Genomic DNA, 72,089 nt, shown 5'->3' with positions numbered 1-72,089 from the left:
GCTTGGAATAGGTACTTGTCGTAAGTTTACTCTGGACGTTTACTTACTTTTATTTATAGAGCCGTGCTAGCCCAGTGGATATGACCTCTGCCTCCGATTCCAGAGGGTGTGGGTTCGAATCCGGTCCGGGGCTTGCACCTCCAACTTTTCAGTTGTGTGCATTTTAAGAAAATGTCTCAAACGGTGAAGGAAAAACATTGTTAGGAAACCTGCATACGAGAAAATTTGCTTAATTCTCTGCGTTTGTGAAGTCTGATTGATTTGGGCATGATTTAAATATAAATCTGGTTTCAGGTTTTATATAGGAGTACGAGTGCAAGAAAGCTACAACGAAGATTGTTTTCAAGTTTTTCCATTATGCATCATAATGGAAAAACACGTTTTAGCTACTAAAGTTTGGATTTTTACTTATCAACTGCAAGTTAGTTAAAAAAAAATGCATATCACCAAAACTTTCGCTAATGCACATTTTAAAGTTCATCAATTATAAACGAATTAGCTCTGAACAGCAAACAGTGATCGCATTAACGCATTAAGATAAACGTCTCAATTCACCCCCAATAACAATACAACACTTTATCACATTGCAATAAGGTTCACAATCGTTTGATTGAAACTACAAATTGATCGTGCTAAAAGCTTGCTCATTACTCGATTACCACCCGCTAAGTCGATAAGTTGATTTTCATTTAGTCGCAATAAACTGTTGCAAATTATTTCATTACAACATTAAGCCGTTGTTACGTCCGTTTTGGATTTTATATCCACAATTACAGGCGTTATACGGTGTGGTTATGTGTGCGCGTCGCATTACTTGCACGTTTGGGATATTTATTTATGAGTTTTTAGCGCCTTGGATTATTATGAGCTAAGATAAAATGGGGATGATGACTAGGTTTGAATATATTGAATTTTATGATACATTCGGGTAAATAAGGTCAATGTTAACTAATTTATACAAAAAAAGCAAAGATTGTATGGATATTTGCACAATAAATAAGATTATAAGATTTCAAAACATAACTTCCAGATTGGTACCATTTTGTATTCATGAAAATCGATTCAGTAATTTTGTGTTAAAATCAAAATAACTGAAATACGTCTTTGAAATAGGTTCAATTTTTATGTTGAAAAGATTATTGCATATGCAGTTTACGCCTTCTAAACATGCTAAATACAAGATTAAAAAATATTATAATGCTAACCACCCACCATCCAATAAGCCCGCATGCCTGCAGTGCTAACTGCTTGATATTCGATAAAACTGATCGCCATTTGGTCGCGATGTGCAGCGTCATGCAGATAGATAAAAATTGTTATATGTTATATGTAATTTCGGGCAATAAAATAAATATTCAAAATAATGTAATTTTTTTTAAATTCTACCACTAAAGGGTTTAATTTTCTTTTAATATAAAATCTACTCTAGTAGGATCTTACCAAATTTAGCTGGGCAGGATATAACAAAAGAATGGACCAAAAAACCTCCTGGCAACACGCAGAATCATAATCTGCATGTTTTTCCGAGTTCAAAACTGCAAACAGTACGGTGTTTTCGGATTATGAACACTTAGTACCTCACAGCGCCTGGTCTAATGAACTAAATATCAATTTTGATATCTTTACATTTCATTAGTGAAATCGCTAATAGATAATATTGGCAGCAATCAACGCCAAACATCTATGACAGTAGGTGCGCAGGCCAACCCTTTGTGGGTCCTTCTAACCAAACACACCCATAAAGATATACATAGAATACATAAGATAAATCCCCTATGGCTTTGTTTCACACACACCATGGTAAATTAAGTTCTATCTGTCAGTGTTTTCGATATAATTTTAAGCGTGAAATATGTTTCACGTACCTTTGGGCTGTCTGTTACACCAAAGCGTAACATGATGTCAAATTTTCATATGTTTTGTTTGTTACGCACAAAACACGTTACAATATTGTTTGTAAATAACTATGTCTATAGTAAGTAACAGGAGAGTAGGAGTAAATTTTCTAGAAATAAAGTTAAAAAGTTTAGTTAGTTAAAAAAGTTAGAACACTGCAAATGGTAACTACTTAGTAGCTAACTAGCTTTGTTGAACTTAGATCCTCTAAGTATCTTTGACCTAAAATTGATAATAAAATATCACTACTATTAATCACTAACTAACATACGCCGAATAGGTAAAAAGGGATTTGAAGTTTTATATAGCTATTTTAACAACTAGTAAAAATTTTATTTTATACTAATATTGTAAACCACCGATATAATAGTTAATAAACATACATTTTTGTGACGATATTTAGATGTAATTTTCATTTAATGTGTGTGAAATTTGTGAAATTAGTGAAATTTTTTAATAAAAAAAATTAGTGAAATTTGTTTAGCGAAACCAAAATCAAACTAAAAAAACGAATTTTTCAACGAATGTCCTTGTCTACCCAATCAGTGGAATGGAATGCACGAAAGGAGTAAGTACAAAGATTGTCCAAGGATCGGCGATCAAACCCAAGACCTCACGAGCTTCAGTTTGACTTTACGAACGTAAAGATAATGAGGCTCTTTATTACTTTACAATACACACTATTAAGCATACGACCATGACATATGTCGAGACGAGAGAAAGACAAATGTCGACCAATAACGACGGAATGGAAGTTATCACTCTCTCGTTGTGACGGGACGAAAAAGAGAGCGACTTTTTAAAGTATTCCAAAAACTTTTTCCCACTGAAACCTACGCTGTGATTAATTTATTTTTAATTAACGCTGTTGTTTTATTTTTATTAGCTTTAAGCTTTATGATTTACTGGCTGAATAAAATGATTTTTCCTTTCTTTCTTGTTTGCCGCTATTCGTCGACAATATGTCTTTATCTTTCTAATTTTCTAATCATAAGATATGCCGTAGATACGTCACGCTAGGCGTGCTACGATTCGGTGTAACAGTCAGTCGGGCACGGCACACGCCGAAAGGCATTCACACAACAAATATTAACCGAAGCCATTGTGTCGGCGTCAACTAAAGGTTATCTTATCACGTGTTTGCTCACCAAACAGCGCTGTTTGGTGACAGGCGCTCGTGTGTCTGTTCGTTTGTCTTGCCTCTTATCTATCATCGAAGTGGATTAGGGCCTGAGTTCCTGAGAAGTTTCCTGTCCGTTGACACTTGCCCGTGTTTATATGGTAAAGACTGTAGGAAGAGCGAAAATAAATAGCAAACCTTTTTTGTCGTCAATATGACTAAAGGTCGATGCATACGTTACTTGATTAAATTGCACGGAATGAGATGACAAGTTTTGGAAATATCTTATTGCAAATTTCTTTTGGCGACGCGTCACCACACTATATGATGGTATATATATACAGTCTATATGCAGTAGTGTGTTCGGTGTGGCGACGCGTCGCCATGCGCAATCGACTGTGCGATTCTCTCCCACTGTTCTTTTCTGCATATTACTTTTACAAAATAATGTCGATGTTTCACATCTGCCAATCGTCCCGTGCCGTTGAGCCGTGATAGCCCAGTGGATATGACCTCTGCCTCCGATTCCGGAGGGTGTGGGTTCGAATCCGGTCCGGGGCATGCACCTCCAAATTTTCAATTGTGTGCATTAAATGTCACGTGTGCTAGAAATTAAATATCACGTGTCTCAATCGGTGAAGGAAAACATCGTGAGGAAACCTGCATACCAGAGAATTATCTTAGTTCTCTACGTGTGTGAAGTCTGCCAATCCGCATTGGGCCAGCGTGGTGGACTATTGGCCTTACCCCTCTCATTTTGAGAGGAGACTCGAGCTCAGTAGTGAGCCGAATATGGGTTGATGACGACGAATCGTCCCGGCTCTTATTTTTTCACGTCCAAGTAAGCCCGCTTCCATCTTAGACTGCATCGTCACTTAACGTCAGGTGAAATTAAAACCTAATCAAGGGCTAACTTGTACCTTATTATTAAAAAAAAATAGCAATCAATAGGCCGATCCGCTTTTAAGACGCCACATCGACAGTATACACGAGGGCTATAACACCTCTCCGCAGCCAACCATCCCATTTACAGCGCACTTATAGAGCGTAATAAAAACCCAGATTGGGGGTAATCAAATAAAATTAAGACATTTTCATTATCTGGCCCTATTTTGTCGGGCTGTACGGTAATTATTGGATGGTGGTCTCCTCTAAATAAAGCTGTTAATTAAGGAAGGCACGGATGCTATTGGTGCTGTAAACCCATAAACCTTGACTGCTTCTTGTTCCATGGGCATAAACGGGCTCGCAATTAGCGCTTGGGGCTCTGGTTGTTGATGACAGGTAAACAAATACCGATCGACATGTTACACAAAAAACAAAGGGTTAGGGTAATTATATCCATACAATGCGAAAGCGAGTGCGTGGCTGTCTGTTACCTTTTAACGAACAAAAGATTAATTGGAAATTCCAATCAATCCAATCGAAAAATTAAATTAAAGGAGTTGATGATTTTAAAAATGTATACTAATATTATAAAGCTGAAGAGTTTGATGGTTTGTTACTTTGTTTCTTTGTCTGTTCGCTTTTCTTTTTTTTAACGCGCCAATCTTTTTTTTTTTTACAAGTTAGTGCTTGACTACAATCTCAGCTAATGGTAAGTGTAGTGTATGTATTTATAGTGGTGTTTGTCTCGAGCGTATACGTCATTAGGGCAGGCCGAAGAGAGGGGACAGTCGGTGTCAGACCGTCGGACAGGTAGCCCGTGGTGGTGCGTAGGCGAGCCAAATAATCAGAAATACTACATTGGCGACGAGGTAAAAAAAAAAAAAAAAAAAAAGAAAAAAAAACTGTAAGTAGTTATAATTATTATCCGTAAATTGTTGTGTTCTGTTACTTGGTAATTGGCAAAATCGCTTGCCCAGACTACGGACCCGGTTCTTGCCTGCCGGTCTGGTTTGCAGCGATTAAGCTTAAACTAAGTCGCTGTGTAGACTATGGTCTAGTTTACAGCGACTAAAAATAAAAAAAAATAAAAAAAGAAAAGAAAGAAAATACGTAAAAAAAGTAAAATGAATACAGCAATGCGGTTAGTCAATTTTATTTTTGAAAAGGACAGAAGGTCGAAGTAATAATTATTCTTTTAATACTGTTGAATAAATTTAATGTTGTTTATCAAGACATTGTGTGATGATAGATAATCAAATGACATGGCATTTTATGAGTGTACAAGTGATAGACATGTCGTAGCGTGGCAATTTCGTTAAGTGGGCAAGTGATAAGTCAATAGCTAATTTAGTTACCTTCGCTGGATCAAGTAGTCCTTAAGCCGGGATAACATCCTGCAGGGATTCAGAGAGGGGATAGCTGGAACTGACTATCACTACACCTAAAGTAATTCAAATAGCTAAATTAGTTACCTTCGTTGAGTCGAGCGATCCGTAAGCCGGGACAGTATCCCGCAGCGATTAGCTGGAATAGACATATTCCGTTTTGTGAAGTACACCTTGCCGATTTGCCTGCTAGACTGTCAAGGTCACTATACCTAAGCTGGTACGGCCAGTACGGTAAGACAAAAGTTGTTGTGTTGTTTGCCAGTTGGAGTGACGGTCTTACATACATTACGTATTTACTGAATGACCTATACAGGAATTTAAATTTATTTATCGTCACATCAAGTATTACCCTCAAAATTAAAGTTTAATGGGTATCGATATTCGTTGCAGGTATCACATTGTACAAACTTTATGATAAGCGTTTGAATGAGCGATAGCCTTGTCTCAACGTTTTATGATGAGGAAGGCGGTATTCGTGAGCTCCAACGTTATTTAATGGTGGTGTTAAGAGTCCAGTATTACAGCGATAGCAATACGGTGCTACAGTACACAATTAAGTGAAAGTAATTAATTGAGTGAACAAATTAGTGATTAGGTAAATTGCTATTGTGTGCGTGTACATTACATTGACATAGCCGATTTCTGCTTGCTGGTCTGGCTTTTACTGATTAGGCTAAACTCTAAAAAAAAAAAAAAAGTCGAAGCGAATACTGAAAAGTAGTAAAATTAATAAAATAAGGAGTCGGTTGTGCCATTAAACGGCGGTCAATCTCGGACTGATTTATTAATGTTTTATGTTTACTCCCATAACATTTCAGCTAATACATTACAAACGTGATCTAAATCTAAAACCATGGTTGATGGTTTGTATAATTTGAAAAGGGATAGAAGTGATAAACGTTAATTGGTCAAATGTAACTTTTACGATGTTTTACATAATTTTGATGTTTATCAACGTGAGCATAATAAATAATAAATACTCTTGTGAAGTATTACCCAAGTTACATTGTGTGATGTTTAATTACAACCAACATGACAATAACATTGCATTCGTCTTCGTCTGTTGATACAGCTTGGTTCAAGCAAGCTTCTGTGTCAAGCGCATAAGTCGCCCGCGTCGATAAACATTGGCATACTGCAATTTGCGCACGGGTTTGTGCGTGAATTGAATCTATCGTGTGAAGTGTGATAACAAAATGTTGTGGGTGCGGCGTGCAAATGGATATGTAAAAAAAAAAAAAAAAAATTACGAAAAACATTGAGCTGGTCGGTGACGTACGCGCCACCGGGCGTTTGTCATTTACTTACGAGAAGGTATAGCTATGAATCATCGAGAAAATAGTGATGGGACAGTCTATTTATGATAGATACGTATGATAAATTACGATTAAAGTACGATTGAAATGTTATTTCGTTTCACAACGAGTAATGTTACTAGAACGTTATATTAGAACGAGTACCACATTCAAGCAACAGATTCATTCTGGTTTATTGAAAAAAAAAAATCTTGGATTAGCAAGTGATGAACGATGATCAAGAAAATATCGTACTATTACGTTGATAAAATAAATATTGTTTTAACACTAGGGTAGAATATCCACGACATATGAATTACTTAGACAAGCGTAATAGACATATATTCTATAAGCACATAAACAATAATCGAAGGCATTGTAATAAATTACGTCTCCGAGTACATCCGTACTGTCTTCGACCTTTGCGCGACTGAGTATAACCGTGTATAGATAGACTGTAGTATGAATTAAATAATAATTTTTCGGGATGTTAATCTCGCTCAAACTTAACTTATGTGTGCATTTAATAAAATGAAATAGGTACAGCCAGTACGGTGACTGCAGGGCGGTATAGTCTGCATGTCCAGTAGTATGTGATCAGTCTGCAGTATTTACTATACAGTGTTCAAAAAAAAAAAAAAAAAAACAATGCAGGTATGGCTGATCGCTAAGTCGTGCAGTTCATGTATAATATGAAAGCAGCATTGCTGGTCGTTACATCAACAACATACAAGCAGCATAGCTGGTCGTTAAATCGACAACATACAAGCAGCACAGCTGGTCGTTAAATCGACAACCTGAAAGCAGCATTGCTGGTCGTTAAATCGACAACATAAAAGCAGAATAGCTGGTCGTTAAATCGACAACATACAAGCAGCACAGCTGGTCGTTAAATCGACAACCTGAAAGCAGCATTGCTGGTCGTTAAATCGACAACCTGAAAGCAGTGTAGATGGTTGTTAAATTGACGACCTACTAGCAGCATAGCTGGTCGTTAAATCGACAATCTAGAAGCAGCATAGCTGATCGTTAAATCGATAAACTTTTTAATTTCAGATTCTGCGCTAATATGGCGCAACTTACGCTGGAAAAGTTTGAATGTGAAGGGGATACTACATCCCTTCCTTGGTTGTTGTAGTTGTGTCGTGGTTAAAGGGGTCACTCCACTGCGTCGTTGGTGTTGGTCGTGAGTATGACATGGGCTATGCTGTGATAGAAGGGGACGTTCAACTTGTGGTTAAGGTGGTTAAGTGTTGTGAACGCAAAATGGTGTAAAGGATCTCGTAGTAAGTGACCATTCTGAACGAATGTGGACATGGAGATGTCACTAAGAGTTGCTGTTCGATGGTGAGGTGGTGCAGAATTGTTCTGTCATCATGCTTGTGACACTCAAATAATAATTATTTGTCTTTGTATTAGGGTATTAATACTAAATCACTGTGTTAGTTTGAAGTTATAAATAGCCAAGGAACATCCGAAGTCAGACGGCGTGTTATGTGAGCGACATTGAGGGAGTCGCTAAAAGTTTTAGTTGTTTTACATTTGAGTTATTTAGTATCATTCGATTAAAGATTTGTTGTTGAACGTTGAATTGAAATTTGTTGTCGTTTCACCCTTATGTGTGTGTTATGGTGTATTTGATAGACTTGTTAATTGATCAAGCAGATGCCATTGTTTAACCTGCAAGTTTGTACAACTTGATGAAATTTAGTTTTCTTATTTTCAAAGGGTTTTTATGATGGTGCTTGCAATGCGTTGTGAAGTAAAATTGCACAGGATCATCATTTGGTCGGATTACAACAAGCTTTAATTATTGATTAGTCATTTTGCAATGTAGGTTGGTGGAAATACTTTCATCAAGACCTAGCGTAGTTAAGTTTAAGTTTTGACGCAATTTAACTATGTATAGGTGCATGATTGAGTTTAGCAGGTGTTAGCAGTGGACTGTGAATGGCAGGGAGAACAGTCCTATATATATATATATATATATTAGAATGAGAAACAATAGCCATTGGTTCGAAGTCAAACAACATTGAGGCTAACAACGAATGAGCGGGTCAGCGTAAGTTTCAATTTTACATAACTATTTGTTACAATTAAATATTATAACAAAGTAAGAGCATTGCGACAAAGTTAGAATTATCTGTCAATTATTGTGACAGCTTTCGACGGGTACTTAATAATACTTGATTAATGAAAACTGACATTTGTGACAGGTTCAACCAAACGAATGTTCGAAATATCATCAGCTTTGTTTTATATGTTGTCTTCTGCACCAAAAAATTACAGAAATATAGTCAAAATGTAAGATTTTGCACCGCTATGTAAAAAAAAAAAAAAAAAAAAAAAAAAAAAAAAAAAAAAAAAAAAAAAAAAAAAAAAAAAAAAAAAAAAAAAAAAAAAAAAAGAAGAGAGAGAGAGAGAGAGGGAAACTGTTGAGTTCTCTGTCATCATTGCTTCCAAAGTAATAATATTAGAAGTGCCGTCCAGTGTATTGATAAATCTGACTGCATTAGTGTCACTTGTGGAGCAGGGTTCAATTTGTGGTCGATCCTACGATGCTTACAGACTTTCTTAAGAGTGTCATCTGTAATACGGAAATTAGTAAAAACAAAAGGTTCTTACAATGTTTGAGAGTGACTTACTAATAAAGCTATAAAATAGCGATTGCACAAATACAGATTATACCAGTGTACAATTTATTTAAGCATAATAAGTTGTGTGAACTCTCGGTGAACTTGGAAACGTCAGCAATACAAATAAACTAATTTTCAACAGTCTACCACACACGTCATTTATGCAACAAAAGTGTATTGAATTTGAATAAGGAACTCTTAAAGTATAAAACTGTCATCTGGTTTAAATAAGTTAAGTTCCTACACAGCTTTTGCCTTAACTGGAACTATGTGGTACGGACATCTCTAAAACCAAACAAAAGGATGTTCTTATTTTGTGATGTTAGTAAACATACTGAAATTGTTACTTATGCCTGGTTGATAGTTACGTTCCGTTATGCGAAAATCACTATCTTAGCGATGTCTCATAATGCTCAACAGACTATTTAAGGCGGTGATGGCGTAATTAATTTTATTAAGTTGTAGATAAACATGTGTGATGGTGCGTGCTCATGCAGACGCATGCTCGTGCAGGCGAGTGCTCATGAAGGCAATGCTGCAGAAGTTTATGCAGAGCGCGGAGGACCGTGTTGTTCGCAGTGGCTCTGGTACATGCTGTGGCACTGGATTACAATGGGCGTGATGAACTCCCGACCAAAACGGGGAGGTCGAGCGTCAGAATCGCGATATTTTAAAACGTCTGAAGATTTGTTAAGCAGAAACCTAGCGACCTAGCTCGTCACCTAGAAGACTCTGAAATGAGAGATATGGATAAACAAAAGAAACAGCTTGGAAAAGAGTATGCAGATGAAAAGCGAAAAGCTAAAGAGTGTGACTTAGTGCCAGAAGATAAGGTGTACTTAAAAAATTTACACAAGGATAACAAACTAAGCCTAAATTATACCATACCGTAGAGAAAAGTATTAGCGGAGATATTGAAGTTCGCAATGATTTAACGGGACAAATATCAAGAAGAAATGTAGTTCATTTAAAAAGAATTGAGGGACAGTGGCAAGTTCTAAATGACAAAGAGAAGGAAGTAGAGCATACAGAAGATAGAAATAATGGAAATAAGGAAGATAAGCAGGGTATGGTATCAGATTAAAATCAATATGTATGTGATTGTTATGAAAATAATTATGAAAAGCATTTATAGCTGATTATTAAATCTAAATGGAAATAAGGAAGATAAGCGGAGTATGGTAACAAATTAAAATAAATATGTATGTGATTGTTGTGAAAATAATTATGAAATAAATTTATAGCTGATTATTGAATCTAAGTTTATCAAACAAACATAATTAGTAGATGTGTAGAAGTGCAGAGTTTATGATATCAAATTATAATATATATAGAGTTAATAAGGATTACTGCTGTACAGACCTAGTGGTTTAATTATCATGGAATACAATTATACATACAAAGATCAAATATATTAAAATAAGGAAGGGATGTAGTGTATGTATTTATAGTGGTGTTTGTCTCGAGCGTATACGTCATTAGGGCAGGCCGAAGAGAGGGGACAGTCGGTGTCAGACCGTCGGACAGGTAGCCCGTGGTGGTGCGTAGGCGAGCCAAATAATCAGAAATACTACAGTAAGTGATGATGCAATCGAAGATGGAAGCGGGCTAACTTCTTAGAAGGAGGATGAAAATCTACACCCCTGTCGGTTTCTACACAACATCGTACCAGAACGCTAAATCGCTTGGCGGTACGTCGGTAGAGTGATAACTAGTCACAGCCGAAGCCTCTCACTAGCCGAAAAACTGCGCCACGGAGGCCGTCAAAAATCTCAGGAACAACTGGTCCGATTTGAAAAATTCTTTCAGTGTTTAGCCCATTAATTGAGGTGGGCTGAAGATTATATATTATCCTCGTATTTCTACGGGAACCAGAACCACGCGGGTGAAACCGCGCTTCGTCAGGTAGTATAATATATATTTTTGCCATGTCTTTCTTTTTAAAATATAATTATGATCAATACTCTGGTTGCCGTCCAATTAGTCGAGAAAACCTGTATTAGGGTATCTGCAACATTATGATTCAATAATAAAAATAATAAAATAAAAATAGTTTATTTCGTTAACATCAATCAGTAACAAATAATTAAAGGCTAGAGTCTTCTTTTAAGAGTTGTACACTACTGTGACAGAAGACTCCTGTGACAGAAGTGAATAATGGTAATTGTCCCGGGTAGAGGACCAGGCCCCATTCATGTGATGAGTCCGGCACTTTTACTACCACTAAGGCCTTAAAAATAAAAAATTATAGATGATAGACATAATTTAAATATAAAATGTTCCATGTTTTTGGGTTTAAAAAGGAGGAGAATTTTGCTTAAGAAAATCTGTTATTATTCAAGCAATTGGTAATTATTATGTAGCCACGACTGGATACAATTCATCCAATAAGTAAGCCAATTTCCTCTAAAGGTGTTGAAAAAATCCGCTAGAAACAGCACCGGGGGTAGGTACAAATAGACATAATGACCGTCAAATTATAGTAAGCGACACTTTTATCATGTGTCAATTTTAATACAAGTAACATTTTCAAGCAGCGTGTAGGGTTTTAGCTCTATATCTCTCTAAAACTAACGACGAAATAGGTAATATTGAGATATAGTTTAGATACTTCAGAGGGAAATTATTATAATACTATGCATTTTCTACAATGCTCGGAAATTTAATTCGATGTAGGTGGCTAAAAATATTACATTTCCTTATTGTAACCTTGTATTCAGATCTAGGTCCCCAGAACATAAACAGTGAAATAGTACTAGCACTTAGTGTCTAAACATCAATAGTATTTGTAGCAATTGTAGGAACAACGTCGATTTGTCGATTGCAGCTCAGCGAAGGATTTATCTCGCTGTGGCGCTTGTTTCATGCCGTAGTTAAAGTTTATGTAGGAACATTTAGGTAGGCAGCAGTGGCGGACTCAGGATTTTGGTTTGGGTGGGGCTTGATCATGATGAGGGGTGGTTTGAAGACGGTGCTACGCCGAACAGGCTCTTATAGTTGGTTTTGTTTTTGGCACCGTCTTCAAACCGATCAATAGAAAGGACATATACAGGATGTTATTTGTCGCTTTTAATAGTATAATGCATCTTTGTAGACGGTTAAATTTTTTTGTTTAATATATTTTATTTTTCTGTTTTTAGAGTGACCTTGCATTGTGACCGTAAACGCTACAGTATGGGCAATTTCGTTCAATTATTTCAGTTATTTTGATTTTCAAAATTACAAAACCGATTTTCGTGAAACCTAAATGGGACCAATCTGAAAGTACATAAACACTTCCAAACAAAAAATATTTTTCAAAATTGGTTAATAAATGACGATTTGTTTGTTACTTCATACAAACAAATTGAGATCCTCCTCCTTATTTTGAAGTCAAAAATACATTTTATTTTTCTTTACGCATGAAGAATTGTTCAATTACATACCTATGCAATTAAAATATAGCAAAAAAATTATTATTATCAGAATAATAATAATACCTATCTACTAAGTTCTGCAAATAGTACGAAGAGACGATAGACGTTGGGGCCCCAAGGTGCTGGAATAGCGACCCGCACTAGAAAGCGCAGTGTTGCGATGGACCTCCCCACCAGGTGGACTGACGTCATCACAAGGAGCGAGTCGCTGGATGCAGGCACAGGATCGTGGTGTTTAGAAGTCACTAAAAAGGCTTATGTCCTGCAGTGGACGTCCATCGGTGATATACTAAGATTTTGTATGGTTCCCTACTTTTGTGCGATCTGTATAGATGGATGGAGAAATCGATGCAGTAATCTTTTATTAACAACCAACAAGATAATATAATAAATTAACGTGTTTCATTCCAAACTATAGAAACTAGTGTCGCCGATGGAAACGTACTAACCTAACCTAACCTAACCTATAGGTACCTTGGTTCTAAATTGTCACGTTAAACGAAAAGACTTTAGATACCTACTTACACTGACAAATTATCCTGGACGGCCCTATTAAAAATAAAAAAATAAAGTTTGGTTATGGTACCTAGAGGGATAGACGGTCATAGCTTCTAAAAGCACAGGCCAAGGCCTCCCTTCTTTTAATTTATGGGAAACCTAACAATTTGACAAACAGTGACAATTTTCAGATACCTGTTAGAAGGATTTGTGTTGACTAGGTAGCTGTTTCACAATACAACATTACATTTTAGTTACAAATGGAACTAGTTTGCGTGATAGCTTTATTGAGACTGTGTAGATAAGGTTGCAAGTATTCGACTTGTTGGTCTAATTAGTCTGTGTGGGTTTGTAGCCAAGTGACACGTCGATTCTCTTTCTACAAACGCTAACGCATCGAAAACTAACAACATGTATGGGAAGGACGGACCTGATCGACAACTTCAACACGTGATCTGGTCGATCGTGAATGTCATTACCATACATTTTTTAATTTTCGAAGCGACAGTGTTTGTTAAAAGAGAATCGCCGTACTACTTGGCTAAGGACGCTTTGAGTCATGAAGTAGAGCCTTTCTTTTATCCAAGAAACTCTCATCAGCACGGAGGAGTTAGAGAGAGCTCGATGCCTAAGATAGCACGTTAAGTTGGTCATGGTATATTAACATGTGAGAATAGAAACCTAGGCCGTCGATTCTCTTTTTACATACGTTATGAAAACTAACAAAATATATGGGGATGATCCGATCGACAACTTGACGTGATTTTTCAATCATATGAACGCCTTTCCCATACATTTTTTTAATTTTTTAAGCGATAGCGTTTGTAGAAACATAATCCACGTGCTACATGACTAGGAGGAGGAGCACATTAAGTCGGTCAATATATTATCTAATAGTGTTAGAAAACCTGGCTCTGAATTGAGGCGTACTTCATAGAAAAAGCACTACCTACCCTAAATACAAACCTATTTTGTACCACAGTATACATAGTTGGACAAGGAAGGCATACCCTAGCTAAAAACCTTATACACACATCTTTACAAAGTTACTGACTAGGTAGGCATTAAATTGTACAAATAACCAAATTCCTTCAGTGCCGACACTTGCAGTGCTTACCTATATCTGTGAAGTGCACGCCACTGACTCTACAACGCCTAACCCCAAGCTCACGGAATTATAGTAATAGGCCTGCCTCTAAAGGATGATGCTAAGAAAATGCATTTTCCATAGATAGGTAGGTACTCTTATAAAAAATAATTACCCTACCTATCCGCTTTAATATTCGTGTAATAAGATGTTAAAACTAATGTAGGTTAGGTTAGGTTTTTTATGTAGGTTAGTATTGTAAGATTGAGAATATAATACCTACTTATTTACAAAAAAAGGTTCGCTGGATGCAGGCTCAGTATCGTGATGTTTGGAAGTCCCTACAAATGGCCTATGTCCTGCAGTGGACGTCCATCGGCTGATATGATGATGATGATGATTAAAAAAAAAACTTCAAACTTTAAAAGATTAAGTAACTGTAATTCGCCTATTATAAAAATTAGTTATCCCACCTTATATCACAGCCTAAATACGTTACCTATTTTCAAGTACTTGGTCGCTAACTATGGGCCTCATAAGAAGGCTCAGAGTCACACAGCGGGCGATGGAACGAGCTATGTTAGGAGTATCTCTGCGTGATCGAATCAGAAATGAAGAGATCCGCAGAAGAACCAAAGTCACCGACATAGCTCAACGAGTTGCGAAGCTGAAGTGGCAATGGGCGGGGCACATAGTTCGAAGAGCCGATGGACGTTGGGGTCCCAAAGTGCTGGAATGGCGACCCCGCACTAGTAAGCGCAGTGTTGGCCGACCCCCCACCAGGTGGACTGACGACATCAAGCAAGTCGCAGGGATTCGCTGGATGCAGGCGGCTCAGTATCGTGATGTTTGGAAGTCCCTACAAAAGGCCTATGTCCTGCAGTGGACGTCCATCGGCTGATATGATGATGATGATGATGATTTTCAAGTATCTTAAATCATATGTTATATTAGAATTTTTTTTAGACACCATACGACATACGTGTTCAACGCTCCGCATATGTCGCTAGATTCTATGCTCAGTTTCATGGTCTTGCGCATCGATGAGCCAACCAATCAGAGTGAGGCATGGGAGGGAATGGGCGTGGTCTGTATATGCCCCTCCCCCCGCCTCTCACCACGAATGCCAGAGTGTTGGATTACAAACTCGAAGTGGACTCGAACGGTACTGGTACGTCTTTTGAGTTGCATGAGAAAATTGTAAACTACTGAGAATGGATGAACTACCTAATTGAGAAAATTAATACTACTTACATGTAGATTTTATTAGGTTGAGTCGTAGGTAGATAATTAACGGCTTTGATAGCCCAGAGGATACGACCTTTGCCTTCGAAAGGCCTAAGTTCGAATCCGGTCCGGGCATGCATCTCAAAGTTTTCAGTTGTGTGCATTTTAAGAAATTAAATATCACGTGTCTCAAACGGTGAAGGAAAAACATCGTGAGAAAACCTGCATATCTGAGAATTTTCTTAATTCTCTACTTAAGTGAAGTCTGCTAATCCGCATAGGACCAGCGTGGTTGGACTATTGACCTAACCCCTCTCATTCTGAGAAGAGACTCGAGCTCAGCAGTGAGCTAAATATGGGTTGATAACGACATGTACATTTTATTAGGTTGGGTCATAGATAATTAACGGCTGTGCTCTGTGATAGCCCAGTGGATATGACCTCTGCCTTCGATTCGAAAGGCCTAGGTAAGAATCCGGTCCGGGGCTTGCACCTCTAAATTATGTGCATTTTAAGAAATTAAATATCACGTGTCTCAAACGATGAAGGAGAAACATCGTGAGAAAACCTGCATATCTGCGAATTTTCTTAATATGTAAAGTCCAATCCGCATTGGGCCAGCATGGTTGGACTATTACCTAACCCCTCTCATTCTGAGCGGAGACTCGTGCTCAACAGTGAGCTGAAATGCATGTTAATGATGAATGAAAACCACAGTATTTCATAGCCTGATCCCAGAACCTGGTACCTCATATTCCGCATAAGCTGACCACTGGACCAATGAGGCAGAGAGCAGTACAATACTCGAGCGTGTGCGGTGCGAGTGTTCTTAGACATGTTTGATGAAAATCGGTTGAGCCGTTTAAAAGTTGTGGGGGTGAAAGTGGGAAAGAATAACCGTATGTCTGCAAATATACTCGAGTCTCAAATGAAAGCGCACTGAAAGAGAATATTGATGACTTGATCAAGAGTGTAATTAAAAAATTGAAGACCTTAGGGACTTTTCAAAATTTTTAATTTTATGTCATTATTCTTTAAGTTGAGCATTTTTTGAGGCCCTGCGAATTTCGATGCTTGAGTCATGATTCTTCTTTCTTCATAAGATATTTCTACTAAAAATCTGTCTGGAGTGGGTTGGTTGTGTTACACCCCAGTGCCATTGAGTCCACATAACGTCTCGGTCATTTTCATTCTAAGCCCGCCAACTCGCATTAGAACAGCGTAGTGGGTCTAAGCTCCACATACCCTTTCCTACAAGAAAGGCCTCCTCTTAGTGGGCCCGTTAAAATAGGCTAATAATGATGAAACAAAAGTTAACAACAAATGGAATCTATAAAAACAAATGGGAGCAAAAGTCAAGGAATGTCACAGCCGCCCACTCTCCTCGCTTATCGTTTATTTATCCGAGCCGAGCCAACTGTAGCAAATGTTTAAATATTCATTTTATACGCGCGGCTTATCTCAACACCGCGGCCTTTACGCGTTATCATATCAAAAGTGCGCGAATTAACGGTGACAATTGTGATTGCGAATGCCGCTTACGAATGCTAAGTGTCATATGGGTAAAGAGTATACAGAGTGAAACAGATGTGACACTCTATACTTACCTACTAAGATGCCTCGTTACGTTAAGTCCCGTTCGTTTGTCTAGCTAAAATCTGACAAAGGCCATACGCGAACTATTGATATTATTGAAAATATTATGATTGCGAGCGCCACTTACGAATGTTAAATGTCATATGGGCAAAGAGTATTTAGAATGAACCAGATGTGACACTCAGTACTCTCCAACATGCCTCTTTTGAAGTTTTTATTCGATATTATTTTCTAGTAGACTACGAGTAGTTTAACCCCGTTCGTTTGTCTAACTTGCAGAGCTTCTACATGCAAAATAATGGAGACTTTTGTGTTTTTCAGCGTCCTTACGAATGCTAAGTATTATATGGGTAATGGGTATAGAGTGGCTAATGTGGTAGATCAGATGTACACTCTACTTACCAACTTCTGTAAATATCTTCAACACATTCCAACATCCCGCTAAGCCGAGGTCCTCGTATGATACAGGACACATTTCGTCCCCTCTGTTCTTCTAGCCATAGGCTTCGACTCTGGTAGAACTTCAGCACTCTCCCAAATCCAAAAATAACGTTGCTGCGTTCCCATTATGAATACAAAACAAATAAACAATACAATAAAAAAATATTTTAGTAGAAGCAGGGTTGTTTAAGGAAATATTACCGCCATGTTAACTTATATCGCTTTTATAGGTATTTAAAGTTGATCTGTAAGGCTGTAACATCTACGTCATTGCATCTTTGACACCGCACGCGCACTATCGTGTCGCGGCCAGTAACTGCGAGTCGCGATAGTGCACTAGATAATGACCGCACACGATGGCTGAACACAATGTGTGCTCTCGTGTAGGTAGGTACCTTGTACTGTTTAACTGCCTTCAAAGTTTAGATTTAGAAATATTATTACACCAGCGTAATTTTTCGAGTCTTTTGAACTTCTTTAATAAAATATTTTAACTAAATCGAATTCCTTTTTTATGAAAAACTATATTTTTAATTTACTTTGCTTCGATTATACGATTAAATTATAATGTCATAGCGGTTTTATTAAGTGTGTATTATTGTTATGTACCTAAATTTATACCTACTTAGAATTTGTTTTTGTCGCATCTGCATTGTCGCTTCTATGGCATCGCATGCACACTGCGAGTCGCGTAAGTGCACTAGATAGTGACCCCACACGACGGCATATCACACCTCGTGTACCTACTCGCGTGTGCTAATTCTTCATAGTCATTACGTACAATATTGATTTAGAAATTGTGATGCACCAATCCGCTTCGTTGCTATCTCTAATTTAATTATTTAGTTTAATTTTTGTTGAAAACAAGATAGTTTAGTTCAAACTGTTACGATTTTATTGATATAGCTAAAAAACTTTTAAAACTTTATGTGAATAACTTAATCAGTAGGTATGTGAGTTATCTTATTTATGTCCCATCTACACTGTTGCGTCTTTGACACCGCACGCGCACTATCGTGTCGCGGCCAGTAACTGCGAGTCGCGATAGTGCACTAGATAGTGACCGCACACGACGGTGAACACAACGCGTGTACCTTGTACATAATAATGCTTCAAATGTACGTGTATAGAAACTTTAGTAAACTTTGAATGAGCCAAATGTTGCGAGCTCATGTAAATTCAGATTTCAGAAATTGTAAACATTTTTTTCTTTTTGTGACAGAGCTTGTTCGGTGATTTAGTAGTGCCATTTTTTTTAGTTTTATCGAAGTATTTCATTTCTTTGTTGGTTTAAAGGGTTTCCGGCGAAATTGCACTAGGCTTACGTAGACTTAGGTTAAGAAAATAAGGAAAAATGTAATTGATATTATTAAAAAAATGGATATTGATATTATAATTATATACAAGATTTTAGACTGAGGTATACCATAGCGTATACCCATAGCCGGAACCAGACCATACCTTAGCTAATTTAGAAAATATAAAATCTTTAAAAATCTCTCGATTATGAAAAAATGCATATCAGACTCCAGAGAAGGCTGTATTTGAATTTGCAAAATAAGTACTTGTACCTAGCGACGTATACGGAATAAGGATCGAATTAAGAACCTCCCCCCTTTATTCACAATAAGAAAGTATACCACAGAGCGCAAGGCACCGTGCTTAACATACAAAACAGCGCGAACGCACGTTCAAGCGCATTGTCAAAACACCTTTATACAATTTCACGAGAGTTGGAAAAAAAAATGGAAAAAATCCACCCGTACCGTGTGTGGTCGATGCGAATAAAAATATACTTTGATTGCTTAGAAATGTCCGTCTATTCAAAGGGAGAAAAGAGGTAATAGACTATTTGTTTTAAAGGTTAGACTATGCGGCTTGGGATTATGATTCACAATGTCCTGGGATCGAGCTTTAGATTGGGCTTTTAAATATTTTTATATTATCTCAATTTAAAATCTCAACTGCAGCTTTGTAGCGATATTCTATTAGGATTTTTAACAAGTCGACAATGTGAGTTATTATGCTCTATTTACCTCTCCATCTATAGTAAGGTGATAGAAAGAGATAGAGACACCATCGAGTGTAAAATGTCGTCACAGAATAGCGGTACTGGATTGGAAAGTTGACAAAGTTTCATCTCTGTGTCTTACAGAGTACCTACTCTTACCTTAAGCCATCATCACCTCTTATAATAACATAGTTATAAAGAGTTAGAATCAATTTATGAAACAAATATATTATACAATGCTATTTATTAACGGCATTATGACAGCTTAAAAATACTCTTTTATAATTATTCCCTCATATAACTCTGTCTTTTAAAATGCATTAGGTATATAAAAAAGAAATCCCTGTCTATTATAAAAGACCGAAAATTATAAATTAATTTATAAAAACATGAACTGCCACTACGAATTTAAATTGTTGGAACATTCTAAACGACCAGAGCGTACCACTAAATTCGTATAAAGCGCACTCCAAACGTCGAGAGCAAATATTTTTCAAACACCGCTCAACGCAAACAATCCTTTGTGACAATCGATTGTAATTTCGGTGTCGATGACAATGCCGTGTTTGCAAAAAAAACATCGCAAAGGTATACTTTGTTTAACACCGCGGGAACTCCGATTGCTATGTAATTTGTGCATAATTCTCGGCTATAAAGGCTCTAAGGCGGTCCTCTGCCATTATTATGTTGTCATAGCGTTTTAAATGAAAGGTGTATGATTGTTGGATAAGCTCTCTCTATTCGTTTTGTTGTTATTTTTGTATTTGTTGTATTACTGTTACTTTAGATATTGATTTTAAATAACAACATGCAAGATCGCCTGATATTGCTTGTTGTTATTGGTATCGGTGTTAGACTACAAACTTTTAGTCTACTTTGAAGTCAAGTTGGATTAGTTAAAAAAGCTTACAACGGCTAAACAGATTTGTAAAAATTATTACAGACATCATCATTATCATCATTGTCAACCCACATTCGGTTCACTGCTGAGCTCGAGTCTCCTCTCATTCTGAGAGGAGGATATTGGCCTAATATCAAAGACATTATAATAACCTGGAATAGTACTAAGGCTGTTCTAAAATAGCTCTTACTAAGGCTAAAAGCTTCTAAAATCCCCTAAAAGCACATAGGCTACTTTTAATCCTGATTGGTACAGCAACAGAAAAGAAATCTATACGCGGTGGATCAACGAGGCATTGATTAGTTAGTACATTATTCACCTACTAATACCTACAAGTATTATAAAGAAAGATTCGATTGTTTGTTTGTTTGCATTAAAAAGACTTCTGGAACTACTGACCCGATTTCAGAAAAAACTTTTATCATTATTTATCCCAAGTGATCATAGACTATATTTTATTCAGCATTTCTACGGAAAAGGGAAATACGATAAGACATTCCAAAATTAAACATTATTTTCAAAAATAGTTAAATTAAAATAAATAATAGTTATAATCTAACCAGCTTTGTCAATAAGCAACTCTATCTACAGTTGGTTTCATGTAAGATGGTGCAGGTGACTGTTTGTTTCACTCTTGAAAGTTTGCCGCGATTCACGACAATAGTTAGTATTATGAACTTCATGCAACTGTCACCGTATCATGCTATCTTAAAAACATTTTAAATTAAATAATTCCTACGCACATCTACAGAAACCAAAAAAATACACAACATGCAAGTCTGAGTCTCTTAACAGCGCTAATACACCATATGGGCGCTTATAGAATTCAAAAAAAGAACAATGTTAAAAAAAAAGAAATCCTATCGCGGCAAATCCGTGACGAATCATGCGGTTGGATTCGAATTTGGAGTGCGATCCTTCAAACATGGCGGTTACATTTGAAAACAGAACATTTACACAAACTATTAGAGAATTTTCTACCTTTTTAACACATCATCAATTTAAAACTCCTCTAGTTATAAAAAAACAGACAAGTGCGAATCGGACTTACGTACCGAAGACTCCGTACAATTAAATATCTACATTTTTCTTTGATGATTGATTACGAAGGTAAGTACCTACCTTATTTGAATAAAGACTATAATGTTTATGATTTAAATGTAATTTTATAAATTAATTATCGGGCGCTCGCGACTTCGTCTGCGTGGAATTCAGTTTTTCAGAAATCCCGCGGGAACCATAATTTTTTCCGGAATGAAAAGTAGCCTATGTGTTAATCCTGGGTAAAATCTTTTTTCATTCCAAATTTCAGTCAAATCGCCGCAAAATTTACAAGGTTTCATACAAACTTTCATCAACTATTTTATCCTCTTAGGAGTAGAATAGATCATAATCCTTTATTAGCGGATGCTTACGTCATAACACCTACCTGTATGCCAAATTTCAGCCCAATCCATCCAGTGGTTTGGTCTGTGCGTTGATAGATCACTATGTTAGTCAGTCACCTTTGAGATTTATATATTTTGATTAAATATTAAATGTATTGACTTGTCAATTTTATAGTTCTAGGTCTACTCAAGGGTACCCTATTGAATGTCGAAATATAAAAGTGTTTCGCGCCTTGACCGGTAGGTATTTTTTACTAAAATTATTTATGAAATTTAATTTTTCATATCTTTAAGGAACATGACCTGAGTTGGTTTTAATTTCAATTTGTCTTGATAGAGAGACAGACAGACAGACAGACGGACGGACAATAAAGTCATATAAGGTTTCCGTTTTTCCCTTTGAGATAGGGAACCCTAAAAAAAGTAAAATAACATGGGAGCCATTTGAAACTCGTTTTGTGTTTGGAGAAGAATCGAGCTTTATGTCATTTTGATACACTCCGAAGTCTTTTGTGTGGTTTACAGCCACAAAAGAGTCTTTCCATTGTGATGTGTGAATAAAACTTGCTCTTACATCGATTTGGTGTTGAATTGAATCGATTTTTCAAGCTCGGTAGTCGTCCTTTGTTGCTAATAGCTAGAGAGAGGCTCAATTTTCTTTGACATGTACGAATAATTATTACTTTTAGGAGTGTTATCCTAGCTATTAAGTATTATTATTTAAATCTTTTATTTAACTGGCATTTGAGAATATAACTATCGTGAGTTATATTTAGTTAATATTAACCTAACTATTTTAACCAGTGCAGTGCAGATAACTTTATGTGACGTGAGTTTTATAATTAATTATTGAACTGTATTGTTATATTTTAGAATTGAAACTTTCGTGAGTGTTATTCATATTAATTAACCCATACGGGGCTCAGCTCATGACTAAGGGCCCCGTATGGGTTTGAAACTAATCGGGCATACTCCGACTTTACCGATCAATTACTATGTATTGTTATAGTTTTCTAATATACCTAATAAATTTATCATCAGTAACAACCCAATTCGACTCACTGTCGAGCACGATTGTCCTCTCAAAATGACGCTACGCTAGGTCCACCACCCTGCCCCAGTGCGGGTTTGCTGACTTCACACACGAGGAGAAAATTCTCAGAAACATGACATTTAATTTCTTAAAATGCACATACTTAACTGAATAGTTTAAAGGTGATTCAAACCTACGTCCTCCGAATCGACGGCAAAGATCATATCCACTGGGCTATCACGACTAAATATTAAAAAAATCTAATCATTTATTTCACTTTGACAAAACAAAGGCGACATATCTAGGGGCCTGCGGCGTCTTCAAGCCTTGATCCGTACTTAACCCGCCTTATTAATTGAATAGATTACAAAAAATGATAATTCTATTTGACCTACTGTACTATTAAAACATTAACAACAGCCATTAAAAAGATTTAATGTATGGACACGAGTTCTCTTCAATTTTATTATGTACATGTATGGTCACAGATAGAAAGAATAATATAGATGGCATGCAAGGCAAGGATAAAGCACACGACAAATATACAAGAAGGTGCCAAACTATTTAGCTTAAATATGACCGACATTATATATCATAAAGTATGTAGCAGCTGTTAAAATTAAATGCCATCGAAGTTAATCCAAACCTAGTCAAGATATTCACCGTTACTGTATATTTCTAAATACCTACGTATGAAGTTTTTGGTTCTCTATAATTAATATAAAATTAAATTATCTATTTAATGAATTTCTCGATGACAAAAATGCTTGAAAAAAAAGAGGAAACAATTTATAATTTATAAGCCATACAGTTATTGTAAATAATGGTCTTTATTGAAAAAAGATCAACTGTTGAGTTTTCGAATGGCTATTCTCAGATGAATTTGTTTCTTATACCTATAGTATAGTTCCTTCATAGAGTGATATAGACTGATGTTTTAGAAATATTTGTTACCTGTTTGTTAAGAATTCAGCAAAATATTATTTCTATATTTTTAACTAGTGGACTAGTGAAGCTTCGCTTTGACTTATGTGCACTTCTTCCCTATCCCCCTACTCTACACTACTCTACCCCTACCATACCCTATATACCCTACCCCTTGACTCTTAAACGTTTGTATGGGAAATAGAAAAGGGTTGTTTTTATGGTTTTACCGCCAATTATTCTAATTTTTCTCACCTTTTAAACCTTCCCTATACCTCCACGAATATTTGAAGACCAAGATAATATAAATCCGTTCAGCCGTTCTCGAGTTTTAGCGAGACTAACGAACAGCAATTCATTTTTATATATATAGATAAGCAAGTTCAGGAGCACTTCGTCTATTCCTTTCATTTAGTCTGTATTGCATAGTTATAAGTCCCGACGAACATTCCAAGTATTTCTTGCATACGATCATTAAAATAACAAAGCTACCATAAATATTTATCAAGTGTACCTTATCATAAATCATAGTTGTCGTAATAATAAAGACATCATCGTACTAAACATGCACATAACTTGGGGTCACCAGCTTTATAGTTCATTCCAGGACATTTTAAACAGGCTATTACTTAATTCGACGTGTTTGAATTTAGTACTCTTCATTTCAGCCGATGGACGTCCACTGCAGGACATAGGCCTTTTGTAGGGACTTCCAAACATCACGATACGGAGCCGCCTGCATCCAGCGAATCCCTGCGACTCTCTTGATGTCGTCAGTCCACCTGGTGGGGGATCTATCAACCCTTCGAACTATGTAACCCCGCCCATTGCCACTTTAGCTTCGCGACTCTTTACTCGCGAGTTGTGTCGGTGACTTTGGTTCTTCTGCGTATCTCCTCATTTCTGATTGATGGAATGAGCTATGCTCGGAGTATCTCTGCGATGACATGACTATCCTTATCTTAAGGAGAAATTCACATTTCTGGGAGTGCAATCAGAGCTAAGAACATGTCGTGCTCTTACTCTGTGTATGCCTTTCCATAGGAGTAAATTTTATAAGTGTTCATTTGTTGTTCGTGCTGTTAAGCTATGGAATGCACTCCCAGTCGACATTCGGAAATCCAAATCCCTTGATATGTTTAAAAAATCCGTTAAGACATATTATCTTAGTCACTAGTTACATATTTTATTTTATTAGAATATTTATCATACGACATAATGATATATTTATATATTAGTTTATTTTATGATATTTATAATTATTATATAATTTGTGTATTATGGTTTATGTATTAGTGTTTAGTTATTTGTATGTATGTATATGTACAATATTATTACGTACACACCACCTACAGTTGTCCTAATAAGTTCCTAAGCCTAAGGTTGCCTGGAAGAGATCGCTACTAAGCGATAAGGCCGCCTTTTGTATTCTACTTTTTCTTGTGTTTCTGTTTTGCTTGTTTTCTTTTATTTTTGTGGTGTACAAATAAAGTGTATTAAATATGACTTACTGACTAACGACGGATGTTGGACTATATTTGAACACTTTGGCCCTAATAGATTAAATTACTTGATCAATAATATTACATAATGACTGTGCTACATGTATATAAAGTCATATTAAAAAAAGTATGTATTGAAAAATGGTAACATGGTCAACCTAATCTAAACCATAATAGAAATCAACAGCGACATCTATTAGACAAGTCGGAAACTTTGTAATAAATTGCATCATGTAGGCGTTTGTAAGGTTATCGATCAGAGTATGCACTAGTAATAAAATTAAGCAAAACTGGAAAAATCTGTATTTAACGAGCACTAAGAAGACAACTCTTAGGGTATGCAGTACTTTAATGCATGTATGAAGTGCACGCCACTGCATGTAGGTAGGTATACAAAAATCGGACTAATTATAATAATTTCTTTGTATTTAAAATCTATTGATTTCAAATTAAAAAATCAAGTTATTAATTAATTTTAATTCTTACATTCTTAGGACCACCTGATTGTAGCTATGATTCTGTATCTGGACCTCGCTTTATTACTGTCAGCTGTTTACAGAAGAGGGTATATGGAACTTTGACCCACCACGCTGTTCAAAATGCGTTACGTACACCGAAGTGTGTTTGGAGTTTCATGTGGTACCTACCTTATTTTAATGGCGAAGAGTTCTTTTTAGGGTTCCGTACGTCAAAAAGTAAAAACGAAACCCTGGATCACTCTGATCTCTGTCTGCTTGTCCCGCTATCTCGGTAAGGCGTAGATATATCCAGTTGAAACTAAAACTTTATATGACTATGACTAATCAGTAATCAGATCTACGATCCCTTGAAGTAAAAGGATATAGTTACCATATAAGATCGTTACTTGAAGTTATGAAAAAATCATACTTAACGAAACATAAGGCATTTTAAATGTTATTTAACTTTGGACCGTTTAAGCCAAAGAAAACCACACTTAACCTCTCAACGCAATAAAACTGTATAAGGTACTTTCAATTGACCTAGAATTCAATGCAGTTAGACAAATAATACCGTCCAATACTACACTAATTAAAACAAGCTATACTAATATTATAAAGCTGAAGAGTTTGTTTGTACATTTGTTTGGTTGAATGCGCTAATCTCGGGAACTACTGGTCTGATTTGAAAAATTATTTCAGTGTTAGATAGCCTATTTATAGAGTAAGTATTTTATCCCCGTATTCTTACGGGAACGGGAAACCGCGTGCCGTCAGCTAGTAAATAATATCTTTTAATTGAATCATAAAAAAATCTTTATTTTAAAGTATATTGTTATATACCATCCTGTAGTCTGTAGTCTGTAATATGTATAAATGATAACCCTAAATGGATGAATTCGTCTTGCATTTGTCAAGACATATTTTGGATATAGGTACAAACAAAATTGTTAAATAAAAAGCAAATGAAAATTTCATATTTTTTAATTGTAATAATATAATAGTTTAAAAAAATATTTTGTACAACGGGCTATATTCACAAAATACAGTCTTCAGTCTTCACCGACGTATTTAATAATTAGGCAAAGAAGACCTTAAAACTAGAAATTCATGTAAAAAATACACATGTACTCTATAATATAAGCCATGTATATGTCACGGTTAAATTGTAAAATACGTTATTTTTTAGTCTCACTGGCTATATTGTAATCTGTCGATTTATTGTAAACTGAACATCCTGATTACAATTTAACGTGTTATTTTTCAGTATATTATAATCTATTGAAGTGAAACCGTTAAATTGTCAATCAGGATAAATTTACCATAGAGTTACAAAAATATAAGAGCGGCCATAATAAAATGAGTAAAAAATTACAATCGACAAATCAAATTATCTTAAGTTTAATATTATTACCTGACGTTTCGAAAGAGCTTGTAAACTAAGCCTATTTGAAATAAATGAATTTTGACTTTTGACTTTTTTTTGAAAGAAAAAACTTAGGTCAGTCTTGAGGTATAATAAATAATAAATAAATACGTAATGTCACAATTCTTGAAGTATTTTATTTGACTGACTTAATATGTATTTCATTCCTAACTCTATGGACACCGAACGGTCTGCTGCAAGGCTGACCAATCAGGGGCAAGATCGGACAGTTGACGTTTTAAGATTGCAATTTAATGATTTCACTTCGATAGATATACCGAAAAATAACACGTTAAATTGTAATCAGTGTGTTCAGTTCACAATATATCGACAAATTACAGTATCGGAATGAAATTATAATCTAACGTATTTTACAATTTAACGGTAACACATACAACATCAAAGGCAAATAACCTCATTGACCATTATGGACATGGGATTAATTTTACTTTATGTTTATATCAGTTTTTCACAAAGACTTTCATACATACTACATACTCCTAAGAGGCTCACTACGACATTTTGTCGGACTTTGTTACTGTCACCTACTGCTTTTGTCATTCGGCTACCAAATGCGGTCACTCTTGGAATAGATTTTACCGAGTGTCCAAGACTCACCCACTGAGTCAACTGTATAAATAATCCACTTGCCAAGTGACGTATAAGTAATCTATTCGTCGCCCAAACATCTCCAATTGTTCGAAGTATTGGTCTGGTCACATTACAAGCCTCAATAGTGAACGAACGCTAACATCAATCAACTGGGCGAGTGACATACTCAAGCATCTCTATTGATAACATCTCTAGGTAAAGTGATTGCAATAATAAACAAATACCATTTGACTTGGTGACAATACGTCACAGTGACAAAATTAGAGTCAGCGAGCGACAAAATAAAAAATATTAATGAACGGAAAACATGAAAATTTTACGGTAGAATCACGTAGTAGGGTAAAAAAAAAATTAGTCAACTACCATCTACTCGTAGCAACAGAATAGGACGTGTTTTGTTTTATGGATCTTGAAAATTGCAGTGTATAAAATACCGGGTCTGTTTATTTATGATGTTTTATACACAGTCGTTAATTAACTATTCTTTATTCTGACTTTATAGGCAGAACTGTGATGTTGTTCAGTGTCGATAACTGTAGTGAGCTGACTCTCAGCAGGGTTATTATGTAACTCGATGTACCATTCTATAATAAGTTACTTCATCTTTTTTCATCTTAATTTCGTAATGGTGATCATCTTGCATAGTTATTTCAACGAAATGATCTTGATTACGTCATTTTACATCAAGTGACATTGATTTTTTTGTTTTACGCTCATCTTACATGATTATTTCAACAAAATTACGTAAGTAACGAATAACGGTTTTTCGTTGAAATAATGTTACTTCTTGCTACTAACACTTTTATGTTTTTGCCTCTTTACGTGAAATGAAGATAATTATGTTATTTAGTTGAAAATACGATGTTAGATGATTGCATAAATGAAAAACGATGTAGTGACTCATTATTAGAAAGGTACACCGAGATACATAACTCTGCTGAATGTTTTTGATTTATTAACTGGCTTAGTTGTATCTACCTCAAACCCGGTGGGATAGATACGGCCAAAAGACAACATTAACACAGAAAGCAGAGCCAATAAGTATCTATAGAAATTAGGAGATAGAATAATACATATAGAAGTCTTTGACTTCCAAAAATCCTTATAAAATGGGACGGACTAATTGCACCTTAATAAGCAAAACATAATTTATTATGTACAATACAATTATTACATAAAAATGAGATCACAAATATACAAAACGTTGACGAAGATAATACTTAAATATGAGGGAAACAAATTATTGCGAAATACCTAACTAAAAAACATACATACAGCCGTACATAGATAGAACCGCCTCTGTTATGGAAGTCGGTTAAAAACGAATTAAAGTAAAGAATGCACCGCAATATAACGTTGTGATATCATATCACAACGTTATATTTACGAATTTAATGAGACAATAATAATTTTACGACCAAAAGTCAATTAAGAAATTAAAAATTACAATTTGAAATTTGAATATTTTAATCTAACTTTGATTATGGCAAATATAGCCAAAGCTATATAAAAACTGTCGAAGTGCGTGTTGGGCCATAAAACAGTCAGTTTAGGTTCTGTAGTTAAGTCGCAAAATATTATGTTATTCTACTACCCTTTTACTTGTACCTGCTTTATTGGCATGATTAAAACCTATTGCTAATTACCTTTCCATGAAAACTAATATTTTCTTTCAACTAATAATAGACGAATAACAAATCTTCTTGTTACTTCAAATTGGCTGGACTTGGCGTAACTACAACTCATGTTGTTCTACGGAACTCTAAAAAAATGCAGGTATACATAAACACATCATTTAATTAAATAGACATTCGATATTTCCAATAAAAGGCACAAAAAAGAATGGTACATTATTTACACAAACCCGTTCTAAAAACACTTAAAAATACAAAGGCACTTGGATTTATTTATCAGTCTTTTTATTATATTCACACTAACAATTTAATTCTCGTCTTCAGTGTCTAAATTGTCAATAGGGAAGTTAGGGTTGAGTAAGGGGCTTTTATTACCAGCACTGTTGGGTGATGTCACCGATGATATGCTAACTAGGTTGTGTGTTAAACTGTGACGTCGCAAGTCACAGTTACGCCTGAATACCTTCCCGCATGAAGTACAGTTGTATGGCTTAATATCTGTATGGGTTAGTAAATGGGTTTTTAAATTCGATCGTTGGTTGAAACTCCTGCTGCAGACTGGGCACTTGTGTGGAGACTCTTCCATGTGTAGTATTTTGTGTACCGCTAATGTTCGGGACTGGCAGAATCCTTTTCCACATTCTAAACACTTGAATGGTTTCTCTTTTGAGTGTATGTATCTGTAACAAGGAAAAAGACATGTTAGTTGTCTATTGCTTAATAGAGACATACGTCAATGAACTGGTTCATGATCTTGACGGAAGTCGTGTTAGTTACACCACTTATAGCTACAGAATCACTGAACGTTTTTGGATAAAAATTTGCACAATGAAAGATTATAGTCTGGACTAGCTATAGGCTACATTTAACCCTATATTCCCACAAAAACGGGATCTACGATTACATAGGTAACACTTTGGAACATAGCTAGTGAATAATAAGTTTACTTTGCTTTTTTCCTTAAAAACTTGACAAATCTCTGTAACATGTACGGCTAAAAACTATTAACGCATGTTTCACTCTGATACCGTAGCACTGTTGGAAAAAAATAATTTATCAAATCTGCTACATTGATAATAATTATACATATTATTTTTCGATAACAAGTAATTTATTGCTAGGTTTATGTTGAAACCAACTAATTTATTTGTTGCTATGTTTTGAATAAATAATATTAATTATATTAAAAAAAACGAAAAGGAATCTGGGTATTGGCTCCATGCCTTGCCATCGAAAAATCTTGGCACTTTATTAGACAACGAAAGTTTTCATGTGGCTCTAGGACTCAAATTGGGTACACCATTGTGTTTAGAGCACAAATGTCCCTGATGGATTGACGCTGGTTCCCTGGGAAATGGGGCGGGCCCTAATGTGGGACGCTACATGCGTTGACACATTAGCACCGTGTCATATCAGGGAGACAGAATTAAGACCGGGAGCCGCAGCAGAAAAAGCTGAAACCGGTAAGTGGCTCAAGTATGCCTCTCTGACAGAGAGTTACATATTTGTACCTTTTGCCGTGGAGACCCTTGGGCCATGGAGTCGCAGTGCCAAAAAATTTTTCCGTACTATTTCACCGCGGCTTGTTGCCTCGACTGGTGACAGAAGGGCTGGCTCATTTTTTGCGCAAAGGATCAGTCTGGCTGTCCAGCGCGGAAATGCAGCCAGTATTCTTGCCACCATTCCACGTGGGCATGATTTGTATAGTTATTAGGATAAGTTAGCTTAAGTTCCTTATTGTATTCTTTCTCAATAAAAAAATAAAAAATAAAAAAAACTTCAGTAACTTTATAGTTCAGAAGCAAGAAATCAGCTGGTCTATTCACTATGTCGGTATTTATTATCAACCTATTAAAATAAACATCAAATCAATTGACAAAATGTCATCTACTACTGTGTGATATCTACCACTAAGCACCGAATTTGTTACATAAAATCTCAATTTCGTATATGTCAATTAGCATACGTCAAAAATAGTGAATTAACCCCGTTCAACAGTTGTCGTGTCTAATACTGATATTCTTTTTGTTTAGAGTTATTTTTGGTTATGTTTAATAAATATAAATATTATTTAAGCGTTTGCTTCTATCTAGTTAAACGATAAACGAGGCATTAAGTTACTCCACAAACTTATTATAAATTATACTTAAGTTATAATGTTTTAGAAATTACAGACACACTCGTAACGAAAATCGCTGCAAGCCTCTGTTTCACCATTCAGTTTACTAAGATTTATTGACAGACCGTTTAGCGAAATCCTTTGTCGAAACCCAATAAAGATAACTTTACACCGTTTCCAATAAGTACATTATTTGAATCCAATATTAATAAATACTTCATGCTTTAAAACGTTGTAGCATTGGGCTTATGATAATACGTTATATTACCAACAGTTCAACACCTTGTAGGATCCCTGTTACAAATAAGGGCCCCAGGATATGTGTAATAAATTGGCGTACCCTCTCATTTCTGTTGCCAATGCCATCAATTTACGTAACATGAGGCGTAAGGTGTTTTAAATCTTGTTTATATTGTGAAATGTTGAGTAAGGAGAAATTTGGACATGCAAGCGAATTTGTTAGCATAGTTAAAAAGTAGTGGAGGAGTTTTATTTATCTATGGCACATTGACACATTTATACCTCTTGTTTGGTTGAGATTTATTCTGAAAGTTATCATTTTTAAACGACTTAAAAGAAGGAGGAGGGTCTCTATTCAACGCGTATGTTTCTTTCGTATATTTCTTTTTTTTTTCAGTTCGAATTACCTCTGTCACCGCATAGTATATACAAGATTAGTGTGTAGATATATTGATGTTACAGGTAAAAGTAATTTTGCTACAAGATTACTTTTACCTGTAAAATATTACGGTCACTGAATTGTACTTAGGTAGACACCGGTTGTTAATTTATATTAAATGTTTTTGATGTCATCTGTAACTCATTTGATAATATGCGTTATATAATGACTAAATAAGACAGGTTCCAACTATAATCTATCAAGCCAATTTAGGATTTTTTATTATTTAAAGTTAGTCAGCTCTGGTCTAGTCTGTCGGGTTATTATGTAATCGGTGTACCGTTCAAATATTAAGTCACTACATAGTTTTTCATCATAATTTCGTAATTATGATCATCTGACATAGTTATTTGACGAAATGATCTTGGCTATTTTACATCAAATGGCAGTAATCTTTTCGTTTTACGATCATCTAAGTAACATGATTATTTCATCGAAATAACGTAAATAACGGGTTTTCGTTGAAATCTTACTACTTGCTACTACCATTTCTAAGTATATTACTTGTTTACGAAAATACGATGTTAGATTGCATAACCAAAAATATGATGAAAAACGTTGTAATGATTAATTATTTGAATGGTACACCGAGATACATAATAACCCTGCAGGTCTGGTCTGGTCAGTTGTACACGTACGTAAGTGCTAACACATTTATGTGGTTTTCACATAAAATGCATCCATCAATCGAACCTGAAACATTTCGTTTCGGTGACGCCATCAAGTACGTGTGGTCGTCAAAACGCATCGCTTGTTTTATGGCTCCCGTGTTCCCATCAATAAAATTAATACTCAAAAGAGACAATTTAATGGGCATTCAAAATTTTCTTACCATTCGTGTTGTAAACTTCTAATGTGATTTTTATTATACATTTTAACGAGTGAAGATAAACAGAGGATATGATTTTTAACGGCTGAGACTTTGAATGGTATGATGATACCACATTAATGTATTGCATTACGAAGGTACCTCGAAGGTTCATTGGTTAGCGTATGTGGCTTGGGATTACGAAGTTCTAGCTCAGGCCTATGAAATATTGAACTTCTTTCAAGAACTCTCTTAGCCCGGGGTTTGCAAGCTGGTTGTACTATCCCGAAGCTCTTAGAGCATAATAAGCCATAATTACAACTCTAAGCCCGGCTACCTGGCATTGGAGCATCGTACTGGATCAAAGCACCATCATATCCCTATATTATACAAAAAAGGAAACCAGGCCCTATAGTGCGATGATAAAGTAGGCTGATAATAATTATAATTATTAGAATTTTTATTTTTTAATTTTTTAGTGTTAGCATTCCTACTGAGTGTGAATAAAAATTAATAAGCAATTAAAAAAAAATATGACCGAAAAGATCTATACTAATGTTATAAAGCTGAAAAGTTTGTTTGTTAGTTTGATTGAACGCGCTAATCTCAGGAACTACTGGTCAAATTTGAAATTTTTTTGTGTTAGATAGCCCATTTATCGAAGAAGGCTATAGGCTATATGCTATCCCCGTATCCCCTAACGGGAACCACGAGGGTGAAACCACGCGGCGTTATAATTATAAATATAAATAATATTTAGGTAATTTTTTTTAGGTTTAGGTTTAACTTCTACGTCTCCCTCTGTATCACTAATAATAATTTAATGAGACGATTCTGCTGTGTCGACGTTGCTTTACGTAACACATTTGCCTCAGTGCTGTCTTAGACTTAGATTATTACATCTAAAAACAAATCGTCACCCTGAAATAGAAGAGCTATACTAACAAAGTTCTTTATAAAAAAATGTTAAATTAATATTAGTTTGTTCCGATTATTATGATCGATCACGCTGTAACGGTAATTATGTTAACTAGCCAATCGGCTACAGATAGGGTTTCCACATTTTCAAAAATAATATCGGGACCAACAGTTGACAATGGCGATCGTAATATCTTATGGACTCTTTATGGTGCACAAATCATCATTATTATTTAAATTTAATTAATTTGCCCGTTATAACGGTCTCGTACATGGCTAGGCCTCCCACTTTACAAGAGAGTGGAAAGCGTAGACCCACCACTCTGTTTCAATGCGAGCTGGCGAACTTTTAACAGTAATGTTTGACTGTTTAACGATCAGATGAGCTCGTGAATGACCAGGGCTGATAGCTTAACATATTTTCCCTGGCGTAAGGGTGTAATACCACCAACTTCGCCACTCCGGGTAAAATATTTTCAATGAACATTTCCTTTATGAAAGAATAGCTTAGTATTTCATATCCAGATACAGGGCTTGAACTCAGGACCGCGTAGGCTAACTGATCGAGGTAGTTAGTGATTGTTAACAATGTTTCTTGCCATGTTTGATATGTGATAAGTACGATAATTTTACATCTTAGCTATTCTGATAAGAAAAGTGAACGCAAAACATTGTGTTTCAGTTGACTGAATGACAATATTTACGGCGTCTTGTTATTTATTCATTTTATTCAACAATTTATACTCGTAGAAACGTTAAAAAAGCTATTATTGCATGTTTATTTGACGCAAAATTCGACGTCATAAAGAGTCACAGTTATCATTAGAATCGGGTTTGTCCCGGTAGAAACTGAGAAGGTGGTTACTGTAGCTATAGAATCGACCCGTCTCAAAATTAATTCAAACCTCACATACCTATAATTAACACTTACAAACGTATAATCAGTAATAGGGAAGAGCGAGAAATAAACAATCCATCAACTATTATATAAATTATCTAAAAATAAACAAATGTATAAAATATTTCGATGAACCTTTAAAAAAAACCGGAAAGTAGTTCAAAAGCTGGTGGTTTTGGTGTAGTCTCAAGTCTTTTATTATGATATGAAATCATTATAAAAAAATCCAATATCAACGTATCTACAAATTAGGGAAATAAAGTATGCTACGTGTTATTATATTTTTTTTGTAATTTGTTACAATACTGTAAGCTTAAACATATTATTATAAAATTCTAGTGCTTATTATTTTAAAACTATTATTATTATTTTAAAACACAATTTTTTTTTTTAAACTTTCGTCTTTCTGTTTGGCTTTTCGAACGGCTAAATCGTTTGGACTTTTACTGGAAGCCAGAAAAGGTTATTGAAAAACATATAAACAAAACTACTATTTATCTTGGAAAACACAAGGTTTCGCAGGATTTTTGATTCGCGGAAATTTTGTAAAAAAATATTTTTTGGGGTGGAAATGCAATAATGATAATTAGAGATACTAGTATAACTATTGTACTTGTAAATATTACACCTAATACACATGTATTTATGTATGTAACATCAGCCTTGAGATTTACACTTGAGGATAACAAGATAAGACTGTAGAATGTTATCACGCCACAATGGTTCGATAGCTAGGTTGACATTTTTGGATAATTATTAGGTATTTGAAGCAAAGTGAAACTTGTTCGTAATAGCCCAGTGGATATGACCTCTGCCTCCGATTCCGGAGGGTGTGGGTTTCAATCCGGTCTGGGGCATGCGCCTCCAACTTTTCAGTTGTGTGCATTTTAAGAAATTAAATACGTATCTCAAACGGTGAAGGAAAAACATCTTGAGGAAACATGCATACCATTTTCTTAATTCTATGCGTGTGTGAAGTCTGCCAATCCGCATTGGGCCTGCGCTGTGAACTATTGGCCTAACCCCTCTCATTCTGAGATTTCTGAGAACTCGAGCTCAGCAGTGACCGATTATGGGATAGTTGGTAGTCTGTGTTTCCTGACACATACAACTTGAGCACCTTCAAGGCAAGAGTGAATAAACATCTTCTAGGCAAGCGCATACCGACCTCATCATTCATTTCCATAAGGCATGACTGAGTCAAGCGCAGGCCATATTTAAAAAAAAGTTAGCGTAGCCTATGATATGGGTACTTGGCTATGTTTTGTTTTGGAATCAACCCATATACGGCTCACTGCTGAGCTCGAGTCTCCTCTCAGAATGAGAGGGGTTAGGCCAATAGTCCACCACGCTGGCCCAATGCGGATTGGCAGACTTCAGAAAACAGAAAAGATATTACATAAGATTACACACGCAGAGAATTAAGAAATTCTCTGGTTCCTCACGATGTTTTCCTTCACCGTTTGAGACACGTGATATTTAATTTCTTAAAATGCACATAACTGAAAAGTTGGAGGTTGAGATTGCTTGCCCCGGACCGGATTCGAACCCACACTCTCCGGAATCGGAGGCAGAGGTCATATCCACTGGGCTATCACGGCTCTACTTAGCTATATAGAGCCTCAATAGCTCAACGGTAAGAGAGGTCGGACTCATCACCCAGGGTAGTTCGATCCCCGCCCGTTGTGGTCTATTGTTGCACCCACTCCAAATACTTTCTCGACTAGTTAGAGGGGAATGGGAGTACTGGCCATATTTAAAAGATATGGAAAATATTCTTGTATTAAAAAAAAAATTGTTGTAAAAAAAAAAAAAAAGTACAAGATACTTGTCTATAAAACAGTAATTAAACCCATATGGATGTATGGAATCCAGTTGTGAGGATCAGCTTGCGACTCCAACATCACCATTATTCAAAGAGCGCAAAACTACATACTGAAACAAGTGTCGAACGCGCCGTGGTTTCTACGAATACCAGAAATTCACGAATACTTACAAATGTCAACAGTAAAAGCAGAAATAAAATCCACTAACGACAAGTACAAAGATAGATTCAGAAATCATCCGAATCATCTGGCTGTCCAGTTAACGATACCACAGGCGATTCGACGCTTGAAAAGACGGCAAATTCTTGATTGAAAGCCACATATGACATACATATATATGGAGCTTCTCCCGCTGGGGAAGGTTGCTTCTAACCGCCAAATCTCCCTACAACTCCTCTGCTCATAGTCTATCGACTGATCGCACGAGATCAATACACCAAAAAAAAAAAAAAAAGTTATCTGCCTCTAGAGACATTTTTTAAACCTACAGCGCTGTAAAATCGTTCGTTTCCATAGCTACTCTAGCTCTTACAAAAAGTTCAAATTCGAACAGGTAAGCCCTGTCATAGACAAAAAGTCCGTCAAAATGCAAAATAACGGAACCGCACCCCTGATTTCTAATTTAAAAACAATCCAACGTACAAATAAACCGTATTAGCTATATTTGTTTGTTGGAATATTAAGTTAAGAAACGGAGAAAATTACGACTTCGCTCCGAGGTAACGTAATACGTGTAATAATCGTCCAGATAGCGATAACAGACGATTAAGAGGTACAAGATGATGAATGAAAAAATGATTTGGATGTAAAAGATGATGGGGCGATTAGGGACGGCGCGGCCAGTGGAGCGTGGAGCGACACGGGCACGGTTAGGCCTAACTCGTCGGCAAAGTCGCTGATAAATTAAACCTGCTATCGATATTAAAGAGATTTTAAATTTTCGATGACAACTACGGCTTGATTGATTTCGGAACAAGTTTACTTGGTATCGTGCTTTGTAATTGAGTAATTATGTAGTGTGTTGCTTAAAACAGCGATATCTATACTTTATGAAGAGGTAAATCTTCTAAGGTTGTATGGGGTAACCTCTGGATTTACTAAACCAATTTCGAAATATTTTTTACCAATGGCAAGCCACTTTATTTGTGAGTGTCAAAGGCTTGTACAGAAACGGGAATTGCGAGTGTGAAATAGAAGTCTATTAGTAAGTAGATATAGTTTGAGCATTAATTTAGTTTTTATTTGCAATCTTAATTAATATTATAAATAAGCAATTTTTTTTTGTTTGTTAGCCTAAATAGCTCCAAAAGTGCTAGATCGATTTTAAAAATTATTTTATCGGTTTGTTCTTTCTTCCATTAATTTTTAATAGCAGTTTTGGGTGGTGGGTCGAAGCTCCAATAGGCTAGTTGACACTTTTTTTTAATGGTTTTTAATAGTTCATTATCGTTCTACTAGATTTTTTTTTTTATATCTTTTAAGACGTATTTTTAACAATACTAGCCAAAACGCCTGTTAGCCATGATGGTCTATATTTCGACTGTTTAATGACGTCACTATGACAAATCCCAAAAATAATGGTTAACAATTTGTTTGACGTTTAGGACATTAAGTAACATTGTGACGTCACAAAATGGACGACAGCGTTTTTGACGTTTGGAAAATTTTAAAAAATACATGATTGATTTTTAAATTAAGTTTTGTAGAAATCCTTAACTTTTATTAATTAATATCGAAATATTTCAGACCCTTATTCTATGTACTATTTAAATTAATATTGTATATATTAAATTTGATATGAGTCAACTACCCTATTTTGCTCTGCGAAGTGAAGGTGTGCCCTTTTGTGGGTCATTAATTTTGATCAAGTTTTAAGTGGTCAAGATGAGCATTAAAGTATATCATCAAACAATGTTTCATAATCTTGCAGTTTTTGTTCGTTCAGTTTATCTTGTTAGTGTTATAACTCTGATCAGTGGTTTATAAATGTTATAGTTAACTGAGTGACGTCATTTCAAATCCAATATGGCGAATTCCAGAGATAACGGATCAGTTCTTTTTAGACACACCCATCATGTTGGTATCACAATAAAGGAGTTTGCTGGGAAGAAGTCGAGTAAAATAACCTTACTAAAACGTTTTTAAAACAAAATTTTAATTTATTTATTGTAAGTTTAGTTGTACAATTTATTTATAACGAACAAATGAAAATCTCAAAGGCAATTTCGGACGTGCGAAGTTTTCTTGAGATTGTATAGGTAAGATTCGATTTTTTTTAATGACAAAGATGCTTTGAGATAATTTAACAGTGACTGTTTAAGATTTAAAATAACTGTTGAGTTTTTAGTTGACTCTAACTAGTAGATACTTTTAAACAGAAACAAAAAAAGAGACATTAATGTTCAAAAATAATCGTGAAATTAACCTTAAACCTAGTTCAAATAAACAAAATGTGAAGTTGAAAAAAAGAAAGGAACACAACTAATTGCCTATTATTTTATAAAAAAATACTATTATTATTTGAAACTTTAGAAAAACAAACGCCAACAGAACATTTTCATTTAACGCATGTAATTTATTTCAACTATAAAACCGAACCGTAACATCTCGAATTACAAAACACTGTATTCAATACGAACTGTTGTGTACATAAAAAGAACACGATCCAATCTTAATTTTGTATGCGCAAGATATTTACTGTGATTCTAATTTTTTTGTGTCCACCATATTAATCCTCGCGTCAGGATCACCGTGTTCTTTGTTAACCTGTCGAACGCCTCGGTCCATTATAATGTATCGTGTCAACGGACAAGGAACATCGAGTCGAGTTAACCCTCCGGCGTCTCTACCAAATTTATTTTATTACCAAAGAGATACGGCGATTCAGACCGAACTCCGAAATCATTGAGACAGGTGTTAAGAATTCAACACCTTTAACTCTTTTGGGTGGGGAACAAAGATAAGTGGTGAAATAGATAAGTGTACCACAAAACTTGTACGTCTGTCGATACAACGCGTAATGGCATTATTTATTGAGATCTCCGTCTGGAATTCGGTGTGTTTCCAACGAATTAACATTAAGAACTTCTTTGTTGAGATAAATATTGATAAATGAGATACGCGACGTTTCCACGGAATTCGAAAGAGTTGAGACAACAACAAAATGAGAATTCAAAATTAAAACATTCGGCCGTTCCCAGATTAGCGGTGGTTCTGTAAAATAATATATACGCGTGACGGACGACTCGTCGATACCATCTGCCTGCGTAGGTACTTAACCCTTTTTGTTTGGGATGTTTTTGTTCACCGTCATTATTCAAAAGTTCATAGCGTTTCGCGCTGATATCCGAGGACGAAAATCTTTTATTGATATCCAAAAATGAGCATCGTGATCCCTCCAAATGTTTCTCGACACGGCCATAACGTTGTTTTATCTCGTAAGTGCGGACCAGGCCATCCGATACGGTATTTTAGGATAGTATAAAACTGAAAGCTCCCATTGATTTAGCTATTTGTTTCGAGAAACCAGATAAGATGCTGTCGTAACTGGATAATTTATGTTTCCCTCAAACTGTGGCTATAATAATAATATCAAGTATAGTCAAGATCAAAAACACAAGAGTATACCAGCATACAGTAACAAAACTTAGTTAGGAATAATAATAATAGTTGATATGAGAAGTTAAGTTAAATGTATAGGTACTGTTTAAACTAATAGCGCATGTTGTTGGAATTCATGAACTTTGTCCTTTATCAGCTGATGAGTCATGACTCCGCCATTTCTAATCCTAATACTTTATGTTAGAATATCAAATAAGCAGATAAAATTTCAGAATATTATATTAAATATATAAGCATAGTTCAGAAGACGTGATTTTACCAAATAACATGATAAATTGTAAGTCTTCTCAATTAAAACAATTGATCTAATTATATATAAAATAAAATATAGATTAAGTAAATTAAAGAAAAAAAAGGAAGTGTTTTCAGAAATATAACGTATTTAGAATTATATGGTTTGTAAACAAATGTTATAAGTCTTGTCAATTAAAACAATAATTGATCTAATTATATATTAAATAAAGTATAGATAATCTAAATCATAGCAAAAAAAGAAATGTTATGAAAAAAAATATCATATTTAGTATGGTTTGTAAACAAAAGTTATTATCAATGATCTTTACCTGTGATCTCTGAGGTGATCTTGCCGTCGGAACGCTTTTCCACAGATGTCACACGAGTATGGCCGCTCGTCGGTGTGCGTCCTTTCATGTATCAGGAGATTGTAGGATTTCGTGAATTGTCGATTACAGAACTTGCAAATAAACTGCTTTTTCGTTCTCGGTCCGCTGCCTGTAGTTTTCTGCTTATTAGATATACAACTTCCCGTCGACGATGTCGAACTATTTGTACTCTTCGAGCTGGATGAATTGGACGGTTGAGGAGACAGAGGTGGCTGAGAGGGGCTCCCATTCATTTGCTGCTGATACATGGCATTCATTAGAAGGCTCGGGTAACCGTTGTCTAAGCTCTGTGATGCACTGTACCCGTATCCTTTTGACGTAGATTCTAGATGCTGTTCCAACGTGAATTCGTCTTCGTTGTCTAACAAAGCTAAGTCTTCTTCCACTTCTTCGGATAAATCTACATCTTCAGCCGCTATAGCATCAGATAAGGGGTACTCTTCAGGCGTTTTCGGAGATATCACTCTAGATGTACTTTCAGAAACGTCCGTTTCAGTAATCTTAGCGCTGGCCGTCGCGAGCCTCAGTATGTCTTGTTTAGTTGAAGTAATACTTTCGTTGGAGCTACATTGCGTGTTGTTTACAGATGACACAGATGTGAGGCGTTGTAAAGTTAAATAGGATTCTAAAGCTTGCAAGTTTAAGGCAGCGGCTGCCGCAGAATTCGACGGTAATAAAGCAGCCTGTTGCAGAGAATTCATCATCGCATTTTGGAGGGATATCACTACGCCTTGCAACGATCTCTGGAGCATGTTCTCTTGTAACAACGCAGCGGATGCAATAGATAAGTTTAAGTTCGTTGTAGTTGAACTAGAGCTCTTACTTGGGCTTTTAGTGTCCTCCGGTGTCTCGATGCTCAACAGACCGGTCATGTCTGCGGGTTTGGTGTCCTGTATCTGCAGGTTGTTTTTCAGCTTGATGATGGCGCTCTCCAGTGAGTTGAGTGTGGTTTTGTTGGTGCGGGATGTGCTTTGTTCTTGCATGTTGTGGTCAGGTCGTCATGGGCACAGGTGAGCACGTGTCGCGTGGGCGCGGTGCGCGTGCGCTGTCGCAGTCGGTGCGCGGCGTGCGAGGCGACTGTGCGGCGCGGCGCGACTGAGCCGGCGGGCAGCCTGCGAGCGCCCCGCCCCCTCGTCCCGCGCCCGTCTTCCCGCCTCACAAAAGCTCTCTATTTTAGGCAACTCTTTGTACAGTAATGGTCACCTCACGTTGCCCTAACGACAGACACGTCCATGAGAACAACGTTGCGCCAGATTTGTTGTGGCCCTTTCGAGTAATGAGATTCTGAATGGAATCGGCCGGACTATGGGAAAACAATTCACCAGACCCGTTTGTGTTGTTTGTAGGTCATGTCACTCTTACCTTCCAGTTTCAAAATATAAAAAGATCTTTGCTTGCATTACATAATATTACATTATAACAATTATAGCCTTTAGTTAACTATCTTAGATGAAATTATTATAACACATATTTATAAAGCATTCCTTTATATGACACCGGTATGATAAGATTGTTTTGCTTTCCAGCATATACCTCCCTACACATACTTTTAGTGACAATAAAATCAAAAGATCTGTTAAACCAATCGTTTGAATGAAAACTCAAAACAAATACAGCTTTAAACTTTATTGATATTATGGTGTAGGATTTTTTCTTTAACGTTGGAAATTGTAAATTATTACAAGCAAGCGGCGCTGGCGCCTCAGCGCTTAAAGCAAACTAAAAAACTGAGCGGAAACGAAAGTGGACATTTACCAAATAAATAATAAAAGCATGCCAGTGTTTCTTGATGTTTGTTGACCACAGTTTAAAGATTTTAAGACTTTACGAAACTTTGCACCTAATTTCTGAAACTTCCCTTTTATGACTTCTAGACTATTTAAGAAACATATAAAGATATGTTTTCTTGATATATTCTAGATATGCTGAAGAAATTATTACGATAATCGTCACAGCATCAAGTTATTTTTTCTTCCAAATAAAATTATTGATGGTAATTTATTTGGGCCGAGAGCTTTACTCTCGTTGAAATCTAAAGTATGCACGTACGAGTAGGTGCATTGTATCTTTGGCAGATTGTATAATTAGCATTACGTTATCTATGTAAAGCCTTGCACTTTTAACGTATTAACATAATTTTATTTGGACTTAAAAAGTAATTTTAATGAAAACTGAATTGTATCTACGCTTTTATTTAGTTTCTTCTATCAGTTGGTAACCTACTCGCTAGTGTAGATTTAATTTTGCACCTAAATTAAAATCACTTAATCATTTTAGGTTGGACTCAAATTTGGTATACTTGCGTATTTATGAAAGGATAAGATATATAATAAGCTAATAGTTAATTTAATAAGATAAGAGAAGATAATAAGCTAATAATTAATTTTAAAGGTGGTCATACTAACACAACACAGCAACTCCTACACAAGATAAGCAAGATTGGCAAACCCTAGTGCTACATTTAGGGTATTTTAACCCCTGCATTACTTGATGTCGTCAATCCACCTGGTCGGGGTCGACCAACACTGCGCTTACTTGTGCTAGGTCCTCATTCCAGCACTTTGGTACCCCAACGTCCATCAGCTTTTCGAACTATGTGCCCCGCCCATTGCCACTTCAGCGTCGCAACTCGTTTAGCTATGTCGGTGACATTGGTTCTTGGGTTTGGTTTGGTGAACCAATGGGTTATAGCAGATAAATGAAATGCAATATGCATGCGTGCGGAGTATTTATTCATTCACACGTCTCACGTAGCAAATGCAAAAGGAAATCCTGTGCACACAGATGTTTATTAGGTTTGTTCAGTTAAAATTATACCTTAATATTTATTCACGTTTGTTTTAAGCCTGCAAGTGCGAGACAATGTGGATTTTATGTTATTGACAATCACCTTTTATGATCAGCTTATTAACGAAGGGAAGAGATAATATTTGTGATTTCATTTTTGTGTTTTTCCGGGTTACTGGTATTTTTACTGTGTTTATTTGAATTAGTCAGTGAGTTTTTAATCGGTTAATTTACATTTTTTTTTATTTTGATATTATTATGATTGTTAGCCTATTTTAACCGTTCACTACAAGGGCCAAGCCTCCATCCTTACAGGAGAGGGGATATGGAGTTAGACCCACCACGTTGTTCCAATGCAGGTTTACGGGCGTCGGTTGATAATGTAAAGTTCAAATGTTAATGAAATTGACCAGTTTTTTTTTATTCTTTAACAAAGTAACTCTTGACTACAATCTCACCTGATGGTAAGTGATGATGCAATCTAAGGTGGAAGCGGGCTAACTTGTCTGGATGAGGATGAAAACCCACACTCCTTTCGGTTTCTACACGGCATCGTACCGGAACGCTAAATCGCTTGGCGGTACGTCTTTGCCGGTAGGGTGGTAACTAGCCGCGGCCGATGCCTCGCACCAGCCAGACCTGGACCAATTAAGAAAACCTAAATCGACCCAGCCGGGCATCGAACCCAGGACCTCCGTAATCATCACCATCATCATCATCATTAACAGGCAATGGATGTCTACTGCTGGACGTAGGCCTTTGGCATGGACTTCCAAACACAACGGTCTCGAACCGCCAGCATCCAGTGGCTCCCAACAAACCGCTTGATGTCCACGGTCCATCTCAAGGTCAATTAACACTGCGTTTTCCGATATGCAACGCGACCGTCAACTAAAGAGATTTTACAAGATAAACAGCGATAAAAATATATTAAGCAATTTGCAAAGGGTGTTCGTAACTTAAAGCCTGCTCGCAATTACGATCTTACCAAATCCTGTGCATTTTCCCGTTTCTCATGTCAATTGTTGGCGCAATTACCACCACGCTCTATTGGAGCATGCTGCTTTTGTTTGTGACCACTTACCGTGACGTGCGCATTGTGAAATGCAGAGAATTACTTATTTAGTTAGGAATATACTAGTCAAATTATAGTGAAAATACTTTAGGATGCTTGAAGAGATGAAACGGAGGCAATACAGATTAACTTTGATTTAGTTGAATCTTCCAAAATGGACCATTAGAATTGTAGCTTTTTATTTGGTTTATTTTTATTTAGAAGCGTAAACAAGTGTGGGTGTTTTCTATCATATATTTGGAATATCATGTGATTGGCTTTAATTTTAAGTTTTTGACTTATTATTATTTTTTTCCTTTACCGTTTCGAGACACGTGATATTTAATTTCTTTGGATATGAATGATATGAACCCACACCCACTGGAATCGGAGGCAGAGGTCATATCCACTGGGTTATCACGACTCTTGAATACAATATATCCAAATCCAAATATTACTCAAATGTAACGGTTCGGTTCATCGAACCGCGTACCAATCATTAAACATCTTGATCTGCCTACGCACAAACCGAGGAATATCTAGTGAAGCAAAAAATGCGAAGCGAATTCTTAGCAGGAAATACCATAATAAGTAGGAATATCATTATAGATCAAATAGCACATGGCATAGAGCAAAAATGTATGGAAACGACAGATCTGATCGATAACTTAATCACGTGACCTGTCAATAGCAAATGACATTTTCATACATTTTTTAATTTTCGAAGCGTTTGCGATTGTAGTAAGAGAATCGACGTGCCACAGGCCCTTGACCTCTGATTTCCTTCCAGCTTCTTAACCAAAGAACCGTTGAGGTTTTTAAAACTAGATTGTCAAACACTTCGTTTTCTATTCACAAGTCTTCTATTGGAGAGAGGAGATAATTATACACCAATATCGTTATAATCAACCCATATTTGTCTCACTGCTGAGCTCGAGTCTCCTCTCAGAATGAGAGGGGTAAGGCCATTAGTCCACCACGCTGGCCCAATGCGGATTGGCAGACTTCACACACGCAGAGAATTGAGAAAATTCACCGATGTTCCTCACGATGTTTTCCTTCACCGTTTGAGACTCGTGATATTTAATTTCTTAAAATGCACACAACTGTAAAGTTGGTGGTGCATGCCCCGGACCCCCACCCTCCGGAATCGGAGGCAGCCACACCACACACACCAATATCGCCAGCTAAAATAATTGTCAGAGCGTTTCATTTAATGACAAGTGATGACACCGAGCAAGCCCTGCTCGCAGTTCCCACGGCGCCGCCGCCCGGAGGCAGAGCGGGCGCACGACTCGCGGGAGATATAAAATTAATTTATCTACAACTAATACGAGCACGGGAATTGATGGTTGAACCCGATAGCACTATCACAAGTGAATTTAAACGCTATTTATGGTGTTAGGCTTGCTAAAGCGCTGCTTATTTTTAAACCTTGATAAACCGGAATGTTAAAAGTTTACCGAGAGTACATCTGCAACAGTCTCACATTATGTATGTTATTTGATTATGAAACACAGCTAAAACTCACGTAGTTACGAACCCATACGGAGCTTTTAGTCATAAGCTGGTTCTTGCAACGCAACACGATTCAAACTGAAGAATGGATGGAACGTACGGATTCGAAACTAGTTGGGCATACTCCGACGTTGTATCACATGAGTTTAAGCCGTGTTTCATAATCAATATGAATAACACTCACGATAGTTTATATTCTAAAAAAAACATTCATAATTACCTATTACCTATATGTTGTTTGGTGGTAGGCATCGGCCGTGGCTAGTTACTAAATCCTATGGCTTACAAGCCCATCATCTACAGAGTATAGACTCCTAGACTATCCATCGACTAGAGAGCAGGCTCTCACTTTCACCCACCACCACAGTCTGTCTCCGATCCCGAAATAACAGCCATGCGACAACTTCTTAAAGTTTTGGTTAAAGCTGTGCGCTATAATCAGAATTAGAGATTATTAGAGATAACTCTAATAAATTATGAAGTGGTCTATTGGGTTCATGCGATTATGTTCAGAACCCAATCTCTGCCCCGTCACAATAACAATTTAAATGTGTGCGATTATGTAATAGCATGTAATGCGTGGCCGCGAATATTACGCCCACGTGCCCACGATGGGCATAGACATTATTCATGACAAACACAGGGCTGTGAAACGAAAATTCATGACTTTATTTATTTTTTAACCCTTGACGCAAATAGGGGTGTTCTAAGTTTGACGTGTCTGTCTGTCTGTATGTGGCACCATGACTCCCGAACGGATGAAGCGATTTCAATTTAGTTTATTTCTGTATGAAAGGTGACTCATGTGCGAGTGTTCTTAGACATATTTGATGAAAATCGGTTGAGCCGTACAAAAGTTGGAGGGGTGAAAGTGCGGAAGAATAACCGAATGTCTGCAAATATACTCGAGTGGGGTCTCAAAAGAAAGATACTTGATCGCGAGTGTATTTAATAATTTCATGACATTCGGGGGGTGACATCTAACTGTAATACTCGTATTTGCATTGTCAGATCTTCAAGGCTTATCAACTACTTCAAGGCGTATTCTATGTCAAGATGTTATAGCTGAGGAACTGAAGGGGGGGTTTAATTTAATTGAGTGCATCAAATTAACATAAAGACCTTTCATGTTATCGAATATCTCCACGAATACTCTTCGAAGCATGGTGGTGTAACACCACCAACTTCTCAACTACAGGCTAAGAAGTTCAACTAAGAAGTTCAAAATAATGATAAAATCTATACTAATATTACAAAGTTATTTGGTTGAACGCGCTAATCTCAGGAACTACTGGTCCGATTTCAAAAATTCTTTCAGTGTTAGATAGCCCATTTATCGAGGAAGGTTATAGCTTTATATTATCTCCGTATTCCTACGGGAACGGGAACCACGCAACTGAAAAAGCGCGGCGTCAGCAATTTTTAAATAAATTAAATAATTATAACATATACACCTACGCTCCATCTAATTGTTCATCCATAGGAAAGGAACCCAATACGCTGGCGCTGTTATCCCTCTGGATGGCAAGACTTATCCTTTGCGCCAAAACACCAGCTCTTGGGTCACCTGACGCATGGATCAATTTGTTTGACATAGAATTAAAAAAAAAACTGCAGACAAGCAGTTTTCGATATTTCTTGATTCGCTTTTGTATATTTAAGATTACTGGTGACAACCATAGACTTGTAATATCCGCAAATATTTCTAGTCAATGATACGCTAGACAGAATGAACTATGTAAATACATGTTATGTATTACGTTACAGGACATTACTATGTCAGCTACATAATTATGCGGCACTATAATTGGATTACGATGCCCTTACAACAATTGCAGTTCTGTTTTAGTATTGTTTTTGAAATTCAAATTCGTTTGTTACAAGAGGCTTATTTTATAACTGTACGGAGGCGGTTCTGTTTTACGATCGGTTTGAAAGTGTTAAATATGTATTTAATAATATATTGGACTGGAAATATTACGTTTTCTTTAATGTCAAGGCCCTTGACTGCGTTCTCATCTGATGTTAAGTGACGATGAAGCCTAAGACGGTAGTAGTAACAGGCTTTTCAACCGATTTAAAAAAAAGGAGGAGGTTCTCTATCTTCGACACGTATGCTTTTTTTAAACGTTTGTTACTACACAATCGATGCCATCAGCCCAAACCAGGCTAAACTAAACCAAGCCATTTTGAGAAACCCTTTGTTGAAAACCATTTTTTTTTTAAATCAACCTCGAAGATCTTTTATTTATCTTTCTCAGATGAAGCCCAAGACGGTAGTAGTAACAGGCTATCGTACCTAATTGGAAGAAAAACAAGTTTTTCTCTACCTTTTAATGGACCTTTAACGGTTTCTACAGTAATGTACGGGTGGTAACTAGACACGACCGATGCCTTACATCAACCCAAACCAGACTAAACTAGACCAAGCTATTTTGGAAAATTTTAAATTCTAACCTTGAGCTTTGAAACAATACCAGAACCCTTCTGTTGAAAACCATTTTTTTAAGAAAATCAACCTCGAAGATCGTCTATTCATCTTTCTCATCATCATCATCATCATATCAGCCGACGGACGTCCACTGCAGGACATAGGCCTTTTGTAAGGAGTTCCAAACATCACGATACTGAGCCATCCAGTGAATCCCTGCGACTCGCTTGTTGTCATCAGTCCACCTGGTGGGGGATCGACCAACACTGCGCTTTCTAGTGCGGGGTCGCCATTCCAGCACATTGGGACCTCAACGTTCATCGTCTCTATATGCCCCGCCCATTGCTACTTCAGCTTTGCAACTCGTTGAGCTATGTCGGTGACTTTGGTTTTTCTGCGGATCTCCTCATTTCTGATTCGATCACGCAGAGATACTCCTAACATAGCTCGTTCCATCGTCCGCCGTGTGACTCTGAGCCTTCTTATGAGTCCCATAGTTAGCGATCAAGTCTCGGAATCATAAGACATCACTGGAAACACGCACTGTTCAAAGACTTATTAAATTCAATATCATGAACTTATTTATTTGCAATTTGACTGTACGAAAGTTCAAGTGAAACACAAATATATACAAAAGCAAACAAAGGGTTCAAATGGTTTAACCAATCTCATAATATGTTAAGTCATAACAATTTGTAACTTACCTCAGTGCAGACAAGTTAATTTTTTAAATTTACAGAGTGCAAATATAGATTACGGGCATAAACATCTTATTTCAGAGCCATATTTCTGTTTTAGTTTCACCGTCCAAAGAGAGATGTTCACTTGACACCGAATAAGTGTAACCAATGTTTCATTTCAATCCTCAGAACATTAAGTACAATCGTCCAAACAAGTATCATATTAACACAAACCTTGCACACGATATTCTCCTTTGTTTCATATGCGTTAAAGTATATTTTCCTGTGACAGTAATTGTTGACAGTTCAGTTGTGGGAGCTTGTTTATCGTGCATTACTCTGATCTAAATAGGTGTGTCTAAAACGACAATTTCTCGCTTGTTCTGGTTGTAAACAGATATGGAATAGCAAGTATAATTTTGTACGGAGGGTTGGGGATAAGTGATTGCTGGTTTTAGATTTCTATAGAGGTAATGTTTGTTTGTGAAAGTTTTTGTGTTTTATTATCAACTAAATTGTTTTTTTAAAGAATATTTGCCATATATTTCCCATTCCCCTCCAACTAGTCGAAAAAGACTCTGTCAGTAAACGTCAGTAGTAGTTTGCAGTAGGTACCTATTATCACGAAGAGGTAACTGCACTCATCTTTACTCGGTTCAAACCGATGTTTTATAGCTTCTTCAGTGTTTTACGAGTGTCACATTTAATTATTTCATTGCCGGCAATTAAAGTTTGGTAGAAAACCGATTTTTTATGTTTTACAACCGCATTTAGGTAAATAAAACTCAGTATCACTCGGTTTGTTTTTTACCACACACGATTTCGAAATAGTGATGCGACGTGAATTACTGCGTACGTGTCGATGAATTTATGACGGAAGACAATCTGTACGTATAATAAAAAGCAGGAGGATCGATGGCTGTACATCGATTTAATGAAAGATAACCCTTTTATTGATATTATAATATAAGATGCCAAAAGCAGTGTCGTATTCATTGACACATAAAACATCCCACTTGAAATTTAAGTTGAGTTTTTGTCTAGCTGTTACATATTGGCGAAAGCTCAAAATAACCATATAAATGCCGTATCTTTTCTTACGTACGTAATTACATTTTTTTAATAACGTAACCATATGGTTACGTTGTTGTTATATAAAAGAAAAATATACATGCCTAAAAACCTATGTACAGTCATGAGACATTCAAAATATTTACTTTCGGTTATTATTTCAGTCACATTACATACATTTAAAAAATGTGATACATCATCATCATCATCATCATATCAGCCGATGGACGTCCACTGCAGGTCATAGGCCTTTTGTAGGGACTTCCAAACATCACGATACTGAGCCACCTGCATCCAGCGAATCCCTGCGACTCGCTTGATGTCGTCAGTCCACGTGGTGGGGGGTCGGCCAACACTGCGCTTACTAGTGCGGGGTCGCCATTCCAGCACTTTGGGACCCCAACGTCCATCGGCTCTTCGCACTATGTGCCCCGCCCATTGCCACTTCAGCTTCGCAACTCGTTGAGCTATGTCAGTGACTTTGGTTCTTCTGCGGATCTCCTCATTTCTGATTCGATCACGCAGAGATACTCCTAACATAGCTCGTTCCATCGCCCGCTGTGTGACTCTGAGCCTTCTTATGAGGCCCATAGTTAGCGACCAAGTCTCGGAACCATAGGTCATCACTGGCAACACGCACTGTTCGAAGACTTTTGTCTTCAGGCACTGAGGAATTTCGGACGAAAAGATGTCGCGAAGCTTCCCGAATGCAGCCCAGCCGAGTTGGATTCGACGGTTCACCTCTTTCTCGAAATTGGACCTACCTAACTGGATCATATGTCCTAGGTATATGTATTCGTCTACAATTTCGAGTGCAGCGTTCTCAACTATAACTGGGTGGAGCGATACATGAGCATTACACATTATTTTTGTTTTGCCCATGTTCATTTTCAGGCCCACCTGTTGAGAAACGCTGCTGAGGTCATTGAGCATGGTACTAAGGTCATCCAGAGTCTGTGCCATGATGACTACATCCGCGAACCGCAGTTGAGTGATGTACTCGCCATTGATGTTGATGCCAAGTCCGCCCCAGTCCAGAAGCTTAAAGACGTCTTCCAATGCGGCGGTAAATAGCTTCGGAGAGATCACATCTCCCTGACGCACTCCTCGCTGCAACTGGATTGGCCTCGTAGTCTGATCCTGAATACGGACTGACATAGTGGCGTTTTCGTACAAGCACTTCAACGCTTGGATATACCTGTAATCAATTCGGCATCTCTGCAATGACTTTAGCACAGCCCAGGTTTCCACCGAATCGAAGGCTTTCTCATAGTCCACAAACGCTAAGCAAAGTGGCTGGTTATACTCGTGAGTCTTCTGTATAACCTGCCGCAGCGTATGGATGTGGTCTATGGTACTAAAGCCTTTTCGGAAACCGGCTTGTTCGGGAGGCTGGAAGTCGTCAAACCTATTAGCGAGACGATTCGTAATGACTCTCGAGAACAATTTGTAAACATGGCTTAGCAGCGAGATGGGTCTGTAATTCTTCAGCAAGGTGTTGTCACCTTTTTTGAAGAACAGAATCACCACGCTCCTATGCCATGCCTCAGGCGTCGTGCCCTCGTGAATGACGGAATTGAACAATCGCTGAAGGACTTTAAGTATCGGTTTTCCACCCGCTTTCAGGAGTTCTGCTGTGATTCCGTCCTCACCTGGCGCCTTATTGTTCTTCAGGTGTTTGAGAGCCACACTAATCTCGTATAGGCTATCGTTCCGTTGCCCATACCCAAATCGTCCCACTTTCAACTCTGAACCGCTACGTTCGCCCAGCTTTGCGTTAAAATCCCCCATCACAACATTGTAATGAGAGTTTGAGGCATGTATGGCTTTAGAAATATCCTCATACAATACCTCTACCTTCTCGTCGGGATGTGTCGAGGTCGGTGCGTAAACCTGTATAACCTTCAACGAATACCGTTTGGTAATTCGGAGGATCAGGAACGCTACCCTGCTCGACACACTCTCGACTTTTACAACATTGTTCACGAGGGACTTGTGAACGATAAATCCGACACCACCCTGGGACTGTTGGTCGCCCTCCCGGTAGTAGAGCATGTTGCCGGATTCCAGGATTATCGAGCCCTCCCCCTCTCTTCGGACTTCAGACAATCCTATGACATCCCAGTGCAACTTGCTCATAACTTCTTCCAGCTCGATGACCTTTTCGTCGGACCTCAAAGTGCGTGCGTTGTATGTTGCCAGGTCTAGTCGTCGGGGTTGGCAGCGGAATCTCTTCCGGAGATTCTTAACACCCCTTGCCCCGCCGTTACCGTAACCGCTGCCAGAGCCAGGAATAGCGGGGCTGCCGGGGACTAGGGGCTGTGTTTTTGTTTGTTGGTCCATCTACAAAGTTTTGCCCGATACTGACAACGCTGGGCATGCGGGTTGGTCAGCGCAGTGCTAGATTACTCGCGCCGATGTCGCTGCTGCCCGACACCGGCCTGAGGCATTTCATAATCTAGCCTTTGGGAATGGATATACCGCCATTCGTCGGTCGCCAGAGCCTCGTCGGTCCATCTGCAGGGTGCACCACGAGCAGGTGAGGTTGACAATTGGGGAGACAGACTGGTACTAGCCTCCCCCTTACACCCCGTGTGATGTGATACATATTACATACATTTAAAAAATTAGATAAATTTAAGAATAACGAAAAATATTGTTTGATAATTTAATGAAATTTTAAAAAATATTGATTTGCATTTAGACCTCATAATATATTCAGAGATATAAGTTTGTATGAATAAACGTACATATATTATAGTAACAGTAATAAAGCATAAGTAATTTAATAAAGCACATTGACATTCATATTTTATACACCATAAAAAACTCAAAAAATCGTGGGACCACCGCCCGGACACCTTTCAATAAGTAGTAATGCATAATCACTTGGGACGCGTATCAATTTTAACTACAGATAAAAAATACATAAAAAGCGTAATTTGATACCGAATATGAACATTTTAAGGTCAACGTGACTTTTGATTGACGCATAAAACACATATCGCACTTAGAACGAAGGTGACCTAATCCAGAAACGTGGAATGTACGATAATAAAAACGGTATTCTTTATTCCTATGATGTTTGAATTAAAAAATATTATAAAAGATTGTAATTATAAAATCAGCTGTTCAAGCAAAATGCTTTATTAAAATAAATCAATGCAATTAGCATACATAGTGATTTAGATCTATTTACAAATAGAATAAAACTGTTGCAATACAGTGTACCATTTAGTATTGACAAAAAAATAAATATATAGTCAAAAAATACATATTCAAGGGATATCCATGCTGTTTTAACTTGCAGGTTAAGTTTACTTTAATGAAATTAAAGCCATTGTATACTGTTGATCGGACATGGAATCGAAAATGGACATGAAAAAAAAAACAAGGTCTAAACTTTAATGTGTTAACGGCAAGTTGAATAAAATAAAAACTATTAAAGTATCAAGATAATAATTTAAATCTAAAATTACCGTTTATTCCAAATTCATAATTTATTCAAAGTACCTTAAAATTAAGTATCGATATTGCATTATGGACAGCCCTAATTACGCCATTGATCATTTTGTAAAATCGATGTCGCAAAACGGATTTATTGGCAATACAATTATAACGATTTACGAATATGATTTGATGTTTAGCGTTTTAATTACGTATTTTATCGCGTCCAAAAGCACCGGACTAATGACTTGGAAAATATAAAAGGGATTTTAAAGGGCATGTTATTACTGCTGTTTTAAGATGCCCATTAAACGACGGAAAAGGAAACTTTGAGATGCGCTGTGTAGTTAGATAGGTATATAGTCTTTTGGTTTATGAATGTTCGCTTGAAATACTGTTTTGTACAAATTTCGCGGGAACCATATATTTGTCCCGGATATATTGTAGCATATGTTCTGCTTCAAGATGACCCTCAAATGCCTCTTAGACTTAAGGGTAAAATATACAAAACGGTCGTAAGACCTGTTATGCTATATGGATCAGAATGTTGAGATGGAAGTATGGTGTGACAAGAATGGATAAAATAAGGAATGAGTAGGTATATAAGAGGAAGTCTGAAAGTGGCGCCAGTAACAGAAAAATTGAGGAGTAAAAGGTTAGCTTAGTATATGTAATACAGAGGGATGAAAGTCATATTGCCAGAAGAATGTTGAAATTGCAAGTGGAAGGACACAAGAGGAAAGAAAGACTGAAGAAGAGATGATTAGAGTGTGTGAAAGAGAATAATTATGTATCTAAAGGGAGTGGATGATGAGTTGGCGAGTAATGGTGAGTTGGTGAATGGAGGAGATTGACATGCTGTACCGACCCTACCTAAGTGGGGTAAGGTACAGAAGATGATGATGATGTTCTGCTTCGAGGTTCAATTTACCTCTTTACCAAATTTCATCAAAATCTTTTCAGTGGTTAGCAGTGAAAAAGTATTAGACAGAGTTACTTTCGAATTTATAACATTAGAATGGGTTACACTTTGATTAAATGAATATTACACCTTTTTCTACCTACCTACGGTACCATGCCAGACCTACCTATCGTGGTAAATGTATTGGCCTAACAAACTTACAGTTTCTATACAATATCGTGTATCTGTCACAGGCTATCACTCTGGGATTCTAGTTGAACAATATGACGAAAAAAAAATCATATGACAAAATTACTTCGTAGACCGTTATGTGTGCGTACTACTAATAATCCTTAATAAGAAATTACGAAATAACTCCGAACAATCCATCGGATACCGATAAATCTATATAATTTATTGCTTGCATGATTAAAATCTTTACCAGATCTCTATATTATTAATGGGACGTCTTCTCTCTGAGTAAGTATTTTACGATCATGCGTAATCCGGTCTTAGAGTTTCCAGATATGTCATGTGATTAAAATATTATAGAGACGTACCTACATCTAGGTATCTGTATGTGATAGTCTATCTTGATTTTTCAGTTTAATGATATACTTTTTTTACTATATTACTTGAAACAGATTTTCCTAATCGAAATTAGTTTATTTTAGGCCTTATTTACAAGTATACCTGCAAAAAGTCAAGCTTGACTTTTGTATGTTCAGTAAAGAGCCAGCACCTGGACTGCATCACTAGTTATTTTGGTTTAGATGAAATGAGTTTCCACAAAGCCTGTTAACAACAATACACAGTACTGTCTGATAGATCTTCATACAGTGGCGTGTACTTCATAGATGCATAGACGCAATGCATACCCTGAAGATTCACTACGTACCTGTATTGGAGGAGGAATTTTCCTTTTTGTACAATTTGTACCTTTAGTGCATGAACTTGTTAAAAACTTGTGCACGCCACTGCGTCTCCAAAGCACCCTCGTAGCTTAAGCCATGGATCTAATTCGGATTAACATCTGATAGTGGCAGTTAGTGGTCGTTAAACTTAACATTTTCACCCTAAAACCGTCAACCCACATAGGAGCATGAGGTGGTTTTAAGCTCCATATCCCATCTCCGTGTACTAAGTGTAAAGTAAACTGATAATGATGAATAAAACCTATAAGTACAAACAGAACGTCTGTGCCAGAAAAGACGTACAAAACAATGATATTAAATACTGTTAGATGTGTTACTAGCCCATGAAAAGTGAACGCTCAAAAGAGGAAATTTATACACAACTCAATCTTAGTCAACTCAACCAAAATATCGTCTGGAATGTCGAGGTGTGTGTTCAGGAAGTGTAAAAATTATATATACATAAATATATAATGGAATTAAAGACAAAAATGTGCATGTGTGCGCTCAGTGTTTTAGCCTATTCGGATCACTTTTGCGGTGATTTTGTAGGGTCGTAACCGATTTATGTTAAAAATTATTATTAATACAAAATATAGGCTTAGTCAATGTAACAATATACCTACCATTCATATTTTATTGAACACGTCTCTAAGATGGCGGGCCAGAAGCGGTTTCGTATAATTGCTGCATTACAAAGTTCAAGTGAGACTAATCAAGGATTTATACTATATTGTACCTATCGCATAAATTGCAACGCGATTTACAGTTTTGTACTTTAAATTTATATTTATATATCTTTGGAGTTGTTATTACTTCGCAAATATTTTGTGACACTTAAATAATTAATGCATGTGACAGGGTTTTCGTCAGCAAATTACCAAAATTTCCCAACTCCGTGTTTCGGAGAGTAGGTTAAAACAGTCGGAATAAATTTTGATTGTGATTGATTGATTGACATTGTGCTTGATATAATATATTATGTATTGCAATTCCTTTATATAAGAGGACCTATCTCTATAGGACTCTTTTAAGGTTGACAATAATAAGGTCAAAGTACTAATGGTAGGTAATTGATTTTGGCAGCATCATAGCACCTACCTTGTTAGAATTACGGCAATATTGTATCCCGCTGCAATATTGACGTAGAATTACGTCACAGTCTTGCCAACTACTTAATTGGAGGGAAATGCCGAATGCGTGTGTTGAAAAAGGTATTATGGCAAATATTCTTATTTAAACCACTGAACTAACGTCGAACCCATTCGTAAGACGACTGTCTTACAAATGGGTTCGACGTTAGTCCAATGGTTTGTGCCGACTAATTGAAGAACGGAAATACCGGGAAATAGGGGTAATAACATCTCTATACCCACCCAAACGTGTCTGTAGCAAGAGCGGATAAATAACGCGGTGCGTTAATCTAATTATTTAACGCAATGTCTTATTTGAAAGTTTTTGTTGCACAATTAAAGGCGTGCTCGTGTTAACAGCGAACTGAGCGCGCGCTGCTATTTGTTACGGGCAAGTGTTTATTGCCAATAATTATTGCCATTGATTTGTTACTGTTTGCAATAATTTGCTCTTACACTGATTTGACGGCAATATTGTTTACTATATATTTACTTTACTCACAACATAGATTCCTCAACCATTCCCTCCCTTTTAAATCTAAAAATTAATAAAAATAAAAATATATTTTTTTATTTTTTTTAATTATTTTTAATAAGTATTTTTTAAATATTTTTTTTACCCCTTTAAATTTATGTAACTCCTAATGAGACTTGCATTAATACCTGGTATAAATACAAAAAAAAAGTTATTACAAACCTCGATTAGCGCGTGCGATTATTCCAGAGATTAGAGCGTTAAAACATACATACAAACAGACTGTTCCGCTTTGTAATATAAATATAGGTTCTTTACTATTGGACTCAACATTCGATCTCCTATCCTACATGATATATACCTATGATAGTAGATACTCATTCTTAAAATACTACTGGTTTTATTAATCAAGCTGCTTTATACAAAATGTATGAGAAAATGGTTTTTCTAGAAAGTTTTGTCCGTCGCAAATTTTTCTTACACTTTGATAGTTATTCTACTACTATTAAGTCTGTTGTTTTTGAGTTTTTAATGGTTCAACTAACCCGATTTCGTTTTATATGTTTAATTGACGGCACATAAACGAAATTATATGTAAAATAGACACAGAAAGCATTAATATTAAAAATTATAACCTATAAACATTATTTCCAAATAACCGTGATCACATAAATAAAAGTGAAAAATATTAAACCAACATTTAAATTAACATTTAGGCACAAAATTATAAAACACGCTTCCCCGATAAAATATATCCAAAATTTCATTATAAATTCGGCTTACCCTAACTGTTACAGTCAGCGATGTCTTAATTATACAAAAACTTCCAAAAATAAATTCCAAAATCGGTAATAAGATCGGTAGAGGATAAAGCTGATAACAAAATCACTCATTAACTCGTATTCAACAACGATTATAATTAAAGTCGATATCATTATTTGTGTAAGATTTTATCATGCGTCCAATTAATTTGAAAACACTGTAAGTGACAAAATCTAAAGCAGGATTTTGTCATGAAACTTTTGTTGTTTCACCACACCACAGATATTAGTATTTTAAATAATATATAACATCCCCTCTCCATTGCAAATTGTAATAAAAATGTCAATCTATTCATCTCAGTGTTTACTTATAGTTTTAAAATAAAACTAGTCACGTTTTATTTATATTTTAGAAATTATGTAAATTAGAAACATTAGAAAATCTTATCATTTAAATTATATTAATCAAAAAACAATTGTAAACAGTCATTAAATAATAACTTCCATCAAATTCGTATCAGATGTTTTTGATGAAATCGAATACAGATCTATGCAGTCGTTTAAAATTTTCATGTTTAAATAACTACATTTCATATACAAACTGTGCTTAAGCTAATAAACAAACAATGATAGTAAAAAAAATCTAATCAGTCTATACTTATAATTAACTAGTAAATGCTCTGGTTTCAGCCGTCTAGTTCCTGTCATGTAATAATACGGGGATAAAATATAGCCTATTGCACTCACAAATAACATGGCTTCTAGTGGTAAAAGAATTTTCAAAATCTGAGATTACCCCCTACAACACCACAAACTTTACCTCTTTTTTTTAATAGTATAGATGTACGTAAAACGGTAAAACTATTAGTGAGAAGGTCATCTTTTGCCTGTATAATTATTGTCTTCTTTTGTTATTATTCTTTTATGTGCAATAAAGTTATTATAAACAAATAAATAAAAACGGGTATGTTACAGTATTTTTCCATTCCAGCGTCGGTACAATTTAAAATAAAAGGGTCTCAGTGAAGATGCACGTACAAGTATAATGACCGAGTCACAATTAGTTCGATTTACACGCTTCGATTGATCAAAACACGTCGGTGTAGAACGCCCAATTGATTCTTGAAAGCTTTTAGACAGGCTAGAGAAGTCACTCGTCAGTCGTCACACGATATGGTTTTGATTTTGGGTTTTAGTTTTTAAAGAATAGGACTAGAATATATAAAATATGAATATGATGAACATAGAAACTCTTTTTAGGGTTCTGAACGTACGTAGTACTATAACGGAACCCTTATAATATTACTCACGCACATTTTAATGTATGTTTGTTTTTTCCGAATGTACTTGACCGTTCCAATGGTACACATATCATTTTTTGTGACCCAAATAGGTGAAATTTGAATATGGCGGGTAAGATGGAAAGTTGAAAAAAACCTTTTACAAACTTCATGTGATACAACATCAATCGGTCTTAATATTATTATGCGGATTCTAAAAAAAAATATTTTTGGAATTAAAAAAAGAATAGCTTTTAAGTTATTTAAACAAAATACGACAATAATTGACAACGCTCTTTTTCTCCGAAACTACTGTACCTACTTATCTAAAATTTTGAACAAAATACAGAAATTAGCTATTTACTTGAAGATTTCAGGAAATTTTTGAAACTCTAAAAGTTTTAAATATAAAGATGACTTTTGGGGAGCCAGATGGAAAATACAAAAAAAAAAATAAACTACGTCATGTGACACATCAAATGAAAGGTCTTCAGAGGATTTTTAAAATATTAACACGGTTTGCGGTATCTATATAAATTCATGGCGTTAATGCTGTGATACTCTTATAAAACCCATGTTTTAGTTTTTTTTAGTTAACCTATGGATATCTATTACTAACATTATAAAGCTGAAGAGTTTGTTTGTTTGATTGAACGCGCTAATCTCAGGAACTACTTACTGGTCCGAATTGAAAAAATCTTTCTGTGTTATATAGCCCATTTATCAAGGAAGGCTATAGGCTATATATTTTCCCCGTTTTCCTACGGGAATGCGAACCACGCGAATGAAACCGCGCGGCGTCAGCTAGTCTCAGAATATTCTCAATGATTCACCAAGGTTATGGTATAAACGAGATAAAAAATTTAACTACCACTTATTGTATTGAGTTAAAAATAATACGGCTTATTATTAGTCTGGCCTCGGTATTATTAATGGTGTTATTCAAAACCCTTTATTACATTAACTGTGGGGGCCCTACTGTGTAGACGCAAAATGTATTAACATAATATACAAGTAAATTATTGAGTTTTATAAATATTAGGTACGTGAAAGCTTAAGTTTACGGCTTTGTTTTAATGGCCATTAATGTTATTTATAATATCACGATCATGTTCTCTGTCTATAAGTTACTCGTCGCTTGGGAAGCTGCGCACAGCTTCTATGTAAAGTTCTAAGGAATTTTAACATTTTTTATTTTACTCACCGAAATTCTCAATTTAATACAATTACATCGTCGTTATCAACCCAAATTCGGTTTACTGCTGAGCTAGAGTCTCCTCTCAGAATAAGAGGGGTTTGGCCAATAGTCCACCACGTTGGCCCAATGCGAATTGGCAGACTTCACACACGCAGAGAATTAAGAATATTCTCTGGTATGCAGGTTTCCTCACGATGTTTTCCTTCACCGTTTGAGACACGTGATATTTAATTTCTTAAAATGCAGACAACTTAAAAGTTTTAGGTGCATGCCCCCGACCGGATTCGAAACCACACCCTCCAGAATCGGAGGCAGAGGTCATATCCACTGGGCTATCACTCAATACAATTACATAATATCTATGATTTAATGACAGTTGCTTAAAAGTCGGTAGACACAGTTTTGGAAACAACAGTATTTTCTTTAGAAACCCCATGTTTTTTTTTTTGTAAACGTTAGTGTAATTTTATTACGATCGGTTGAGTAGTTAAGGCGTTATTAACAAACAAACTTACTTGGTGTTTACTTATTTTTTTATTTAGGAAGACCAACCTCAGAATATTGTATCGTGTATATATTACATACGTTGTGCCCAATGGTGAATGTTCAACTTATTATAGATCTTCACAACGTTTACAATATTTAAAAAATATAATGCATAATTTATGTTATACAATTATATATCTTATGTTTAAGAATTAAAAAATATTACAAACTATTTACAATACTACAAATTAAATTAAAACAACAAAAGTACAATAAGTGATTATTAAATAAAAATGTCAAATAAATTGATGTCAATAAAAATGGCAAGGAATAAAAAAATGTCAATAATTTTAAATTTTCATGTAGGTATTATGTAAAAATATTGTAGTTATGAATATTTTTTTTAATAAATACTCATGCCTTTATAAATGTAATGTATTAAATTGTGAATTAATCAAGACTTACAATTTTTCTCCTTCATTCCCATCACTCTACTTACATAGAACGAGAAAGAAATTTAAAACTAAATTTATAACCATAATAGATAATATTATACATATAAATAAGGTTTACCATATTATAAACAGCACGGAAACTGTAATAATTAATTCCTACTGTTAACATACAAGTGAGTTGTGATAAATGTGACGCCATGGTCATAATAAACTGATAATAATTTTTATTAAGTGTAACTATCAATGGTGACCGCATACGGTGATGTCATGACTTAAGCCAATAAACTTGAGATATCATGAGTTCGTGACACGAATGCGTGACATGAAATTTCGAAAATTATAAGTATCGGTACACGGGATGAAACAACACAGGCATATCTATCAAATTGATTATTCTACATGACTTTTTTTATTCTTTACAAGTTAGCCCTTGACTACAATCTCATCATCGTGGTAAGTGATGATGCAATCTAAGATAGAAGCGGGCTAACTTGTTAGGATTAGGATGAAAATCCACACCCCTTTTCGGTTTCTACACGACATCGTACCGGAACGCTAAATCGCGTGGCGGTTTGCCAATTAGCCATGGCCGAAGTGTCCAGGACTAATTAAGAAAACCTTAATTGGCCCAGCCGGGGATCGAACCCAAGACCTCCGTCTTGTAAATCCACTGCGCAAGCCACTGCGTCACGGACGCCGTCAAAAAAACGCTTTTTTTTTAAATTGTGTAATTGTCGTAGGCTCCTGGAACCTGGCTTTATTGGGTGTTTTAAGCGAGCGTAGAAGTATCATCTGGAGAGATTCAGTTTATTAATTAACCAATCATAGTGTCATGGATATACATAGAGAGAGAGAGAGAGAAAGACATAGATTACCTTGAACATAAAAACAATACAAGGGATAGGAAAAAGTTCAAGACGTTAAAGAAACTGCAAAGAAAATCTTCTATATATGATGAATGATTTAGCAGGATAGATTTTAAATCAATTTTACGCTATAACCTCTTTGTGACATAATGTCTAAACAATGCTATGAGTCACATAATTTCATACAGGTCAAGGTAATTATAAAAGTTTATTGCACTTTGCCTCAGAATGATTAATGAATGTAATTATGATTCAAGGTCATTCACAATTCCTTGATACATCAGATTCAGTTAGTGGCCTATGTCCGTTTTCTTACGCTGTTTGTTGTTATTTGCAATCAATAATAAATTGTATATTCAATTTCGTTAAATAGAAAAGTTAGTACAATCTTACTTTACAAACAGATCTCCCGCGGTTCTACCTGCGTAATTCCCATTCCTGTATCCCCGGGGATAGAAAATAATCAATGACACTCACAAATAACGTGGCTTTCTAGTGGTAAAATATTTTTTTTAAATCAGTCCTGTGATTTCGAAAGTCTATTTCTAACAAAGAAATGAGCAAAAAATCGAATCTTTAGGTAAAATTAATGCGCTCGACTATATTAAAAATGAATTTGACGAAGACTCAGCGGTGACGGAATGATTCAAGGTTGGCCCTTGGCTCAATAAAAAATATTATAGTTGACAGTAATCATATTACAACAATAATAAAACGGAGCTTACGGTCAACGCTTTTCGATATCTGACACGATCGATTCCTTTTCATTTGTCAGGTGACTCAGCGTTGTCGTTGACGTGACGTTCTTAAAATGCAAATTTTTGAAAATCGAACAATACAATACTCGATCGGTCCGTCTCGATTTGACGGTATCGACTCATGTCTCTCCAAGCAATTGAATTCAGTCGATCACTAATCGATGTCTTGTCCGTGATAGGCTCGGTCGGGGTCCGCGGCAGCAGGGTGCCGACTTACCACACAATCCATCGTTAACTTCTTTCTTCCTTTCATTAAGATCATCATTCTCATTATCAACTTTATCCTTACACTCAATAGAGTCCACATTACAAAATATCCTATTAAATATTGTACCTTTTTGTACTTAATTTTCTACCGTACTTTCGTCAGTAACTCTGTGCGCTTTAATCTCATAAAACACTGTAACGCCCTTTACTAGATTCTATATTGCATTGCTTTCGTTTCTAACTTGTAATCTTTGTTTTCTCAGCAAAGAATTTAACCTCATTACCTATCTTAATACAGGATTTGCCCTTTCGCGCCGGCTAATCAAAAATGAGCATGTAAAGTCAGTAAATTATGTTGCATTGAGTTCGTATTACTTGTGTTATTTTAATCTTATTAGTTTGAGGTTGCTTATTCATAATTAACCCCCCTCGAAGTTTATTACTTCTGTATGAGTAAATGAATGTGTGCAGTTTGATGATTTGAATTGACTTCTACCTGCGATCAAACGTGTATTTTAATTTATTTCGGTATTTAGAATTTTTTATCAATATTATCATTTATCATAATGCATTGTGTCGATATAACATTAAATTATAATCGAATTAATGCTATTCAATACCACATAGTTAGCTACCACAATATTGTACCCACGCTTGTAATATATTGATATTTAAATTTTGTCTCCTATATCAAAATACGTACATAAACTCAATAAGTTAAATATTACGTCTACTATATAAAAGAGTTCCGTATGAAGATTTCATTTTGTTAAACCAACGAATATGCAAGATCAAAAGAAGAAGAACTTTGTTGCACACGAAACAATTTTACAAACAGAAGAAAAAAATATATGTGGGAATACAAATGCTAAAAGCAATCAAGTTCAGTTCAGTGATCAGTGGAATCAAAAATTGAGATAATGTATATCGAACATGGTGGAAAGGTATCAAACGTGTAAAGGCTACTATAAAATTTGCATCCAGATATCTCGAAACAGGATACTATCTTGTTAATTTCAGGCGAACAAAGTGTCGATGGCTGGCCTGATGACGAGCATATAGTAAAGCGCTCGTGCAACCCCCCACTGGTGCACCCCAGGGGCCTTACCAGTCCGCCGAACTAAATCAAATAATGACTAATCGAATCCTCCTTATATTGCACAGTAGGTACACGTCAAATGTTATTCCCTTCAATTTTTAATACTTTTGTTTCTTCTGTTTGCATAAAATGTGATTCGTTATAGACTATGTGATTGATATATTTTATCAAAGGTTTGGCTTTTGATTGATGTTTATTATTTCGGTAGTCGGAGTTTTAGAATCATTAGACTAGCGACTGTCTTATGAAGAATAATGAACGTCTTGCGGTACTCAACTTAATTCATTTGATTTGTTATTTATGATTAGTCGGATGGATGTACCGACACTCTATTCATATTCGGAGATGTCTATAATTAAAGTTAATTCAATCAATTTTGTGTTTAAGAATTTTGTTCCCATCTAAATGGATGCACGTCTGTTTTGTTTCTTGTTCCGTATCGATCGTTATGGCTAATGATTGAGAGAGATTCCTAACTGTGCTATAAACAACACAGATAAATCTGAGCAATTATTTCGTGGGCCATTCATTTGAAATAAAGTATCTTACTCGATGGCTGTAACGCCTACGTCTATTGATTCGAAATACAATCAGAACGAATGTTCTTTGCTTTCGCTTCGGTTTGTTTACCACTTTTACGTCTCTCTTAATACTATAGGCATGCATTGACCTATACATTAAAACTTGTTTTTTACGTATTAGTACATAATATTTAAGTTTTACCTCACAACCGAATGTGGTCTAATTTCTCATAATCGATCTTGCTTTTACGAGCTCTATCTCTCTGATCTTTACAGATTAAATAAACTATTGATTCTTGACTTTAAAGTATCCATATTATCGGTATGTATTCCATTAAATGTCAGATGAGTCGGACCATGACCTTCAGTTTGAAACTTATAAAACGTGACGAACAGTTTTGACATTTACTACGGATATTAAAATTGTTTTTTCTGCTATTGGTTCCGCTGTTGTATATCTAACGTGTCTAAAAATATCTCTCTGTACAAAATAAAAAACGAGTGAAAAATATTTAGGCAACAGTATTAGTTTGACAAACTAGTAATTAGTAAATTATTTGAATAATATTTTTTTTTTGGACTGGAGGTAGTTTTTCAGAAAATTAATTAAATCTGTTTTATAAATCTCTGAATTAAAAATGCATTATTAATTAAACAGCTTATTACGATGTCTAAATTTCTCAGCGGTTCAGACTTTAAGATTTTTTTGAAAAAGGAGACGAATGCTTATATTTTTCAACTGCTTAAGAATTCAAGCAATGTCTGCCAAATTGATCGCAATGTAGTTAGAACATCGTGGTCTCTGGGTACAATACCAATGAATAAATTTACTCTTACATTATACATACCTATGTGGTCAGAAATGTGCAATGAAATTTGAACCATTTTACAACTACTTTAAGTTTAATTTTAAGTAATAAATATATCCGTTTACGCTGTTCTTGTTCTTGGAATGCGATGCGAATCAGTATGTTTGCAGCATGGACCGTACAGGAGTCGAGTTCAGGTGACAAATAGTCACGCCAGACAGGAAAGGTCGGGGGCGAAACGAGACATCGATATTTTTATTTCTTCAAGTCGATGACTTAATAATAGTGATGGCAATAATTACGTGACTCATTAGGTGTACTAGTTCCACGACAAAAAGTAATTTAAAAGATACATATGTATTTAGAAACATTTACAACAAAAAATAGCTTAAAATTAAAAAAGTTATAAAAAGAAATGATGGCTAAAAATATTAAACAGTTTCATACTGGGAGGTGTGAAGTGTTTTCTCTTCTCATTAGGATAACATTTATTGAACAATGTATATAGAATATGTATAATGCTATAAATATAGTCGTCATTATGCAAAATAAAAAAAATAGATAAGCGAACAACATACAAAAAACCCCTAATACCTAATACGATACCACCTAATACAATAAATTAGATTAAAACTTTATTAAGCTTTTACTTTTATTATCTTCAATGTCTGTATGTTTTACTATTAATAGGACTTTTCTACTACTAATAGAATTTTTCGAGTTTCCAGTAAAAATATTATAAAATTTTAAAAGTCAGGATTACCTTTTTATGAGGGTATTCTTCAACGACAAGTAGCAGAAACCCAAAGCATATCGATTTGTACAGTTCTTGAATCTATTACTTACCAATTATAAAATAAATAATTGCTGCAGCCTGGATTGTAAAATCCTAAGAGCGTTCCAACTCATGGACAACAGAAAATAGAGAAAAAGTAACACATGAATGTTTGTCAAAGTTACAAAAATTTAGAAAATGGCTCATCTCAGTAAAATTATTTATTAATTTAATGATTTTCTTTATGTTTATTTATTTTAATACATCGACCGATATTATAATAGATATTATGGTTATCTTTGCCAGTGAAGTCAAAACATCGATAAAATAACAATGGCTCGAAAGCACATCCCTGTTTTATAGATTCATATCTTTTAAATGTATGCAGTCAGCAGCACATAATTCAGGATTACAAATTATTTGTTTTAGGTGGAGACACAGAATGTATTGGCGCGATTTCAACTTAAAAGGGTGGCGATAAATATATAAAAAAATGTGATGAGCCATTGCGTTGTGGAAGGTCATTGATTTTTTTTTTATTGTCACCGTGACATTTTTCTTGTTTGCGTGACAAAGGACCCAAAGTTTAAATATGTTTGTGAATACAGTCGTCGGATCTGTTTATTTAAGCCTTTTGTATGATCGTGTTTGCTTGGCAAATGAATGATTTAAACGCTGATTAACTCTTTATTTATGAGGTGGTTTTGTATGTAGTGTTATGTTCTTGTTGAGTTTATTGTGTTCTGGTCTTTTAAAAGTACTGAATAGGTTGATACCTCATCATTATACGCCTATTTTGAAACGACTTCAAAAAGGAAGTTCACAAGTTGATCGGTATGTCTTTTTTAACGGCCCACTTCAAGCCAGGCTTCACTTCTTATAGGAGAGGGGATATGGAGCTTTGTCCCACACTCTACATAACTATTTTTAGGGTTCCGTAACCAAAAGGAAAAAACAGGACCCTATTACTAAGACTCCGCTGTCCGTCTGTCTGTCTGTCACCAGGCTGTAGGTTTCTTATGAATCGTGATACACAGATGAAAATTTCACATTTCATATTTTCTGTAACAACAAATATAAAACAAATATTTTTCAAGATTTTATTATACGACTTGCTTCACATTTTTAATCTACATGCTCTATACTAATTGACAGATTTCGAGTAGTAATAGTCTTTATGCTAAATCACCGACGGATAGACGGAGGAACGGAAAGACAGGATTGCTTGTGGACAGAAACCCCAAAAAACAGAATAAAATAAATGTTTAAGGGTACGCTTTCGATGGGGTGAGAGAATAATTTTTTGTCGTTTTTTCTCATGAACCCTTCGTGTTGTTTCGCACTTTCGCACTTGACCGGTTTTACTATCAACAACTTTAAAGACTGATTTTTGTTTTTATTTTTTTATCTTTTATTATATAAGTATACTTATAATAAATCTGTAGAGAGGTCAATTCTGTACATGAAATGTCTATATTTCCAAAATAACTTTATGGGGGGTGATTAGTGATCGACATTGATGCCAAAAAATGCAATCAGTAAAATTTTTGTCTCTACTACTCGATGGATTTTAACGAAACTTGGTACAATTATACTTCATACTTCTGGGCAGGTTATAGTGCACTTTTCATCACGCTACGATCAATAAGAGCAGAGCAGTGAAGGAAAATGTTGTGAAAACGGGAGAAGTTACTCCATTTTTTTAAGCTTCCGTCGCGTGTGCAGCAGTGTAGGGTAGGGGTAGAGTAGGGGTAGTTGAAAGTTTACATCGAGTTGTACGCGGACGAAGTCGCGGGCGTCCGCTAGACCTACATATAAAGAAGCTTAATACAAAAAGAACATTAGGATCATATTTGAAATATTAAGTAGGTAATTTCAATAAATATTTGGTTGACATAAAAATAATACTAACACAACAATACTGTTGGCATGGCCAGTAACTACCTACCCACTTTCTGTTTCTAAACAAATTGGAATGATACACCGGTTCGAGAATCATTTAAGATAAAAAAACATCCAGCTAACACTCCATAAATATCGCTAGCGCATTTAAAATTTCATCATACCACTTTTAGATAACGCCCAATAAAATATATGGAAACATACAATACAATATGTGTGTAGTCTGTGATAGCCAGACATACTTTACGATGGCTATTTACTTTTTGATGGTTTGTCAGGCCATGTTTGTACCAATACGTATGTACGGTTGCCAACAGGGTAGTTGACTCATATCAAATCTAATATAAACAATATTAATTTCGCATATTAGGTACATAGAATAGGTGTTCGAAATACATCAATATTTACTAATAAGGATCACTATATAGTTTATAGCAGTATAGCTACTCATTTCAAGCACGAAAGCATGCTACTATTGAGCAGTTGCTACTTATTAGCATGTGTATCACAACATTACTAATAATGAGCATGCTTATATCAAGCTTGCTCAAAAATCAACAGTCGTGCGATTTATGAGAATGCTACTTGCTGCGCGGGTGGAGTATTTTTTATTGGTAATTATTGATTATTTTTAACGGTTTTAATATTAATTAACGTAATTGTTGTTAGTGTTAAATTTCGAAATACAAATTATAAAAAAAGGTATATATGCGGTTGTCAAGGAGACGCGTGATGTTTCTTTTTTTATAGGTTGCACCGGCTTCACACATTACTTGTAAAGACTCACTTATTATTAATTATTAATATCAAGCACAAGGGGTCCTTAAATATTGGATAGAAAAGCAGGCAACTTTGTGGAAATTCATCATAAATATATAACAATTTATTTATTTTGCTATTATCCGCGAAAAGCCAACCTTAAAGAAAAGGGATCCTTAGTAAAATATCGTTATATAGAGACACTATATTTCCTATTGATATAATACGGCGCGGTAACATGAATATGCAAAAGTTAATAAAGCAATAACTCTTGCAGGCAACGCGATGTGACACCGCCTGTGACCGGTACCGGTACGGGACCGGCGGGGTCACTCGGGGTCAAACGCTCAACTTTGACCGGACACCGAAATCATGCGCTTTTCACCTTGAAGCTCGTCGGGATATTCAATCGCTTCAAATACATAATACTATACTACAGTATACAGCCCTATTATATTTGTAGGTACTGTTTACCAACAAACAAATTAAAAATGAGGGCGTGCCATTCGCAAGTTACACCTAACAATAATTAGTATGAGGTGAAGGAAAACCATCGTGAGGAAATCTGCATACCAGAGAATTTTCTTAATTATCTGCGTGTGTGAAGTCTGCTAATCCGCATTGGGCCAGCGTGGACTACTGGCCTAACTCCTATCATTCTGAAAGGCTGACTCGAGCTCAGAAGTGAGCCGGAAATGGGTTACTAACGATGAGTAAAAATGTATGTAAAACCTTCCAAGTATGACTCTTGGAAGGTTGTGAATTTTTTTATTCTATCTGAGGGTAGATTAAGGTTCCTCTCATACCGTCCCATTATGTTGGTCATTTCGCGTTTTAGCATCACCATTCACTACGTTATTTCAATTTATTTATTTTAAACGATGTTGAAACGTAGTAAAAAAACAACAGCAGTGTATGTTTGATAGAAAGCTTAATTATAAAAACCGAGGAACATAGAGATTGAGATGTGGCTATTTTGTACTAGCTTGTGTGCTCCATACTGTAAGATAGGTATTTACAGTACAGTTCGTTTTAGGTAGGATGGTGCGGTAGTAGACCACACTGGCCCAATGCGGATTGGCAGACTTCACACACGCAGATAATAAAGAAAATTCTCTGGTATGCAGGTTTCCACACGATGTTTTTCCTTCACCGTTTGAGACACTTAATATTTTTTAATGCACACAACTGAAAAGTTCGATATGACCTTTGCCTCCGATTTCGGAGGGTGTGGGTTCGAATCCGGTTCGGGGCATGCACTGCTTACTCGGTCAGTGGTAATTGCTGACGTGTTACTAGTATGTACTACATTGGTACTTCATATATTAAAAAAAAAGAATATTTGCCATATCTTTTTTTTTATAATTAAGACTAATATTCCCATTCCCCTCCAACTAGTCGGGAAAGACTGTATTAGGAGTGGGTACGACAATAGAGCAACGGTTGGGGGATCGAACCACCACCCCTCTGTGATGAGTCCAATCACTCTTACCTTTGAGCTATTGAGGCTCTGATTGGATGGATACAATTGGATAATTATACTAATCCAATTGTATATTATAAAAACACATGTAGGAAGAAACGACGAAATATAATTATACCTAAATATAGTGAACATAAATAAAAGTTTCTTAACAGATAGCACCGGTTCTTAACAAAATAAAAAAAAAATCTATAATTTCCTTCACCCAATTTAACGGGTAAGTTATTTGTTTACTTTATTTATAAAACAGTGATTGGGTTTTACTATTATGACTGTTAAAAGCTTAAACTACCTGCACAATCAAACCATATCACGTTAAACGGAGAATAAATAAAAATAATTGTTATAGTAATATTGCTTTCATATTAAACCGAAAAATCTAATCAACTTCAATCGATTGGCTATAAAGTATAGATTTAGTAACAAAAATCATGGATTTCGTAAACACAAGTATTATAAAAAGGACAAACAAGCGGGTTATTCAAATCAGCCGGTAATGAGGGGCGGCATGATCCCTGGGAATAGGTTCACCATGTTAGTGGGATTTCCTGATCCCTAAGCTGTTAAAGTCAAAGTCAAATTACGTGATTCAGAAAAAACAATAATTATTCATGTAAATTGTCAATTGTTTTTTTTACGTTATTAGCTAGAATAATTGAAGATTGTTTTTTTACATTATTAGCTAGAGATTGAAGAAGTGAGAAGTTGATTCCATATTATGCATTTGAACCCTGAATAGTTCAAAATTAAAAACCACTCAATCGCAATGCCATCTTTATTAATTAGTAGTAAATCCAAATAAGTCTATACGTAAGTCTATGCAAAAGAGCTATGTCTAGCAGTAGACCTTCGGCTATTAATGATTATGATAATGAAATCCGAATAATGAAAAGATCCATTTAAATACACGCAAATTATTTTATCGACATCGGGTGATATCATTCCAAGATTTTAAAAGTATCGCGTATTTGCGTGCATTTTGTATATTCATACACTAAACAGTCTCGAGCCGCCTGCATCCAGCGGCTCCGCAATCCGCTTAATGTCCTCGATTCACCTAGTGGGTCTGCGCTTTCCTTTGCGAGGATCCAGCATCCAGCGGCTCCCTGCAACCCGCTTAATGTCTTCGATTCACCTAGAGGGGAGGCAACCAACACTGCGTTTTCCGGTGCGAGGTCGCTATTCCAGCAACTTGGGACTTCAATCTGAAATACTTCGCCTCTTCGAACTATGTGACCTGCTCATTGCCACTCCATTTTCACTCGGCTGTCAGTGATAGATAGACAGATACTCGTAGATAGATATAATTTATTTGTTAGCACAACACATAACTATATAAAGTAATACATTTATATCTTAGAACTATTTAATGGTAATACTAGAAATTGGTTGTGCCAATAAAATGGACCTGACTCAGCCTCAGGGACCAGGGAACAACAGAACATAAGCA

At 35.9% G+C, this 72,089-nt stretch overlaps 1 protein-coding gene across 1 annotated transcript; it reads right to left on the bottom strand.

Moving 5' to 3' along the window:
• Positions 1 to 26,673: 26,673 nt before the first annotated feature.
• On the bottom strand, positions 26,674 to 41,959 carry LOC112044996 (protein sister of odd and bowel-like). The gene is made up of 2 exons (XM_024081021.2): positions 40,810 to 41,959; positions 26,674 to 30,057 (listed from the first exon to the last, which is right to left on the bottom strand). The coding sequence occupies exons 1-2, from the start codon at positions 41,850 to 41,852 to the stop codon at positions 29,685 to 29,687; spliced, it is 1,416 nt and encodes a 471-aa protein (XP_023936789.1). The 5' UTR covers positions 41,853 to 41,959; the 3' UTR covers positions 26,674 to 29,684.
• Between the last annotated feature and the right edge of the window lie 30,130 nt (positions 41,960 to 72,089).

Source organism: Bicyclus anynana, chromosome 19, assembly GCF_947172395.1.
Source record: "Bicyclus anynana chromosome 19, ilBicAnyn1.1, whole genome shotgun sequence".
Lineage (NCBI taxonomy): Eukaryota > Metazoa > Arthropoda > Insecta > Lepidoptera > Nymphalidae > Bicyclus > Bicyclus anynana.
Note: the sequence above shows the minus strand (reverse complement) of the source record. Positions and strands in the feature narration are given on the sequence as shown.

Bases quoted from the DNA above. Each gene is read 5' to 3' on its own strand.
- LOC112044996 (XM_024081021.2), bottom strand. From the start codon at position 41,852: ATGCAAGAACAAAGCACATCCCGCACCAACAAAACCACACTCAACTCA. The intron at 30,058-40,809 runs GTAAAGATCATT...TCCTTGTTACAG, and splicing joins GATCACCTCAGAGATCACAG to ATACATACACTCAAAAGAGA.